Here is a 72,089-nt window from a genome sequence, read left to right as displayed (position 1 = left end):
GGCCTGAAAAGAAAAACACAAGATCAAAGGTGACTAGAGTGAGTCCTTATATAGTAAGTTTTGGAGTGGTTACTTGTTTAGTAACTTCTTCGACGTGTATGGAAGTAAGAATGTTCAAACTTAACTTCCACAACTGTTATAGAAGTTAGAAGGTTCAATCTTATCTTCTACAACTGCCATTAGAAATTAAAATCTTAGTGGGAAGATTTTCTCATACTTCAAAATAGTAGAACGTGGGCCGAATTATAAGCTTTTAAACATAAATCCATTTTGAAAATTCTAAGTGTTGAGAGGCCGTCCAGGTACTTTATGATGAACGACCTTCTTACACTCAAACGACCTTCTTATATTGGAATAACCTTCTTGGACTTGGACGACACTATAGACGAATTGAAGATAGTTCAATTATTGGTTTACCATTAGGATGGAATATTAAATTTGAATTGAAAACAAAAAGAAAAAGATGCATAGGGATTTGGTTGTATCTTAATAAAATCCTAAATATTTGAGAAATCCTAAATTTTAATTTGCTAATTAATATTGGAATCTCATGGATGATGGGTCCCTAACTTGTTTGGTAAAGTTTATTTTTTTAGCTCTTTAAAAATGAGTTTGTTTAAGATATGCTTACATATTGAAGGCAGAAGTGGTCACCTCAACTGCTCACTCACTTTATTTTTTTTCATTTTGCCAATTACTTTATGAGCAATGAATGACCCCTCCCCGTTATAATAATAATAATAATAATAATAATAATGGGTAGTCTCGTAATTGCCAATCAGAAAAGGAAGATTTTAATAATCATTCATTTTCTAAGAAGAGAAAAGAAAAAAAAAAAAAAAAAAAAGAAGATATTTATGGATTATTAATGGAAATCTGTTACATAAATGCCGCGTCTTGGGAATGGGAGGGCCTCGCTCCCGTCAATTACTGCCTACGCAAAAATGTCCTCAGCTGTCAAAAATTCCTCTCAGCTGTCAACCATTGTCCCCTTCAGTATGTCCCTACCTACCATTTTCAATTTTCAGAGTCAGCCAGCCATTACAATCATGGGCTTAATTAATTAAAAGTCTTAAAAAAAACTAACCCTTCCCTCTCTCGTTTGTTCACTCACATTAGTGGGCTTCACGTGAGGTTTACCTAATAAATAACTACTACTTCAATCACATTTCAACCAATCAGCTTGCCATTAGTTTGTTATTCCCACCCTTTTGATCATAAGCCGTTTTTAAGTCGCACATTTTTTAAGCATAATTTTTATATAAAACATTTATTCAACCTTAAAAAAAAAAAAAAAATCCCATTTTCAAAAGATTGAAAAACACATTATTATTATTATTATTTTTTTTTTTTTGAAAGGTAAACTTTATTCATTCATTCATAAAAGGCAAGTATCTTGATACAATTGTTCAATAATGGAAGGAGGGTAATCCTCAGTCCAATACACAAATCCTTAGTAATAGTTCTAGCATGTTGCACTAACACATGAGTCGTCTTATTGCCGCTACGCCTTATGTGAGAAATAGATACCCACTGAAACCCTAATGAGATGTTTAATATATTCCACGACATTCCCCAGCAGAGATATGTTGGCTTCTTGCGATGGAATAGTTTTTATTACTGTTAGAGATATATATTAAACATATATTAGCCCAATGTAATAGGCCCAAGCCCATTCCTGCTTGTACTAGTAGTCTAGGGTTTAGTCGCCTATATATACTCTTGTTAGGGTTCATTGTAACACAGGTTATTGTACTACACTCCTACACAATAAAGATGTAGCCCTTAAGGGATTCCTCCGTGGATGTAAGCTGTCAAGGCTGAACCACGTAACTCTCGTGTTCTTGATGTTCCTATTCTATGCTTTCTCTTCCGCATCCACTCTAGCATACACAACATGGTATAACACATTGCGTTTGATAATATTCTCCATTTAACATGGTATCAGAGCTAATATTCAACATGGTATCAGAGCCAAACTTCGTTCTTGGCATCAAACAAATATCTCTACACAGCAAAGAAGATCATCACGTGCACACCATCATCTAAAGTCACCTATGCTTGCTTTCAGATCAGGACCCACTGCATCACACAGCTCCCACGAAATCATCGTTGTTGTGTAACTGCTGTGCCAAAAGATCACAAACTCAAGCAAACCCGTGGCTTCAATCTCAGATCTGTGCAAATCGATGCTTCACCTGATGAAACCAACCATACAGATGTGCTCCACGGCCTCTCGCGATCAAAACCCAGGAACCTGGAATCTAACGACGGCTGAACACGCCTCCACGCGCTGACAAAGCCTCCGTTTGCTCCTCCCACGTGCCGCCGAAATTTTGGAATTCAGAATGCATTATGGTACACGCGCCGCTCTTTCAGCGTCGTCACCCACCGATCTACAAAACCCAGGAAGCCGGCAGCCAAAACAAAGACACGCGCCCACACGCGCCGCTAGCGTTTCTGGCATCTCGTTCACGCGCCGGTGGACGTATCACGCACCGGAAAACTGCTGCTGACGTCATCCGATGACGTCATCTTGCCACGTCAGCCCTAATCCACGTCATCAGCCACGTCGCTAGCCACGTCAACAGTGTCGCCTCGTCAGCACCACGTCACCTAGCTGACCGTTGACCCGGACCGACCCAACCCGGACCACCCGGATCTGACCCGTAAGCACTGACCGTTGACTTTGACCAGATTCGTTGACTTTCGTTGACTTTGACTTTTGCGTTGACTTTTGACCAAAAGTTAAATTTCCGTAATGGCCTATCTTGCTCAGTTTTTCGCGTAGATTCCAATTTTGGACTCCGTTTCTTCATTTGAAACTCCGAAATTGGTCAATTGGCACATTCTTCATTTTGGTTTCTCCAAAGGCATTCTTCAAGGCATCTCCAAGTGATCTTCTCATGCTTATCCAACCTCAATCCTTCATCGAGCTTCCGCCTTGAGTTTGAGGGAGGGTGTTAGAGATATATATTAAACATATATTAGCCCAATGTAATAGGCCCAAGCCCATTCCTGCTTGTACTAGTAGTCTAGGGTTTAGTCGCCTATATATACTCTTGTTAGGGTTCATTGTAACACAGGTTATTGTACTACACTCCTACACAATAAAGATGTAGCCCTTAAGGGATTCCTCCGTGGATGTAAGCTGTCAAGGCTGAACCACGTAACTCTCGTGTTCTTGATGTTCCTATTCTATGCTTTCTCTTCCGCATCCACTCTAGCATACACAACATGGTATAACACATTGCGTTTGATAATATTCTCCATTTAACATGGTATCAGAGCTAATATTCAACAATTACATTAACATTGTCTCCCTCAATAACCAACCTGGAAAAACCTGTGTCAATAGCAAATTCAACAGCCTTTCTACATGCTAACAGCTCACCTTCCTCACTACTATGTACCGTTGACCCTCTTGCAGACATGGGTGCCATGACTTCTCCTTTGTAGTTACGGATTATAGCCCCAACGTCGGTTCTGTTCACCCCAGAAAAAATTGCTGCATCAAAATTCAGCTTAAAAGCTGGTTCTGGAGGTGGTTCCCAATCTGTCCTGCTGTTCTGCATAACCGGTTCTGCATCAAGTTGCTGTTGAGCATGTTTGTACTCCTTTAAATATTCTACTGCCCTCTGATTAAGAGTCCCTGGATCGATAAATCTGCCACCATGAAGAACACTGTTGCACCTACTACAAATGAACCAAGCTTGAATCAAGAAGACTTCCACTTCCTCCAAAGACAATCAGTCTAGTAGGTACTCCAATAAATGCAGCAAATCATTCTAATCCGTGCATCCCTTCTGCAGAATTTTAACACACTATTATTCAAGTCAAGAGAATTCATTAACTCAATTTAACTACAATATTAAAATAATACTATTTCACTAGTTTTTGGATATTTATCTTTCAAAATTAAAAGGGCAAATATATAATAGTTACAAAAACGATAAAGAAAAGCTATTTTATTAGGATTTAAATTGACTATTATATATATAATAATATTACATTTTTCTAAAAATCAAATCTAAATTGCATTTTATAAATTTACTAATCATTAAACAAATCGTAAAAATAAATAGCCCTTGAGGTTAGAGTTAATGTTAAATTGTTAAATACTATTCAAATTTTTCAAAAATAAAAAATTTGCTTTCTAAGTGCAAACATTATTTAATATTGTTTGAAATATTTTTTGCTCCTACTTTCTTCCCCCGTCTCTCATTATTATTAATTAATTTTTTTAGAATAATTATTATTAATTACTTACACTCCATTTGTTTTGAAGTAAAATATTCTTCGAATTTTTTTTTTTCTATTTTCAGGTGTTTGTTTGCAGATAAAATGTGGCCAAACTTGTAAATTATTTTTCATTGATCATAAATTCCTTTATAAAAAGTTGTAAAACGTTTTACAAAAACACACAGTGGCTTCCCTCATCACATCTAGTGGCTAGGTCATTGGTCCAATGGGTGAGAGCCATCGTTTCGATAACCAGTGCTAAAGGATTGTCAACTGGGGCCATTGCTCAAGTGATTGATGTCAGGGGGTTCGATCACCAAAGTTGTCATTCTGATAACCGATGTTGGCAAACCAATCACCAAAGACAGCATTTCGGTAATCGATGCTGGAAGTTCAATAACCAAAGTTGCCATTCTGGTGGCTGAAGGCAGAATTAGTCACTCGTCCTACTAGTTTGGTATGTGAAGACCGTTTAGACGGTAGTTTCCAACAGTCTAGTCCTTAAAGCCACCATTTCGACTACCGATTCTAGCGGTTTGGTAACCTTTTAGTGATTTTTGTTGGGAAATTTAGACCCCGGTTGATAAAATTAACAAGTTTTAAACCCAAGTTGTTAATTAGATTAATTATGAATAAACCTTGTTAATAACAAACAAACATCAATATCATGTCAAAATCATGCAGCGGAAAAAATAAATAAGACAAGATATGATGACTCAGGAAAACCAATGAAACCAACCAGTTTCACAGTAAAAAACCTGGGGGGAAACCTTCCCGAAAAGCAATCCACTATAGTAAAGAGAAGTTTTAGATCTAGTACAAAACTTTTGTCCCTAGACTCTACAATCCCCGTAGATGAACTCACAGCAGAAACCTTCTACCGCTTCAGAACCTCTGAACTCTTCAATATATGAATGCCACCCTTTTTGTTGCACAGGTCCCAGTACGTGACTCACTCACCAACTTAAGGAAGAAGAATATTGGCTGCAAAGTTCTTCACTTCATCAACAATGAAGATCAAGAAGCATTTGGTTACAAAACTCAAAGGCGCAAAGACGCAGTAACTTCTTTTAGAGAGAATAAGGTATCGGTCACCTTTTGCATATGTTCTCCTTGTATTCTCTTATGTGACGGCCTTTAAAATAACCCTTATATAAGTCTAGGGTTGTGAGAAAAGAAACCCTACTCAAATACATAAGCCTGGCCCAAAAATCAAAAAGCTGAAATTCTGATTTCCCGTAACCTCGATCGATCGAGAGGTGTCAAGGAGGTGTCGAGGTTTAATAAATCTCAACAGATAGCAGCTATCGAGGAGGTGTCGAAAAGGTGTCGAGAGGACAGAAACTTTCTCGATCGATCGACCAGCTATCGAGAAGCTATCGAGATTGCGATAAGAATCAGCTGAAGAGCTCGACAGATAGCCAGGTGTCGAGGAGCTATCGAGAAGCTATCGAGCTATCTATCCGTAGGTGTCGAGATATCTGTCCAGCTTTATTGAACACCTTTTCTTCACTTGTTTCTTGGTCCAATCTTCATGGCTTTAATACTAGACTTGAACAACATGTTTCTTCAAGTATTAAACACAACTTAGATCTACCCAAATACAAGTAAAGTGCGTTTTGTCAAAGGATTAGCCAACTACATAAAATATGTCCTTAACAATTTTCTTGAAAAATTCTACTTGTCATACAAAACACCTTAAAATATTTTACTTCAAAACCATAGAAGCATTAGATACTCCTTTACACATATTGTTAGAGTGAAAATTCACCTTCAGTTGGGTAGTTCATTCAGAGATGTCGATGGAAAATCTTTTCAAAGGAATGGCCATGGAAGGTCTGAAAGTTCAAATAGCGTTGAAAAAACTATGAACGTTTAGACCCCCAAACAATAAATTACCAATTCAAGCTTTATATCATACAATGTATGTGCAGAAAATGATAATAAGCTTTATAACAGAATTGATAAACAATCTAAACCATAAATAATCACAATCACAGTAGTAATTAAATATTAAAGATAAAGGGAAGAGAGATGCAAACACAAGGACAACACACGATGTGTTATCGAAGAGAAAACCGAAACTCTCGGCGTAAAACCTCTCCACCGCCCTCCAAGCGGTTAATAATCTACTAAAAAATGTAGTTGGGATACATGAACAGCAATAGACCCTCCAAGCCTAATCTACCCAAGTACCTAAGCCCTCCAAACTTCTTGCTCCAACGAGGTTGCGCCGAACTTTTTTCTTTTCTAGCTTACCGGATTCCGCTATAAACCATAGCATCAACTAATAATCATTGGTCCCTTCCAAACTGCTTCCCTTAGCACCAAAAGAACCTTCTCACAGTCGTGGGTGTGGTGAGAAAAAGATTTGGTCAAGAACCTCTCAAGGATTTATCAATGGAGAGAAAGAGAGTAGAGGAATTTGAAGAATCTCTTAGGTGAATATTGTGAATGAGGCAATCTTGTTTTCTCTAGGGTTTCTCTCTCAAAATTCTCTCTGAAAGCTCATTACATTTCGTGGGAATTAAGGGTATTTATACTAGGGTGAGAATGGAATGTGAAACGTCAGTTTTTCCCAAACAAGGTGTTCTGGCGACTTGACCTCGCGACTAGGTTAAGTCGCAAGTTCAAGCTGCGAGCTAATGGCCTGACCAGCCTAGGACTTTTGTCCTGTAGTGCAATAGCTAGCGCAACTTTTCAACTTCTGGCATACTTGGCACGTGTGCAACTTCTGGCGACTTGCAAGCCGCGAGCCACCCGTGAGATCCAATCGCGAGTCCCTATTTCTTTGCACAATCTTGAGCATTTCTTCACACTCTTTCACTTACTACCCTTACAAGATTCCCACCTAAATACAGGGTTACTAAATGCTAAAATACAAGCAAATTTGGCATAGAATAAAGCCAACAAGATGGTTAATAAAATTCAACCTTACAATCTCCCCCTTTGGCTATTCCGTGACAAAATCCTAAAACAAACTCTAGACTTAACGCGTGAGTTGGGAACAGTTGAAAAACTCACTCACACCTAACTTTAGAATCTGTGAAGCTCTTGAACCATAAAACCAAAACATCTCCTGAAATACAATAACACAATAAGATCATTGTATGCAGAAAACTTGTAATGCATATGGAACAAGCACAATGCGATCAATCAAAATGGAATAAAATAATAAACTATGGCATGACCAACTAAGCAATCACTGTAAGATGGTGACCACAATGCTCATTCTCACTTGGAATGAACATCAGGACATTCAAACTGATAAGCACAAAGCAAATCACTTGAATGACCAACATTCAACCAATGCACAATACATGAAGTATATGCATCTAGGAATAAAATCCTATAAGGGCACAAGACTGAGAGTACTTATGAAAAATGCATAACATTTATCTTGAAGTACAGGGCAACAAAGCATAAAGGCTGCATAAGCATGGTACAAACCATAAAAGCCTACAAACATGCATAGAAACAAACCCTAAAAGCTTACAAAAGCAACATGAGTACAAATTTTAAACTAAGAACCTTAAAAACCTACAAAGGTAACAGACACAAAACAGTAAATAAACACTGAATAACTTCTGAAAAAAATAAATACTAGAGCCAATTAACCACAGTGTATCAAACACATAAACAAAGCAAAACCAGTACCCAAATTATGAACATAAAATAAAGGGTTGGCCAACCTGGGACTTTTGTCCTGTAGTGCAATAGCTGGCGCAACTAAGCTTCTGGCATGCTTGACACGTGTGCAACTTCTGGTGACTTGCAAGCGACGAGCCATCCGCGAGATCCAGTCGCGAGTCCTTGTTTCTTTGCACAATCTTAAGCATTTCTTTACACTCTCTCACTCACTACCCTTACAAGATTCCCACCTAAATACAGGGTTGCTAAATGTTAAAATACAAGCAAATTTGACATGGAATAAAGCCAACCAGATGGTTGATAAAATTCAACCTTACAAGGTCCAACATGCCTACAAAAAAAAAAAAAAAAAAGGCTGATTAGTGGGGGTGCCGGTGTGGCACTAGCCTAACGGTCTCCAATGCTTAATTCAAGACCCTAAAGAGCTAATATGATAACTTTAAGAGTTAAAAACAGTTTATATGTCTCATGTATCATGTACCTCTTATCAGGGGAGATGTGTTATCTCTTATAGTCGTACTTTCAGCTATTAGTTATGTGTCAATTAATGTCTCACATTTATGTGATTGACATAATGTCTTACTTGTTTAATGTGCAACGGCTATTCATCTGATGCTTGGAGTAACTATAGACAATTGACCGTTATTCTTCCATAAATAATGGCATTGAATCCTAGCTTTGGATGATACTTATCATTTATTGACTTAATGGGCATGTAGTTATCGAGTAACTGTCGTCTATTACATCATTAAATGTCCTCGTTAGTTATGTTTTTCATTTATTGTTGGACAGTTGGTTGTGGAAGATGGTATTCTTGTTTGAACGACCTTTTAGATAAGATCATTCTTCTATATGGAAGACCTTTTCGGCTTTTAACTTTTTTTTTTCTTTATTCGTTAAGAAAGAAGCCTGAGCGACCAATTTTATTTAATGGCAAAATAATCATATACAAACACCTTATAAATGTCAAGAGGAAAAGACTCTATCCAAACTAAAACAGGAAAAGAAAATCTCGCTCTCTTGGTTAAAACATTTGCCAAAGTGTTGCCTTGCCGAAGTATATGAGAGAAAGAATAGTTCTGAAAAAACCTAGCTGAAGACAGGATGTCTTTAATGATAGAAATAAGCATGTACTCAGCGGAAAATTAACGGATCTACTTCGTTCTCAATTTATAACATGCAGTATGTAAATTTCAAAATTCAAGTATAAGAGAGCGTACCTTGAAGCGGTTTCAAAAACAAAGATCGAAGCACTTGGGAATACTTTTAATCTTCACTCCAATTCCAATAATGCCCAAGAAGTGTGGACTCTCAATTAGTTACAAAAGAAGAATTTAAAAAGTGACTCACACTCACATACACACCATTACAATGATGTTTTTCTCTTCTTAAAAATTCTGTACATTTTTCCTTTTGTATCTAACCAATTATCTAATTGGGCTGGCCTTTTGGGCCTTTCCAATTGGGCTTAAGTGTGTAGCTTGGAGTGGGACCAAAAGGAACCAATAAACACTAGCTCCAATGGGCCTTGAGCTTTTCTGTCAACTCTTGACAAGTCCAAAGTTACCATTAACTATTATTTAATACCAATATATAAATATAGTTGCACTCTAGGTTTTATCTATAAATTATATCCCAAGACTTTATTGTACATGCAAACCCCTTCATAAAATATTCGTAGTAATACAAAGTCATAAATATGAACTGCCACTTTGTAGATTACTACATTTTAATTCTTGAGTACCCGGTTTAATCTTTTTTAAATTATTCATCATATATTTATGAAATCCAATTTCAGAAATATATACTTTAGTAATTTCTTACCAAAGTGGTTAGGCCTAACTCTCTGAATAACAAACTCATTAAACTTATCTCAATGGAACATTTTATATCTCCGTTAAGAGACTATGAATTTTATCTTGAGAATATATGTTCTATCAACACTAAATGTGGTTGCCCAACATACTGAGGACATACTGAGGTTTTGACCGTTATTTTAGATCTCACTCCTGATATATCAAAACAACCTACACTTTATGATCAAGTCCATTATTCTCTCAGGATTAAGAGTTCATGCAAATATAAGTCGTGAGATTCATTATTCATGTGACAGTTCTTAGGAGAATAATAAATCTCACAGCGGTCCAGTTCAATATATCTTAACTCTTAAAACATATCAATACATCAACTAGAAGTCTCCACTTCCATGATCAAGACAAATCATCATAGTTGATATGTTATAGTCTTCGTAGATGAAATGCTCAATTTCATCACCGACTATGGACTATAGTTCTGAGTTTACAAAGAACTTGTGACTTATATCTTCTGTGACTAAATCACATACTATGCATCTCATGGACTATGTGTTAATGTCCGAATATTCATGTTACAATTATTTCAGATAATAATAATAAAACTTTATTTAACATAATATTAAGTCATACATAATATCACACTTAATATCATATATAGCATCATACAATAGGATTTAAGGGCACTAATTCTAACAATCTCCCACTTGCCCTAAAGACTAATGTGCACTAATCTAACTCTCATTCCCTCCAAATGTGACTCGAAAGTCCTTTGAGACAAGGCTTTAGTAAATGGATCTGTTAGATTATTTGCACTTTCAATATTTGCTACCACCACATTTCCACGAGTAATAATATCACGAATGATATGGTACTTCCTTTCAATGTGCTTTCCTCTCTTATGATTCCTTGGATCTTTAGATTGTGCAACTGCTCCACTGTTGTCACAAAACAATGTGATTGGAACTTGCTCTATTTTCATTACACCAAGGTCAAAAAGGAATTTCTTGAACCATACAGCTTCCTTTACTGCCTCACAAGCAGCAACATATTCTGCCTCCATGATGGAGTCTATAATACAAGACTGCTTAATACTCCGCCAACTTATGGCTCCACCTCCCAAGGTGAAAACACATCCTAATGTGGATTTTCTAAAATCTAGATCTGATTGAAAGTCTGAATCTGTATAGCCAATAGGCATCAAATCCTCACTTCGATAAACAAGCATATAATCTCTCGTTCTCCGTAGATACTTGAGAATATACTTTACAGCTTGCCAATGTTTTGGTCTTGAATTTGATTGATATCGGCTGACCATGCCTACTGAATAGCAGATATCTGGTCTAGTACAAAGCATGGCATACATAAAACTTCCCACTGTAGAAGCATAAGGAACTTGTCTCATCAAATCTTCTTCCTCTTAAATCTTAGGCCTTTGGTCATCAGATAGAGGAACTCTATGTCTGAAAGGAAGTAATCCTTTCTTGGAGTTTTGCATGCTAAACAATTCTAGAACCTTATCTATATATCTAGCTTGTGATAAGCCTAACATCTTATTCTTGCGATCTCACCAAAGCTTGATCCCTAAAATAAAGTTAGCCTCACCCAAGTCCTTCATATCAAATTGGCTTGACAACCAAACCTTTACCGATGACATTACCCCTACATCATTTTCAATGAGTAGAATATCGTCAACATAAAGTACTAGGAACATTACTACTTTATCTCGATGTCTTTTGTACACACATGGTTCATCAAGATTTTGCTCAAAATCAAATGACTTGATTGCTTGATCAAATCTGATGTTCCACGACCTAGATGCTTGCTTAAGTCCATAAATGGACCTTTTCAACTTGCATACCATATGCTATTGGTTCTTAGCTATGAAACCTTTCAATTGCATCATATAGATTTCCTTTTCAAGATTGCCATTAAGAAATGCAGTCTTAACATCCATTTGCCAAATCTCATAATCAAAATGAGCAGCAATGGATAAGAGAATTCTGATAGATTTAAGCATTGCTACTGGAGAAAAGGTTTCATCATAATCAATACCTTCTTTTTGTGTATACCCTTTCGCCACTAGCCTTACGTTAAAGGTTTCAACCTTTCCATCTATCCCTCTCTTCCTTTTGTAAACCCATTTGCAACCAACAGGTTTAATGCCATTAGACGTCTTTACAAGATCCCATACTTGATTGGAATACATGGAATCTAATTCAGATTTCATAGCTTAGACCCAATGATGTGCATCTATATCATTCATTGCCTCTTCATAAGTGTAGGGATCCAATTCAGCCTCTTCTGAAATAACTTCAAAAGTTTCTCCTAAACCTATGAATCTAATAGGTGGCCGAACAATTTTCCCACTACGACGAGGCACATGTGTACTAGACATGTCATGAGTAGTATCTTGTGGTGTATCTAATACAACCACATTATCCCTAGTTTCATCCATTAGTTGTTCATTTACAAGTTCATTCATTTCAGCTAACACAACTTTACTTCTAGGAGTAAAATTATTCATATAGTCATTTTCCAAGAATTTAGCATTTGTACTAACAAAAATTTTGTTATCTTTACGACTATAGAATAAATAACCCCTAGTTTCTTTTGGATAACCTACAAGCAAACACACTTCTGACTTTGGTTGCAATTTATCAGGCTTCCCTTTTAACACATGTGCAGGACAACCCTAAATATGAAGATATTTCATACTAAACTTACGCCCACTCCACAATTTCAATGTGTTTTGGGAACAGATTTTGATGGAACTAAATTCAAAAGATGTATTGCTGTATTTAGTGCATAACCCCAAAAGGAAATCGGTAAAGTTGAGTAGCTCATCATGAACCTAACCATTTCTAAAAGAGTCCTATTCTTTGTTTCTGCTACACCATTTTGTTGGGGAGTTCTAGGTGCAGCCAATTGGGATACAATCCTATTTTGAGTTAAGTAATCCTTGAAATCCTCGAGAACGTATTCACTACCACGATCAGATCGAATGGCTTTTATGCGTTTACCTAATTGATTCTCAACTTTAGCTCTAAACTCTTTGAACTTTTCAAAGGCTTCGGACTTCTGTTTCATTAGGTACACATAACCATATCTTGAGTAATCATTAGTAAAAGTGATGAAATACTCATAACCTCCTTTTACTTGGGTTGACATAGAACCACATACATCAGAATGCACTAGTTCTAGCAAATCTTGGGCTCTTCTACCTTTTGCCTTAAAAGATCGTTTGGTCATTTTTCCTTCCAAACAAGATTCACAAACTGAAAATTCATCAAAGTCCATGGGCTCTAAGAGTCCATCTTTGATCAGTTTTTGAATCCTATTTAAATTAATATGACCCAAACACAAGTGTCAAAGATATGCATTACTAGTGGAAGGAAATTTTCTCTTTAATGATTTCACATGAGAGTTATTATCTATTTCAGAATTATATAATTCATGCTTATCAGGAGTTAAAATATAAAGACCATCCACAATATTGCTAGAACAGATAAATACTTTATCCTTCTTTATTACAACATTGTCTTTTAGGATAATACAGTATCTATGTTTACCTAAGTAAGTAGCAGAAATTAAATTCCTACAAACATTAGGTACATACAAACAATCTTCTAATATTAGAACTCTAGATTTAAAACATAAATTATAAACACCAACAGCTACAACCAGAATCTTGCTCCCATCAGCCAAAGTAAGAAATAACTCCCTTTCTTTAAGCTTTCTAGTCTCCTGGAACCCCTACAAGAAATTGCAGATATTATTAGTACAACCTGAATCCACACACTAGGAATCTGTGAGATTCTGTACCAAACATATTTCAAGAATTAATGTATTAATCATACCTTTGTTCTTGGCAGCCTTAAATATTGGACAATTCATCTTCCAATGTCATTTTTCACCACAATGGAAATACTTTCCTTTGATCTTCTTTCCTTTATCAGCAACCTATAAGGCAATTTGTTTACCCTCTTGCTTGGTGAAGTCTTTCTTCTTCTTCTTCTTCTTCTTCTTCTTCTTCTTACCCTTGCCTTTCGACTTAGGTTGAGAAATAGAAGCTTCACCCACATTGGCTTCAACATTAGAAGTTCCAAGAATGTCTTCTGCTGCTACCAATTCATTCATTAATTCAGACAATGTATAAATCTTTTTATTCATATTATAGTTAAGTTTGAATTCCTTGAATGATTCTGGTAGTGACTAGTGTATCATATCCACTTGAGATTCTCTATCAATATCGGCACCTAAAACTTCCAATGTATTCAGATTAGAGATCAGTGTAAGACAATGCTCCTTTACTGAACTACCTTTAGCCATTTTGGTATTATAAATTTGCTTTATAGTCTCTTGCCTTACAGAATAGCCTTACTCACCAAACATCTCCTTCAGACTTAACATAATTTCTGAAGCTAGTTCTACATCCGACATTTGATGCTGTAGAACATTTGAGATAGATGCTAAGATGTAGCACTTGGCTATCTCATTAGATTTCTGCCAACGATCATATCGCTGTTTTTCCTCAAGATGAGCATCTAATGAAGGAAAGCTAGGACATGGTTTAGTAAGAACATACTTATACTCGTCAGTAGTAAGAACAATGTCCAAATTTCTTTTCCAGTCAACATAATTGGATCCATTCAGTTTGTTTTGATTAAGAATAGTTACAAGTGGGCTAAATGATGCCATGTTCAAATCTGAAAACAATAAACATGAATATAATAAGTAAACTGGACATTATCAATTTAGCATATAATCATATAGTATGGAACCTTAATAAAACCATAGTATAATATATGTAATGACAACCTAACCCCGTAATTAATATTCCTCAGAAGCAAGGTCATACCAATCACTATGATCAGGCGAGAATTATTCTCATTATTAATGTTATCATGGTAACTCTTACCAAACAAAAATAATTTGTCGCTTTCCCTTTAGCCTCTAAGTAATAATAACATAGCTCTGAAGGGAGGTTAACATTAAACTTAGTCTAATGTACACTATTGCCTAGAATTAATGTGAATCACCAAGTAACTCCACAGAAGCGTGGTCGTTTTTAATGTAAAACACATTTCATCTATCATTAAGAAGTTTAACCTATAGTACCATGAATCAAACACTCTCCAAAGGGAGCAAGGCATATACACCAAGGCGAAGTGCTTGATCACACTACTATAAACCAACAATAGAGACCATGAGATGCAACCCTTGTATCTCTCTCCTACTAGATGTTTTAAAATAAAGGTTTTTAATTTTGAAACATGCATAATCTAATTACACATAGCCTTGCTCTTTCTACATGTGAAAATGTTAGGTTCTAAATGTTTAGAACAATTGGCAATGAACACAAACTTGTCTAGATATAGATCTTAGAGTCTATAGGTTTTATTAGACAATGCTGAAGGTGATTCAAGTCAAGATTCGAGAACATACAAGCTGCAGGAAGAAGACTTCATATTCTGCCTGGTTCGATCAATCGAAGAACAGGCTCGATCGATCGAAAATCGTATCTGCAGAATTTTAAGTCAGCCCAAACAGCAGCTTAAGCCCATTAAGGATTAGGGTTTCAGATCTAATTTTCCCACTATATAAAGGAAACACTAAACCATGTTTTTGGAGAGCTTTTTAGAGAGAGAGAAGAGAGTGTCTCTTTTGTATATAGGGTTTTGTACTCAAACCTCTCTAAGGTCTTTGTTGCTCATATTGCTGTTTATGTGAATCTCTTGTGAGATCATTGAGGAACTTTCCTTCACATATACTTAGGGTTTTCGAGATTCAAGATTATGTCAAGAACTTGGTAATCATTCAGTTGCAGATTCAAGAACTTAAAGATACACAAGCGGGGGTGCTTGTACTTGATTGAAGAGTCCAAGAAAGAAGGAGTCCGTGGATTCGGAGCTTGCATGTGGTCGTGTCAGTAAGTTCTACTGGTGGGTAGCATTAGGAAGTCAAGCGGGGAGCTTGTAGTCCTTCTGTATGAACTTCGATTCTTTCATAGTGGATTCAGGTTTGCCTTGAGGATCGGTGGGTCAAATCCTCCCCAGGTTTTTACCGTGTGGTTTCCTGGGTGATCATATCTTGTGTTATTTATTATTCCGCTGCATTATATTCTTAATATGATTGTTTGATTGTTTTAACCTAGAATTGTTTAATTTGACTAAGTAACAACTTGGCTAATTAACTAGGCTATGCAATCTGGTTGGTTTAAGGGGTCTAAATTTCCAACAGAAAACACTTAGAAAAAATTCTAATATTCTTTCTTTCAATCGATCGAATATGCCCTTGATTGATCGAAAATCAATCAATTTAAAAAGTTTGATCGCTGTTTCACTCGATCAATCGAAAGTGATTTTTGATCGATCGAAAATCGCGAAACTCAAATTTCCAGAAATTTTCTAAGACAGTTTTCTTCGTTTTTCATGAACAAACATTCAACATATGAACATTACAGACAGAGATTAATGTCAAAACTGAATTCTATTGATGCTATAGCCTTAAGACTTAATTTAACATACTTAAATTTAAATTTAAATAACATCATAACATCAATTTCAGTTTTCACCAAATCATAGTTTCAACAACATGCAGAAAATTAAAACATAATCTTCTAACAATATGAAACTATCATCTCTGATTCTAAAACTCACAAAACATGTTAAACAGATTGGAAATTGAAGACCGCTCTGATACCACTTGATAGAAATAAGCATGTACGCAACGAAAAATTAGCGGATCTACTTCATTCTCAATCTATAACATGTAGTATATGAATTTCAGAATTCGAGTATAAGAGAGCGTACCTTGAAGTGGTGAATTTCAAAAACAAAGATCGAAGCACTTGAAAAATTTTTAATCTTCACTCCAATTCCACTAACGCCCAAGAAGTGTGGACTCTTAATCAATTACAAAAGGAGAATTCAAAGAGTGACTTACACTCACATACACACCATTACAATGATGTTTTTCTCTTCTTAAAAATTTTGTATGTTTTTCCTTTTGTATCTAACCAATTATCTAATTGGGCTGGCCTTTTGTGCCTTTCCAATTGGGCTTAAGTGTGCAGCTTGGAGTGGGACCAAAAGAGACCAATAAGACACTAGCTCCAATGGGCCTTGGGCTTTTCTATCAACTCTTGACAAGTTCAAAGTTACCATTAACTATATTTAATACCACTATATAAATATAGTTGCACTCTAGGTCTTATCTATCAATTATATTCCAAGACTTTATTGTATATGCAAACCCCTTCATAAAATATTCGTAGTAATACAAAGTCATAAATGTGAACTGCCACTTTGTAGATTACTACATCTTAATCCTTGAGTACCCTGTTTAATCCTTTTTAAGTTATTCATCATATATTTATGAAATCCAATTTCATAAATATATACTTTAGTAATTTTTTACCAAAGTTGTTAGGCCTAATTCTCTGAATAACAAACCCATTAAACTTATCTCAAGGGAATATTTTATATTTTCGTTAAAAGACTATGAATTCCATCTTGAGAATATATGTTCCATTAACACTAAATGTGGTTATCCAACATATTGAGGTTTTGACCATTACTTTATATCTCACTCCTGATATATCAAAGCAACCTACACTTCATGATCAAATCCATTATTCTCGCAGGATTAAGAGTTCATGCAAATATAAGTCGTGAGATTCATTATTCATTTGACAGTCCTTAGGAGAATAATAAATCTCACAGCGGTCCAGTTCAATATGTCTTGACTCTTAAAATATATCAACACATCAACTAGAAGTCTCCACTTCTATGATCAAGATAAATCATCATAGTTGTTATGTTATAATCTTCGCAGATGAAATGCCCAATTTCATCACCGACTACGAACTATAGTTTTGAGTTTACAAAAAACTTGTGACTTATATCTTCTGTGACTAAATCACATAAATCACATACTATACATCTTATGGACTATGTGATAATGTCCAAATATTCATGTTACAATTATTTCATATAATAATAATAAAACTTTATTTAACACAATATTAAGTCATACATACTGTAATCAAGTCCATTATTCTCGCAGAATTAAAAGTTCATGCAAATATAAGTCGTGAGATTCATTATTCATTTGACAGTCCTTAGGAGAATAATAAATCTCACAGCGGTCCAGTTCAATATGTCTTGACTCTTAAAACATATTAACACATCAACTAGAAGTCTTCACTTCTATGATCAAGATAAATCATCATAATTGATATGTTATAGTCTTCGCAGATGAAATGCCCAATTTCATCACCGACTACGAACTATAGTTTTGAGTTTACAAAGAACTTGTGACTTATATCTTCTGTGACTAAATCACATACTATACATCTCATGGACTATGTGATAATGTCCAAATATTCATGTTACAATTATTTCAGATAATAATAATAAAACTTTATTTAACACAATATTAAGTCATACATACTGTCATACACAATGTCACACTTAATATCATACATAGCATCATACAATAGGATTTAAGGGCACTAATCCTAACATTTAATCAGATGACCACAAGCAGGTTGGGAGAAACATCGGTCCTTAATGGTAGATGATGATGCCACAAAATCAGCAGCTGAAATCCTTGTTTCAATAGATGGCCGAAGTTGGGTTGGTCACATTTTCAATGTAAACCTACAATAAAGCTTAAAAAGAAATGGGATACACTAGTATGGTGTTTTCCAAAAATACTTTGATGCTTAAGTTAGAAAAAGAAAAAGATGTTTATAGGGGAATTGACTTGGAATGGTTTTTGGATGAATTTTTATGTGTACCTTTTGATTTTGTTGTTCCTTTATTTTATAGTTGTTCATCGCCTTAATGAACAATGAATTCCTATATTTATGTTCTATTGGAAAAATTGGTTTTGCATCTCATACAAAACACACAGCGAAAGCAACAAATACGAATCTACTTCATTCATGAGAGATAAAATATAACCTTGAATTCTAGAGCAAAGAATAGAAAGCATATCTTGATGCAGTGAAATTCAAAATCAAGACTTGAAAATTCCTCTAATCAACATCCCAATTCCACATGGTGCTTGAGAAGAGTGGTCTCTCAATCAGTCTTTATGTATGTTGATTCTTAAAGAAAGTTCTTATTCTTCTCATTGTAGAGAAAAACTATTTTCTTTTCTTTTCATCATACGTACATTCTAACTACCTTGGTATTTACTTTATTTAATAACTCTTATTAAATAAAAACTGATTATTTAATTGGGTTAGCCTTTTAGGCCTGCCCAATTAAGCTTTAGTTTGTGGCTTGAGATGGGACCAAAGGGATCTAGTAAGGCTCTAGCTCCAATGGACATTGAGTTTATTTGTTAACTCTTAAAAAGTCTAAAGTTACCATTAATTATATTTTATACCACTATATAAATATAATTGTACTTTAAGCCTTATTAATAAATTCTATCACAAAATTCTAATGATATCATTTGACCTCTCCATGGAATATCCATAGTGAACGAAGTCATAATGAACTGTCACTTTCTAAACAACTCTTTTATCCTTAAGTACCCAATTTAATCTTTTAGTTATTCATATTTATTGAAATCCAATTTCAATATATATAAATTTTAGTAACTCCTTACTAAACTAGGCGCCCTAAATAACCAGTTTCCATTAAACTTATCTCAAGAGGATATTTCGTGTCTCTATAAAAATATATTATATATTATATCTTGAGAATATGTGTTCCCTTAACACTGAGTGTGGTTACCTAACATACTGAGGTTTTGACCATCAATATTAGATCTCACTCCTAATATATCAAAGTAACCTATATTTCATGATCAGGTTCACTATCCTCTCAGAATTGAGAGTCTATGAAATTAGAAGTCGTGAGATTAATCATTTAGATGACAGTTGTTGATTGAATAATTAATCTCACAACAGTCCAGTTCAATATGTCTTAATACTTAAGACATATCAACACATCAACTAGAATTTTCCACTTTCATGATAAAGACAAACCATCTTAGTTGATGTGTTATAGTCTTCGCAGATAAAACGCCCAATTTCATCACCGACTATTAACTATATTTTGAGTTTACAAGGAACTTGTGATTAATATCTTCTTTAACTAAATTACATAAATCACATACAATACATCTCAAGGTCTATGATAATGTCTCATTAGTTCATTTATAAATAGTCTCATGTAATTAAACAATTTAATTATTTATGACATGCCAATAAATTAGATTTTAGGGCATAAACTCCAACAATCTCCCACTTGCTCTTAAAGACAATTTACCATATATCTGACACTAATTTCCCTTTAGAGTAATTCATAGTCACTCTAAGGCAAGGTTTGGAAAAAAGTTTCAACCAGATTTATTGCAAATTATCTTTTCTACTACTACATCTCACATACTCATATCTTTCTAATGACATAATACTTACGCTTAATGTGTATCTTCACCACCTAAGATGAACACATATCTTGAAATCCAACTTCATGAATCACAATCAAACTACAAGTTAGTATTTGTACAACCAGTAACTATCAAATTCTCACTTTGGTAGACAAGCATATAATCTCTCATTCTCCTAAGATATTTGAGTATATGCTTTACTCTCACTATATTAAGTGATCTTAGATTCAATTGATATTTGCTTACCATACCCACCGCAAAATAGATATTTAGCATAGCATAAAGACTTCCTATTAATATGGTATAAGGAACCGTCTTAATATGCTCGTCCTTTTATGTCTTAGGACAATAGTCCTTTATAAAAAGAACTTTAAACTTAAAAGAAAAGAATCATTTCTTGAATTATTACATGCTATACTTGGCTAGAATCTAATCTATTTAAACAGTTTGAGAAAGACCAACATCCTAATTTCTGAATTTTAATAAAGTTTAATTCTTAGAATGTGACTAGTCTTTTCCAAATACTTTATATCAAACTGGACTAGACAACAAAAAAACTCTATTGATGACAGTAACTCTATATCATTCTAAATGATTAGAATGTCATTAATATACATTAAGAAATTTATTATTCTATATAGCTTTTACACACATAAGGCATTTTTTTTTTAATACTTGATCAAAATCAAACAACTTGATTGCTTGATCAAAGATGATATTTTATGATTTAGATGCTTGCTTTAGTCCATAAATGGACTTTACGCAATTTGCATACTAAACACTACTAGTTCTTTGCTATGAATAAGTCTGGTTATATCGTATAGACGTCTTTCTTAAGATTGCTACTAAAAAAAGCTTTCTTAATATCCATTGCCATATTTCATCCAAATGAAATATAATGAATAAGAGAATCTAAATAAAGTCAAACTTGACTATTGGTGGAAAAAATCTTTTCATAGTCAAACCATTTCTTTCTGAATAAATCTTTTCGTTACTAATCTTGACTTTGAAGGTTTACCCCTTCTAATCTTTCAATCTCATTTTCTTATAGACCTATTTGAAAACAATAGGCTTTATGCCACTAGGCGCCTCTACAAGTTCTAGACTTTAAATAGAATCTAATTCTATTCACAACCATTAGTCCATATTCATATCATTTATTGCCTTCACGTAGGATCGATGATCAAATTCATATCCTTGTGGAATGACTTCAAAAGTTTATCTCAAAAGTATGAATTTATTTGGTAATTGGTAATCCTTCCACTATGATATTGTATCGGTGTAATAGTTATCTACAAAATAATGTCTTGTGGTGTATCTAATACAACCATCTCATTTCTAAATGTATTTTATAGTTGTCCTATAACAAAATTTTGACATTTTTCTTCTAGAACAATCTACTTTTAAAAGAGCTCTATTCCTCCTTTATGTATGCACTGACTTAAAGAAGTCATTGGAACTTCATTCCTTTATAAAAAGAACCCTAGATCATATTATTCTCTAAATAGAATTCATAGACTGAGAATATAACAAAATAATGGTTCTAAAATCCTATCTTTCACCAATCTTGAATATCATTTAGATTAATAAGATCTAGACATAAGTGCCAAAACATACAATACCAAATGATAGAAACTTTCTCTTTAAAAAGTAAAATATGTAAATTTCCATCTAGAAAACAATCATGGACAATGCTTAACTTTACCAAAACGGAAACACTTTCCTTTCAGTCATACTTTTGAGCCTAATTTCCTTTTGGCAACTATTAGGGCAAATAGCTTGTCCAACTGTTTGGTTTTATAATTTCTCTTCTTACCACTCTTACCTTTCAGTTCAGGCTAAGAATTTGAATTAAATCATATTGATCCTAGCCTTAACTTTTAAGATGTCTTCCATTGCATAGAACTCACTAATTAACTCAGATAATGTAAAAATAATTTATTTTCAAAACAATCTGAATTGATCAAATGATTCTAACAAGAACTTGTGGATCATATCCATATGAGATTAACAATTAATCTCTACATTCAAGAATTCCAATTCATTTAAAAAATAAAACATTTTCATAATATAATATAGAATAAGTCTTTCTTAGTACTCAATATGATTCATATCAAACATCTCATTTAGACTTAATATAAAGTCTAATTCTAGTACTAACTCTTGCATCTCATGTTGTAGCACAATTGAGATAAAAGTCAATATAACATTTTAGCATTTCAATGGAGACTATGATTATATCATAAGCTATCTTTCATAAATGCATCATGTATAGGAAATTATAATAATGCTGAATCGAAACATATTTATGTACTTCAGCTTCTTTAAGCACCATATCCAAAATTATTTCATAATTAATGTGATTCAATTAAATTAGTACTTAGAGAACAAAAATTTATGACAACTTTATTTTGGGACTATGAACATAAATACAAGGAATTTATGTTAGGATTAGTGCCCTTAAATCCTATTGTATGATGCTATGTATGATATTAAGTTTGACATTGTGTATGACATTATGTATGACTTAATATTGTGTTTAATGAATTTGTTTTATTATTATCTGAAATAATGGTAACATAAATATTAGGACATTATCATTTGGTCCATGAGATGCATAGTATGTGATTTATGTGAAAAGTCACAGAAGATATAAATCACAAGTTCTTTGTAAATTCAGAATTATAGTTCGTAGTCGGTGATGAAATTGGGTATTTCATCTGCGAAGACTATAACATATCAATCATGATGATTTGTCTTGATCATGGAAGTGGTGACTTCTGGTTGATGTGTTAATATGTTTTAAGAGTTAAGACATATTGAACTGGACCGCTGTGAGATTTATTATTCTCCTAAAGACTGTCAAATGAATAATAAATCTCACGACTTACATTTGCATGAACTCTTAATCCTCAGAGAATAATGGACCTGATCATAAGGTGTAGGTTGCTTTGATATATCAAGAGTGAGATCTAAAGTAATGGTCAAAACCTCAGTATATTGGGCAGTCACATTTAGTGTCGATGGAACATATATTCTCAAGATGGAATTCATAGTCTCTTAACGGAGATATAAAATATTCCCTTAAGATAAGTTTAATGAGTTTGTTATTCAGAGAGTTAGGCCTAACCACTTTAGTAAGTAGTTACTAAAGTATATATTTATGAAATTAGTTTTCATAAATATATGATGAATAACTTAAAAGATTAAACCGGGTACTCAAGGATCTAGATGTAGTAATTTACAAAGTGGCAGTCTACATTAATGACTTTGTACTACTACGAATATTTTATGAAGGGGTTGCATGTATAATAAAGTCTTGGGATATAATTTATAGATAAGACCTAGAGTGCAACTATATTTATATAGTGGTATTAAATATAGTTAATGGTAACTTTGGACTTGTCAAGAGTTGACAGAAAAGCCCAAGGCCCATTGGAGCTAGTGTCTTATTGGTCCATTTTTGGTCCCACTCCAAGCCACACACTTAAGCCCAATTGGTAAGGCCCAAAAGGCCAGCCCAATTAGATAAATTGGTTAGATACAAAGGGAAAAACGTTCAGATTTTCATATGCAAGAAACATCATTGTGAAATAGTGTGCATGTGAGTTTTTGTCACTCACTAGTCATCCATTTGTTACCAATTGAGAGACCACACATCTTGGGCGTTAGTGGAATTGGAGTGAAGATTAAAAGTAGTCCCAAGTGCTTCAATCTTTGTTTTAAAATTCACCGCTTCAAGGTACGATCTCTTGTTCTCAAATTCTGAAATTTACTTAGTACGTGTTATCAATATCGAATGAAGTAGATCCGTTTAAAACTTATTTTCCGCTGCATTTATCTTTATTTCCATCACATTATAATTTTGTATCCATAACCATATAGTATGGAACCCAAAAACTATATTATACTAGGTGCAACGACAACCTTATCTCGCAATTAATATTCCTCAACATAGAGTGAATACCAACCACTATGATCAATCAAGCGAGAATTATTCTCATTATTAATGCTATCATGATAACTCTTTCCAAACAAAAATAATTTGCCGCTCTTCCTTTAACCTCTAAGTAATAATGACATAGCTCATTTGGGAGGTTAACATTACACTTAGTCTAGTGTGCACCATTATCTAGAATTATGTGTAGCCACATTTCATCTCCCTTATAGTGTTTAAACTTGTAATACCATGAAACAAAACAACCTCCTTTGGGATCGCGAGACATATACGTCAAGACGAGGTGCTTGTTCACACTACTTTAAATGTGTAAGTTCAATCTTGTAGTACTATGAAGTAAACACTTCCTTTGGGATCGCGAGGCATATACACTAAGACGAGGTGTTTACCTACACTACTATGAACCGATAATGGAAGCTGTGAGATCCAACCCTTGTATCTCTCTCCCACTAGAATTTTTTTTTTTTTTTTAATGGATTGTCTTGAAATCATTGTGATCTTATCACAATTTTAACCCTACACATAAATTTTTTTTAATTGTTTAAATTTGATGTGATCTGACTAAGTCACATCACAGTATTGTAACGAACATTCACATAATTACAAAGAAGTTTAATCATATAATCTGTGAAGTAAATACCCTCCACATGGAATGCAAGGCCCAAGGCCAAGACAAGCTATCTATTCACATTACAATAAACTTAACAAAAAGATTGTTTCAGCACTCTCACTTGTTATTTGGGTTTTTCTTTAATAATTGTGATCCTATCACAACTAATAATCTTGCACTTGTTGAAGACTCTAATCTCATTAGAGTCACTAACTAAAATGGAAAGTCCTAAACTATTTAGGATTCCTTAAACCCTAATAGATCAAAAATTAGTTATAAAGAACTCTATCCTTAATTTACTAGATTAAGTATTCTAATCTCATTAAAAACTATAGAACTTTAATTAGAATTTTAATCTCATTAAAAACCTCTAATTAAAATAAATTAAGGACTTTAATCATACAAAAATTCCAATCTCATTAGAATGTTTCTTAAAAGAGAGGTCTTAAACAAATTAGGACCAAGAGTTCTATTTAACTAACATCTTTGATCTCATTAGGTCTTTTAGTTAGATAATGATTAATAAATGTCCTTAACTTTTAAGAACTATAAAAATTAGTCACTTTATATGGAAACATGTGTAATCTCATCACACATAACCTTGCCTTTTATCAAAGTTTTAACACTTAATCAAAAAGCAAGTGAAAATTCAAAATTTAGTACCTTCAATCTGTCAAATCTCTTCATTGTTCTTCCATCAAAAACACCTTTTGATTTTATCAACAAAGATTTACAAATCAAACATGAGGGTTTTCAATATCAAGATCAAGAACCATAATAATCCTAGAAACCTTGAAAACATAATCCTAATCTCATTAGGAATAAATTTCATTAAAGGATTTTAACCAGTAACCAAAAAACTTTAATTCTAGCATTAACATGAGAGTATCAATATAAGTGTGTGTGTATATATATATATATATATCAGGCCATGAATCCTATATATTAATTTGAATGAAGTTAGACCTTGAATCTTATTTAAAATCAATCCAAGTTTATCAATTCGGATAACATATAAAGCACTTCAATCCTTATAACATACGGATTCCATGAACATAAAAGCATGACATAGCACCATAAACAAAAGACATGATCATGGGCTTCATGGAATAACACGAACCATTATATATATATATAACTTGGCATACAGTCAAAGACATAATTATGCAGAAACTTTACTACAGAAAATAAAAACACCAAGAAAACTATATTCTTTAATTCTAAAACTCAATCACATGTTATACAAATATGATATTGAAGACTGCTTTGATACAAATTGTTAGAAAAACTGGTTTTGCATCTCATACAAAACACACAGTAGAAGTAACAAACACAAATCTACTTCATTCATGAAAGATAACATGTAACCTTGAATTCTAAAATAAAGAATAAAAAGCATACCTTGATGCAGTGAAATTTAAAACCAAGACTTGAGAATACTTCTAATCAACATCCCAGTTCCACATGGTGCCCAAAAATGGTAGTCTCTTAATTAGTCTTTATGTACGTTGATTCTTAAAGAAAGTTCTTCTTCTTCTCATTGTAGAGAAAAACTCTTTTCTTTTCTTTTCATCATACGTACCTTCTAACTACTTTGGTAGTTACTTTATTTAATAACTTTTATTAAATAAAAACTGACTATCTAATTGGGTTAGCCTTTTGGGCCTACCCAATTGGGCTTTAGTATGTGACTTGAGATGAGACCAAAGGGAACTAATAAGACTCTAACTCCAATGGGCATTAGGCTTATTTGTCAACTCTTGACAAGTCTAAAGTTATCATTAATTATATTTAATACCATTATATAAATATAATTGTACTCTAAACCTTATTAATAAATTATATCCAAAGACTCTAATGATATCATTTGATCCCTCCATGAAATATCTATAGTAAACAAAGTCATAATGAACTATCACTTTGTAAACAACTATTTTATCCTTAAGTACTCGGTTTAATCTTTTAATTATTCATATTTATTGAAATCCGATTTCAATAAATATAAACTTTAGTAACTTTTTACTAAAGTGGGCACTCTGAATAACCAGTTCCCATTAAATTTATCTCGAGAGGATATTCCATCTTGAGAATATGTGTTCCCTCAATACTACGTGTGGTTACCCAACATACTGAGGTTTTGACCGTTAATATTCGATCTCACTCCTAATATATCAAAGTAATCTACATTTCATGATCGGGTTCACTATCCTCTCGGGATTGAGAGTCTATTAAAAGTCGTGAGATTAATCATTTAGATGATAGCTGTTGATTGAATAATTATTTTCACAGCGGTCCAGTTCAGTATGTCTTAACACTTAAGACACATCAACACATCAATTAGAACTCTCGACTTCCATGATCAAGACAAACCATCTTAGTTGATGTGTTATAGTCTTCGTAGATAAAACGTCCAATTTCATCACTGATTACGAACTATATTTTGAATTTACAAGGAACTTGTAATTTATATCTTTTGTAACTAAATTATATAAATCACATATAATACATCTCAAGGACTATGATAATGTCTGATTAGTTCATTTATAAATAGTCTCATATAATTAAACAATTTAATTATTTATGACATGCCAATAAACTGGATTTTAGGGCATAGACCCCAACATGTTCAACGGCTAGTGTGTTACTAAATTGATGGTCTGATGTACACAACCCATTTGTTACCGTTGCTTCTTCCGATGCTCTTCATCATCAATGCGTGTAATAAATGTGTAACACCTGCTTTGATTGTCATTATAGGGAGTGACGATTGTAGTTTATTTTTTGACTCATCAGCAAAGATGGAGATTTTTGAGTCACCCTTAAAGATTGAGTTATGCAAATCCAATTCCTGAACAAACTAGACAACCGTTCTTACCACAATAGTTTCAAGAGCGACCATAGAGGAGGGGATAGGGATAATCTTGAATAAAGTTGTCATTATTTCTCCAAGAGAATTGCGGACCACTACATCAACACTCGTTGCATTCAAATCTTCGAAGACTATACCATCAAAATTTGTTTTTAGCATTTTGGGGTCAGGTGGTTTCCAAACGGTTTTCTTTGGGAGCTACTTCGAAATAGGTTTAACACGTTTATCCAGAGGTGCTGTTCACTCTGTACTTATTTTGCTGATTCCAAATTGTCCAACAAGTTATAGCAAAGTTTTCTGAACCTTATGGTTGACTTTATTTATTTATTAATTAATTTTATATTGAATAGAAGACTTTCCTAAAATTCTATAATTAAAAATTGAAACTTAAAATTAATAAAGAGTTATCATTAAAGTAAATATCGTAAAGTAAAACTCTCTTTTAAAAAAAAAAAAAAAAAAACTATCAATTACGATGACAAGTCACAACCTCATCAATCACGCAAGACCTAACGGCCAGTAGCCCCCAAGTCCTAAGAACTCATAACTTAATTCAAGTCAAATGAATAAGTTTTAATTAAACGTGTACCCATTATCAAACAAATCAATCAGCTACCTTCCTCGATTTGTCTTCTCTGTTCCCTTGTTCGCAATCAAGTACTCAAAACTTCCCCGCTAATCTCGGTCCCATCTCTCTTTTTATTTTACTTTATTTCCTTCCCATCCAGTCCCTGCCTTTTATGTCCGAACGGAACACACCCCAATCCGCTCTTCTTTTGCTATTCTAGCATAGGCATAGCAAACCAACAAAAACCAAAACCAAAACCAAAAAAAACAAAAAATGTCTCTCCTTCTCTTCCTCCAACTCATCTTCTTCCCCCTCCTCTGCTCTTCCACCTCCACCACCCCCAACCCTTTCGGTAAAGCACAATCTCTTCCCTTAATAACTAATAACTAACTTACTTATTAACTGTCACTAATTCACTAACCACATATGTTTTTTTAACAGACGTTTCATACTACATTGACTGCGGCGGTCCCACCAACACGATCGACCCCTTCAACACAACATGGCTTTCCGACCGCAACTACACCGGAGGGTCTGTGGCGATAGTCTCGGAGCCGTTACACTTCCATCACTCTCAGGAAAAGACACTCCGTTTCTTCCCACTCTCCTTCGGGAAAAAGAACTGCTACACCGTCCCACTCCCTAACGGCCGTTACTACTTCCGTACATTCACCGTCTACGACAACTACGACGGTAAGTCTCACTCTCCTTCCTTCGACGCTTCCGTGGAGGGCACTTTGGTCTATTCCTGGCGCTCGCCTTGGGCTGAGTCACTCGCGCGTGACGGCGCGTACTCTGATCTCTTCGCTTACGTCACCGACGGTCAAGCGGATTTCTGTTTTTACAGCATTGCCACTGACCCGCCCGTAATCGGTTCGCTCCAGATCAACCAAATCGACCCGAATTCATACAACGCCGCTTCGATCGGTCAGAGTTTCATCCTCGTCAACTATGGTAGACTCAGCTGCGGCTCCCCCCAATGGGGCCCAGGCTTCACCAACGACACCGACTACTTCGGCCGGTCCTGGCAATCGGACTACAGTTTCCAATCTCATATTCCCAGCTCCTCAGCACTAAGGAAGATAGGCACAAACAATGCTATAAGCGGGACCAATACGGCGCCGAATTACTTTCCGGCGAAGCTGTACCAGACGGCGGCGACGACGATCGGCGGAGTGATCGAGTACGATTTGAAGGTGGATGCGAAGCTGGATTACTTGCTGTGGTTTCACTTCGCGGAGCTGGATTCGAGCGTGAACAAGGAAGGTCAGAGAGTGTTCGATGTGTTGGTCAATGGCATTAATGTGAATCGGATTGATATTTACAAGGAGGTTGGAGGCTTTGCAGCTTATACTTGGAATTATACGGTGAAGAATTTGAGTTCTACTGTGTTGACCGTGAGGCTGGTCCCGGTGGTAGGGTCGCCGGTGATTTCTGGGCTCGAGAATTACGCGCTGGTTCCGGCTGATCTTGCTACTGTGCCTGATCAAGGTAAAGAGATTCTTGAAATTGAATTAGGGGAAAGAATTTTTATTTTATTTTATTTTTTTTACTTTTTTACTTACTTAGACTTAGAGACGAAATGTATGTATTGTAGGGAAGCAAAGATTTGGATTCATATTCTCTTCTCTTCTCTTTCTTGCAACCAAACCCAACTTTGAACATTGCTGAATTTCACTTCAAAACCCTTAGAAAACTAAATTTGGAAGAGAAATGAATGTGAATAAATTAATATTCTTCATTAATATTTTGTTTTTTGACACATCAGTTTCTAAAGTTTATGTACTATCAGTATCTTTAGCATCATTCGTTCACGAGAGAGAGAGAGAGAGAGAATCTAGAGGCGTGTTTGGCACTTCGTTCTTCCATAGGTATTGGTTGAGAGTGATGTGGGAGAGTCATTAGAGAAAATTATTTTAATTTTAGATTTATTTATTAGGTTATTATTAGTTAATTAGGGTTTTCTATGCCAATTATAATTAGGGTTTATTTTTCTTATATAAGGAAATATTGTACTTTTATCAAAGGGAGCTTATTTTGATGAAAAAAAAGATTTCAATTAAAATGATCTCCAAGGTATGGTGTGGCGCCAACTCCAGCCCCACCCTAGGTGCTAAAACCTAGTGGATTTCCCTTGCTTGCTTGGTGTTGACTCCAAGCAAGCCTAGGTGTTGGCTCCTACGATCTAACTTTATTTTCCGTTTGTTTAATTTATTATTCAATTTTTTAGAGACCATGACTTCAGATAGAATAGAATATAAGAAAAGAATTATGGCCAAAATAGTCTAATTTGTCAAGGATCCATAGCCGACCCCAAATTTTTTGGTACTAAGGATTTGTTGTTGTATTGACACCCACCAAGTGCATGTGTAACCTACACATTAAAAAAAATGTCAATAATAATTTAATGGTTTGATAACAAGAATGATTTGGTGAAAATGAGATATAAGCAAGGCTGAAGAGTGATTAAAATATAAAAGAAAGACTCTAGGAATCTTAGGAATGTGCTTGATTCTTTAGGTTATGTGAGCTGATACTAATCAGGGTTTCCTTTGTAGTGGTTGCTATGAGAGCATTGAAGGAGTCGCTTCGTGTTCCCGATAGAATGGGTTGGAATGGTGATCCCTGTGCTCCTACAAGTTGGGATGCTTGGGAGGGAGTTACATGCCATCTCAACAAGGATGGAAAATCCCTCGTGATATCTCAAATGTAATAATCTCTTTTACTTTCAAAGCCATTTGTGTCAAACTTTTTATTTCCTTTTCTATCTGGTAATCGAAGAAGCTATAATCTCGGGCCAAAACTCCTAGTCATTAAGTATTATATATTGATCAAATTATAAATTTCAGAGATCTTGGAACTCAAGGCTTGAAAGGAGGATATATTAGTGACCAGATCAGTCTTTTGTCAAACTTGGTAAGCCTGTAAGTATCAACTGCCAACTCTTAATGTTTTGCATCTTTTATATTCATTGATTCAACATATTACTGTGTCAAAAAATTATGATGGTTTTGCAGTTAGAAATAGTTCAATGAGCCCTTTCTTAGTATTCTTTTCTATCTTGGAACAGATATAATTTCTCCCCCATCATTGGTCACCAAGTCTTATCATATAATCATTACATTTTTTTTTTCTTGAAATCTTATTTTATCACACCTGTCCTTGTGCTTTTAAGGACAGTTTCCACTTTTGGACCTCCTCTAAGTTATGCCCGGTAAATATCCTAAAGCAATGGGAGAAGAATGGTGATTATGTTTAGGAACTTGTATTACTTCCAGTTATTCCCATGCTAGTTGTTGCATATTTGTACTTATCTTATGTGGCTTCCTTTAATTGGCATAAATACATTGCAATTGTGGTTAAAAGTTGATATTGGATGATCAAAGTTGTGTTTAGGAATTTATACTTCATCTAATGATTGAGATGCACACATTCATAAGTAAATTGTCAAAGGGATGGATGTTTTCCTTTTTCCATTCATTGTGCGTTTGATAGATTTCTATTGTTTATACCTTTATAAGGTTGTGCTTGTTCTTCTATTCGAGTTTGGTTAATATTCTAACTTCTAACATGGTTTCTTTAATGTTGACATTTTTTTTTTCTTCTTTTTTCTTTGCTTTGCATTTAAACCTAATTTGTTAATTTTTGGAGTATGCATTCACAATTCATATAAGTTCTGAATATGTAGTTAACGTATAGATTGGTTAACATTTTGAATTTTGAATTTTTCTAAATGTACAGGAACTTAAGTACTAATTCTTTAGGCAGTACATTACCATCTGGGCTAGGCCAAAAATCTCTCATACGGCTGTAAGTATTGAGCATTTGTTTAGTTTGTAAATTACAATTATAGGCTTATAGTACTGGTTTCTATTGCATATGGCATGTTCTGGTAAGTGCCACACTGTAAACCACTAATATATTTATTTGATATAATATCACTCAGTTGATCATAATTTCATGGAAGATTCTTTGCATTTGTTTATTTGGAAATAATTTACCTTATTGCTCAATGACGTTCCTTTTTTCTTTGGTCGTTCTTACATGGTGCATGTAAGTGGGGCCTTGTTCCCTTCAATTTATTTTGCTAATTTAATAAATTTCTTTGCCGTTTGAAAATTACAATTTCCCCTTTTTAAGTATGATTAATGCTTCTCTTCTTTTAGATGGTTTTACCATGTGATCAATCTTTATCTAGTTTTCTTCTTATGTTCACTTAAATACTTGTCTATGTTACACTTAATGGCTCCTTTAAGATAGCTCAAGTGTAATACAAAAATCTGCTTGTTTACATATATTATTATGTTTTCTACTTTGCAGAGATTTATCGTACAATCAGTTTACAGGGTCCATTCCAGATAGTCTAGCATCTTCAAATCTGCAGCTGGTGTAAGTAGTTTGGCAGTATCCAATTTGATTACTGGATTTTATCAAACATATCTAACAACATCATATATTGTCATTTGTGGTCATTAGGAGCTGTGTTAATAGTATATTTCAGCATGGATAGTGGCTTGCTCAGTAAGCTGGCATCTAGCATCCCATGTTTCATCAGAAGACACCAGTTACTTTCTCAAAGTATCACAGCTGAATGCTTATAAATACACCATATTTGGAAAAAAAAAATTAAAAAAAAAAGGAGAAAGCTTAGAGCTGTTTTTAATAAAATAATCAATTTCCCAACAGTTAATTAAGCCAAATGTGAAGGAAAATATAACTTGAATAGCTAGAGTTCTTTGAGTTATAAATAAATTCTACTATCAAGCATTTCACCCATTATTCACTTATTTTAAACACTCCATACATGTGTTGGGGTTTTTCTTTGAACAGTAATGCATTTTGTGAGGGTTTCTCAAATAATGTGTTAAAACCTTCTCCCAAAGTAACACATTTAGTATTGTGGAAGATGTGGCCACATTGGCATTCTTCCCTATTTTATGCTTGGGATGAGCTGTAGACCTAGACATCCAAGGTTCTATCCCCAGTTAACAGTTTCACTGGATTACCTAATACATGGTTCTGGTGGGTGGGGTTGTGTATCCATGGTTTACTCCCCATGGGTGGATCTGAAGGGCCCTGCCTTGGTGAGGTATCATGGTATTAAAAAAAAATAATAATAATAATTAAAATTTAGGAGTATTGTTACAGTAGTAATTTATAATACCATAATGGCAGTGTGGCACTTCTAATGGTGTTCTTCAACATAGAAACAGGTGTTCAATAGTGCATTAGTTTAAAGAAATAATTTCAATAATGTTTTATTTTTTGGATAAGTAAATAATGTTTTATTGCATCAAATATATTCTCATAGTGTCTTACTTTAGACATGCAAATTACACCTCTTACTTTAATGTTATATCCTTTTAACATACTCGGACTTGATCATCTAGAAGCCATCATTTAAAAGCTGAAATTTTAATAAAATGGTTAACAAGGACATGAGCTAACTTACTTCCTGAATCTAAAACACCATTTACAGACCCCATTTTTGATTTTTCATTACAGTGTTTATATCATTTCTTAATACACCTCTCTCTTGTCAGGCTATTGAATGATAACTTATTAGAAGGACGAGTACCAGAGGAACTTTTTTCAATTGGTGTGCATGGTGGAGCAATTGAGTATGATATAATTTAATTTGCTAGCAGCTACAATTAATTTGTTATATTAGTTCAAATGCTATAGAATCTGTAGGCTGACAAATTTTTGTAGCGTACATGATTTGTGGTAGGCCCTAAGCTCCCTTTAGTTCTAAATTGCTTCTATCTTTTTCTAACCTTAGCTAAATCATTCATAGCTCTTGCATTTGTTTCTTTCAGCTATTCAATCCCCTAAAATTCCGGTTGAACTAAATTGTTAAAATCTGTTTTATTTCATAATGTTTTCCATTTGCTATCTGATCCTCAATGACCTGAACCATAACATATGCCCTCAAAACATCTTTTTCTGCCACTCCTTTCTGGGCATGTTTCCTTTGCAGAAAGATTTTTTAATTTATAAAGCAGGCTCGGTGATGAATTCTCTACCTCAAGCATCTTCTTTGAAGGGGAAAAAAATGGAAAATCACATAGGAACAGAGAAACCTGTCTCTTAGACATTGTAATCCACTGATACTTTTTATAAAGCCATGGAGCGACTATTCAGCAAGCTACCAAGCTCATGTTTTCTTGAATTCTTAGTTTAAATATATCTCTTCGAGATATCAAGCCCAATCATAGTCAAGGACTGAAGGTGCAAGCCCAATCCTTGATGTGTAAGCCAGGAATACTACAAGTACTATAAGTCAATTAACCATGGTTTATTGTATGGTTATTTTAGGGTTGAGCCTCCAATAAATACCACATTTGTTTCATTGTAAAAGACAAATGATATTATAGTGAAGATATAGCCATTAGGGCTTTATCTTGTGGACATAGGCCGTTAGGTCAAACAATGTAATCCTTTTATCTCTGTTTTCCTACTCGTGTTCTACATCATCTCACTTCTTTACCCTTCCTCTATTCCCCAGAAAGCTATGAACAGCAAAAGGTCGTACCCTTGTTTTTACTGGTTAAGATTTGTTCCTTGAGAGGTCCAAATAAGAGTAACTGCAGAACCTTTTCTGCTGTGGAAAAAGAAAGCACACATTTCATGACTGATCAACACAAGTTATCCTCTTATAAGAATATCATTGCAGCAAAAATAGTTAAATAAAGGGGCATCTAAATGTCTTTAAAACTTACTGACCCTTGACGTCCCTAATTGCATAATGACTTGTGGGTTACATATATCTTTTTTAGAAGTGGCTTTTCATAATATGGTTCCTTACATAATGAGCTTAAATCTTTCTTGACAGTCTTTCTGGTAACAAAGGTTTGTGCGGTGGACCTACTTTGCCAGAGTGTCCTTTATTCTGGGAAAATGGCAGCTTATCTACCAAGGGTAAAATTGCGATAGGCTTATCAAGTCTTGTCTTTTTGTGTGTGCTTCTGCTGGTGATATACATGTTCTGCATCAGAAGGGGTAGAAACGATTATGACTTTGGTCTCCCTCAAGATTTAATGTGTAAGTATGATGACAAGGAAGGAAAAATTCATCAATCATTTTCAATGTTCTTTTCCTTTGCACTCTTTTATCTGTTTGGAGATACTGTAGTGTATCATTTTATTATCTGCCACGCTATCTGTGTTTTCTTTTTGTCCTTTTAAAAGTGATGCATAAGAAGATTCAGAGTATATTTCACTATCTGATATAAGCTTGAATTTAGAATACTAAGTAGCTCCTTAGTACTAGATTATGACGCCTTATTTTCATTTAGAACTACTGATTCCTAGCTCTGAAGCTGTAATTCCAATAGTTTATCACTTGAACATGAAAATCAAAAAGCACTCCCATGTTTCTCATTCTACTACAAACCAGAATAAAAAAGAATTAAAATCTAGAATGATATGCTAATTAGGCTATAACAATAGTTGTTAGTATCATACGATACGCACGTATTGTACAATATGTATCAAATCGAACAAAAAACATACGATATCGTATGCATATCAATCATGGTCAAGAATTATACAATACAAAGATGCGTATCGAATGATATGGATGATACTTAGATATGTGGGTTCAAGTTGAGCTTTTTGCTCAACTTGTGCTTTGACTTGAGTCCAACAAGTTGTTAGACCTGTTTTTAACACAATTATTGGGTACTTGGTTGAGCCCAATAAAATAACATGACAATGAATTTTTTTTTTCCTTCTCTCATGGAAAATTTGGACCACACACTTGGCACTTCACTTTCACATTTGCAAATTTCTAATATATACTATGAATAAAGTATTAAATAACAATATAATAATTTTTCATTTTTTATTATCATTATAGAAGTCCAAGAAACTTGAATGACAAGAAGAAATATAAAGAAAAGTTATTGAAATAGAAGAAATGTTGGAGATGAAGAAGATGTTAATGATAAAATGACTTTGCAAGATAATGATAACATTGATTTGGACTATGGAGATAAAGTTGATTAGGAAAGATGATGAATATGAAGAGAAACAAAATATTATTTTAGTTCGACCAATATGACTTTGGATGTTATAAATTTATTTTAATTTGATTTATTTAGTTAGTTTTGTTAAATATTATTGCATAAGCGATGATTAAATTAGTCATTAGTTGAATATGTTTCAAACTTATAATAAATATACCTTTCATATATGTATATCTACAATTTTTCTATAAAGTTTTTGTGTATCTTACGATGCATGATGCAAGAAAATGAAAAGTCAATTCATAATAAAGTGCATTTATTTATTAAGTAAAAATAACAAAGAACCAAGCCTCCACATTCCCAAGTTCTGTGTTGACATAGGCTGCATCATTTCATCTTCACTATAGTCTATAGCAATTTTGTCTCGTAGTATAGTATATGTTGTAGTGCATTGACTTCTCTGATTTGGGTTAAGTGTAAAGCATTAATGAAGTATATAATGTAAACCCTTATGCATTATTCATTTTCATTAAAAAGGAAATGCACCTTTTTGCTTTTTGCCATTGAATATACCGCCAAAAATTTATGTAGGGTATAGGTTCCAACTTACAAGCTGTCCAGTTATCTCATTTGTGGAATATCTTCAAAATAATCCAATATACAAGTTTCATTTTGTGGATATGTAGAACCATTTTAAGTTTCTACTTTCTAGTACCTTTATTATTTTGATCTCATAATCAGAAGAGTTTTTTGCTTGTATGTTGAGGAACTTCCATGTGCTTTTTGTCTCTTATTCATCAAGGGAGATCTGATGCACTGCCCACAGTTGGGCTATCAAGATTCTGCAGTCTTTCAATAACAGAGATTTTTTAGTTTTTCCCTTTGGAAGTATACATCACAGCAAAGCATTTTATTTTGCTATTGGCATAATCAGAGGTCTCTTCCACTTTATTTGATTTCCAACATAAAAGTTGGATATCTTTTTTGAACGTCATACTGGTGAAATTAAACTTTGATTTATTTTTTAATAGAACTTTGATCTATTATAATAGTGGTTGAATGATTAAAATCATAGTTTGCTACAAGCTTAAGCTTTTGGGATGAGTAATAGTCTGTCATAGCATCAGAGCAAGTGGTCATGAGTTCTAAACATATCTCCTTGTGTTGAGCCTAATTGACTTAGTTGTGTAGGTCCACACTTGAAGGAGGGGGTTGGAATAATGGTGAATTGATTTAATTCATCTTTTTCCTGTTAGTCTATGAGAAGTGGTAGTTTCTTCTAAAAGTGATGGCTTCTTAGTTTGTAGATTGTGTAAAAAATTAATTTCCTGTTGCTTCAAGAATCAAAAGATTCCAATGCCTCATTCGCCCTTGTTTGCAAGGAAAGTCACATGTTTGAGGTAAATTTGGTGTAGTTTAGTTACCTGGTCACTGAATAATTGGTTACAAGTAAATCTTGTGTTTGCACTGAATTTGCTTTTTACATTATTGTGAATTTTCTGTTTGTTCCAATCTTAGCCAGATGTTTGAATGTCTTGTGGAAACTAAACTGCTTTGAATGGTTGTCACCAATGCATTATTTTATAGATAAAACCAGCACATATTTAGGATTGTTTTCAGAAGGGGCAGTCATTGACATCTCACTCTGAATACATTACTGGAAGTTGTGGTTGAAAACTTAAAATTTCTTCAGTACTTGGCTAAAAAAAATGCAATTTTCTTATTTTATGGGTTTTTCTGGTTTAAATTTGGAAATTTTAAATGCTCTCTAAAATTTATCAAGCTGTTCCATTGTCCATTTGATGACCAACATGCTCTTAATTTATTTACGCATTATCATTTAATCAGTTGATGGGATGTTACCAATCAAAAAAGAAAATCAGTTTATCAGTTGAAAGGATGTTATGTATTAAGCTTGTTTCTTTATTGAATGTCAATCTAATTTCATGTCTTTTTCTCAGCACTGGCTGCAAAGAGAAACAAGTATCAGAGGCAGAAATCTTTGATGCTTCTTGAAATGGAGAGCCAACATGCAAAGGGACTGCCATCACCTTTTACTCCCTACTAATAGAGTTTACAGAAAAGGAGAATATTGACGTTTATGGTCTTCCCTCACCCAAAAGATGTAGAAAGTGGATCTCTAGTGTGATTATACAAGATCTGAGATATGATGCTAATGACTCACTGCACTGCTTCAGACGGACGATTCAGAGTTTTGGCTTTTGTTCACAATTTGTTCTGAAATGGGGTCAAGGAATGCCAGTCTATTGAATGCAATGTGGTCTCGTGTTATTTTTGACCAGAACAAAGGTGTAACCCCACAATGTAAAATACCCAGTTTGCAGCATTTTGATGAATATATGATGTAAATCTATAGTGCAATGTATGTAATGGCAACGCGCCGATATGCCAACTGTTCCTAGGTTCATTATGGCTGCATGATCCCCTTTGGCGATTCTTTTCCTAACGTTACATGCTGACTTGCTTAACCTCAGATGTATGCCCACAATGGCTTGTCTTATATTTATTGGAAATGACAAAACTTAGGTATTCAAAATTTCTAAGGATATGATTTATAGTTTTCACTTCTTTGTTTGTTTTACCTTTTCGGGGTTTCTTTGATGCTCCTGTAGTTGTGTTGTTTACTGTTTATACTGATGTGTGATGTGCTTACTGTTACACTGCTATGGGATGTGCTCAATGTTGTGGTTCAAGTGCTTGGTCCTATTCTATATTTACTTACTAGACGTTCACTGAGCTTGCGATTAAAGAAGCATCATCACTCATCAGTTAATTAAGATCATGTTCCTTGGAGACCTCTATAAGCTCAGTGATCGTGTGTGCTACGTATTAGGCTTTTACAAATTCTATTGCAGTAGTTGTGCTGTGATATTGACGCTCACGAATAAAGGAGTCTCTCTCTCTCTCTCTTGTAAAATATAGAAAAATCTTTTGATTTCGCCCTTGATCTGCCAAAATTGTCTTAAGACCGAACTAGGGGCTTTGAAGATGGCTATCATCCCGCAACTTCTATATTAAAGTTAAATATTAAAGTCCTATTCCAAGTGTAAAGGGAAATTTATATCTTTTTATTTTATTGTGGTGGATAGGGTGAATAATGAAGCTTACCGTACCTGCACTATATCTCAAATAGTAATAAGTCCGTGAGATGCACGGATTAATTAAAAATTTTATGTAAACAAAAAAAATTACGTGAGTAGCTTGAATAGTACAATAGAGAGACAAATTCTCCCATACATTAGCCACTCTAATCTACTGTTGAAGCGTAGACGTGTAAATATTAACAATGTATGCACTGTACACAATCCATCCAAAGAGATTTATAAAATAATTTTGTTTACTTGCTAAAAGCAAAACAAAGTTGGCTTTTTTTGACTAATAATGAAATGACCAACAAGTAAGAGCATCACAGTTCACAAGAATTGTAAAAAGTAATTAGTCCTTCCGTAGGTTGGGAGGAGGGAATTAAATAGAATAGAAATAAATAAAAAGAATAGCTTTAGAATATTCTTCATTTCTCTTATTTGAGAGTTGTGGTAAGCCTTTTGTATTTTAGGCTTAATTTCTCCTATTGTATCACGATCCGTGATTTTGAGGTAGGGGAGTTGGGACTGGCCTAACTGAAACTCATCTTAGGTGATGAGAATCAATAAGTACCATTAATGTATCCATTGCATGTTCTAGTTGGACCTATTACTAGAGTAAGATCTAAGAAGATCAAGGAAGCACTTAATGGGTTGATTCAAGATATTTGGGCTGATTCTAACATGGGACATTCCAAACTTGACCCAAAAGAATATGAAGGCGTAATAAATTTAATCCAAACTATTGATAGGGTTGATCTAGCTTAATTGAGTGTAATTTATGATGTAGATTAATGACTGATTGACTTTCCAGCTCCATACCAATTAATAACTATTTTTCCTCTTTTGGAGTGGCTAATTTCATACTAAATCCACCTTAATTTTAGGCTTCTATTATATAGTACTTTTATTATTATTATTATTATTATTATATATTATCCTATTGTCAATCATGTCTTATAAATAGCATACACTCACTGGAATGGATAATTTATTGAATAAAAATTAGAAAAACACATGAGGTTTTGTTTCTTCTTTTGGTTCTTCAAGAACTGTGAACTTATTAGGGATTCTTCCCTGTGGCATTCAAATTTTATACCTTTGGTTCGTGATTCAGTTATAATCATTGGGTCGAGGTCTATTACTTATAACTTTGGTTCGCATTTCATTTATAAATGTTGGGTCGGGGTTTCTATCAAAAATCTAAATTTTAGCTTTCTTGGGCAAGTATTTCAATATTATTTTTTGGGTCTCAAAGCGTGTTGATTGAGGTTCGCATCATTAGGCTAGCTTGTACGCAAGTTGGGCCATCCTTATGTAGATGCGTCTTGGCTGAAGCCTTGAATGTACATCATGCTCACGGCAGGAACAACTGTTACAGATATTATAGTAGGAAACACGATACGACAAGATGACTAAAACATCTCTACAAATAATAATAACACATAAATAACACAACAAAGAAGAATACCGAGGTCATGGCAAAGTAATACAATCACGAATAACAAAATTGCAGCAAACAGTTTAGTAGTAAGGTAACACGTTAGTCATTCGTCAACCAAAAACAAGATTCATCTGCCAAAGAAAATGGCGTAGCTATTTAATAGACACAAGTCCAAAAAGGGAGCTGATCTCCAATGTGGGTAAACTCAAAGGAGGCTCATGCCGTAGAGATTACACACTTAGGAAAAAGGATGTAGATGGCTTAAATTTGAATTCTTTGCTTATCAGAGAATGGGTCTATTGAAAGGGAGAGAAATGGGTAGCCTACTGATGTATACCTTTATTTCTATCACTCATGTTTTTCTTTCAGATTTTTGTATCTTTCCCCCTTTTTTTTACTCTATTTTTTTTTTCTTCTTTCTACCTCTGTTTCTTGCTGTTGTTCCTCCTCCTTCTCTACTATTCACAACTATGGCCTTTTATATTGCCTATTGTGACAGGATTTACCGTTTTCATCCTTTAACTACTTTTGGCTTGTTGTAGGCATCCTTCCTGTTAGGATTAATGCCTTTAAATTTTATTGTATGATGCTATGTATGATATTAAGTGTGACATTATGTATGATTTTATATTATGATTAATAAATTTTTTTTATTATTATCTGAAATAATGGTAACATGAATATTTGAACATTATCATATAGTCCATGAGATGCATAGTATGTGATTTATGTGATTTAGTCACAGAAGATATAAGTCACAAGTTCTTTGTAAACTCATAATTTTAGTTCGTAGTCGGTGATGAAATTGGGCATTTCATCTGCGAAGACTATAACATATCAACTAAGATGATTTGTCTTGATCATGGAAGTGGAGAATTCTAGTTGATGTGTTGATATGTTTTAAGAGTTAAGACATATTGAACTGGACTGCTGTGAGATTTATTATTCTCCTAAAGATTGTCAAATGAATAATAAATTTCACGACTTATATTTGCATGAACTCTTAATCATGAGAGAATAGTGGACCTGATCATAAGGTGTAGGTTACTTTGATATATCAGGAGTGAGATCTAAAGTAACAAACAAAACCTCAATATGTTGGGCAACCACATTTAGTGTTGATGGAACACATATTTTCAAGATGGACTTCATAGTCTCTTAACGGAGATACAAAATATTCCCTTGAGATAAGTTTAATGGGTTTGTTATTCAGAGAGTTAGGCCTAACTACTTTAGTAAGAAATCACTAAAGTATATATTTATGGAATTGGATTTCATAAATATATGATAAATAACTTGAAAGGATTAAACCAGGTACTCAAGGATTAAGATGTATTAATCTACAAAGTGGCAGTTTACGTTTATGACTTTGTATTACTATGAATATTTTATGAAGGGGTTGCATGTACAATAAAGTCTTGGGATATAATTTATTAATAAGGTCTAGAGTACAACTATATTTATATAGTGATATTAAATATAGTTAATGATAACTTTAGACTTTTCAAAAGTTGATAGAAAAGCCCAAGGCCCATTAGAGCTAGTGTCTTATTGGTCCCTTTTGGTCCCACTCCAAGCCACATATTAGAGCCCAATTGGAAAGACCCAAAGGCTAGCCCAATTAGATAATCAGTTATAAGGAGAGAAACATACAGAATTTTAAGAATGAACAACTTACATGAAATGGTGTACATGAGTGTTGGACACTCTTGAATTCTCTCTTGAACATTTTATATAACTGATTGAGAGACCACACATCTTGGGTGTTAGTGGAATTGGAGTGAAAATTAAAAGTATTTCCAAGTGCTTACAATCTTTGTTTTGAAATTCACCACACCAAGATACACTCTCTTGTTCTTGTATTCTGAAAATTACATAGTGCATGTTATCAATTGTGAATGATGTATATCCGTTTATTTTCCGCTGCGTACATGCATTTTTCCATCAATTCCAAGACTGCCCATTGTTCTGCCGGCTGCCCGGCCACTACCATTACATTGTGTTGGCTGCACCACACTTCATTCCTAAACAAAAGTGGTTTTGTTTTGTCTCCTACCTCTCTTTGTTTTCAATACTTTTATCTAGATGTGGGTTAAACCTCTCCTTCACCTACCTCTATGGCATGCATTTAGTGGTTCCAGTTCATGTATACTTCTTTTAGGAGAGATGTTATCCTAGTAGGACATTTCTCCCCAATGAAGTTTGAGCGGGAACCCCAAAATAGGCTTCTCCCTTCTCCCTATAACCAGACCACACCCTCTAATAAAACAAAAACCTACTCCTAACATGCCTTGGATCTAACAACAAATGAAAGCAACACTTAACACATCAAAACATATTCATCAATATATCAAATCATTCAACTCTCCAATCGAAACATAATGAGACACAACAAAACAAAACATATCTCTAAGAACATAAAATATATAAATCAAATATGAACAACAAGAACAGAAGTCATACAAAACCAAAATTAATGAAGAGCCATGAAGAGAGACTCGCTTGCTTATGGAAAACAACTTGTTAGATATTTCATCGGCCCCTCAGTGCCCACACAACAAGATTCAATGATAATCAAAGGAATCAAAATATTCAATAGTTCATAGGTAATCACAACTCAAAATAAAAAAATGTTCTTGAAAAGATTGTTTGAAAAAGGTTTTTTGATTTGAATTAGAAAATAGTTTCTGCCTTAATGAGTAATAGAGAGAGGTTTTGAAAAGCCAAAAATGTGCCTAATGCTTGATGTGCAGAAAAATCGGAGTTAGAAAAGAGTTTTGGAGAGGTTTATGTGAAAAATTCACTCTCTTGCTAGGGTTTTAGTTTAGATGTATTTATATGTTAAAGCTAGAGTTTTCAGACTTATTTTAGGTTTTTGGATGTTCCAAAGGATCTAAGGGCCGGGCCCCATCAAAGAAGGAGGTTTCAAGCCCTAAAGCATGAAGTGTTAAGGTTCTAGAATGGGCCCTACGTACGCAAGTTTGTGTATGCGTATGCAAGTTTGTGCATGCGTACACACAACTCTAATGGCCCGACTTCAAATAATTATAACTCACTCAATTTAAGTTCAAATTAGACAATATTTGTATTCAAATTGATGCTCTGGATGTCTACTTTTCAATGAAACAAACCACATTACAAAATTCTTTGTGGATAAAAAGTTATGGTAAAAACAATAAGCAAATGTCATTTTTTAGCAATGTTTTCAAAGGGATTTGAGCACTTTTGAGTTGTGATTACTTCCAAACAATCAAAATAACTTTAGTTACCTTTTGTAGGCATGTCAAGCTCATCATTAGGACCAAGGACTAAAGTTTATTAACCGGGTACAAAATGAGGTGTCTACAAAAGGCATGACATTGTAGTGGTAATTGCCCGTGGGAGTTATGAAAGAAGTTTTTTCCTGATCTTTGGGGACCAAAGCTATCTGGTAATACTCCTGGAAGGCATCGAAAAAACTCATTCTTAGGTGCCCAAAGGTGGCATCTACAAACTAGTCTATCTTTGGTACCCGGAATGGATCTTTTAGGCAAGCCTTGTTCAAATCTGTGAAATCCATAAATACCCGCCACTTTTCATTCTTCTTCTTTATTACCACGGTATTTGCCAACCATTCCGGGTAGAAAACCTCATTAATAGCCCTTGCCTCTTTTAAATTCGCCACATTTTCCTTGACAGCCTCAAAATGAATATTTAAGGATCTCCTTGGCTTCTACATCTTTTTGATGCAATTGCAGTCCACACTAAGCTGATGGCATATGAATTCTAAATCTACCCTTGGGGCCTCATATGGACTCCATGCAAAAACTTTTATATTACAAGCACAAAATAGTAGGTAGTTAAACCTTTTTCGAAGTCAGAAGGCTTCTGCTAACCTGGAAATACTTATCCTTTGCGTCTATATACACTATCTCTAACTGTTCATACTACCCTTTTGAGGTGAATTGTAACTATTATAACTCCTTGGGTGGTTCAGACTATGCTAGCTACTCATGCCTGATGGCAACGATCAAACATTGCCGGGCTGCACTTTAATCCCCCTGAAGCTCATAAATTCCCTGATCAATAGGGAACTTCACCTTTTGGTGTAAAGAGGAGGACATGACTCCCAATGAGTGGATCCAAGGGCTACCAAGGATAGTAGTGCATGGCGAGTAGGAATGCACGACTATGAAGTCCACATACTCCTTCCTTCCTCCAATTTCCAATGGAAGTCGAATCTGTCCTACTGGAGTCACCATGGTTCCATCAAATGCCACTAAGGGAGTAACATACTTAGCTAAATATGCTTGTGTGAGTCTCAGGCCTCAGTATAAATCAGGGTACAAAAGCTCAGCCCTACTCCCCTAATCTACCATCACCCTCTCTACATCGAAATCAATGATTCTTAAGTTTACCACTAAAGCATCCTCATGGGGCTGCATGGGCCCCTCTTTATCTCTCCTTGAGAAACTTAGGAAGTCCTCTTCCCACCTAGCTCTTTTAGTTGGTTAGGAGCCAATCTCCACCTCCGAGGTGGGTGCCACAGCCAAAATCCTTCGAGCCACTTGTGCAGGTCTACCCGTGACCTTGACAGCATGTATCACCTAAATAAGGCCTAGTGAGAAAGATGTGGCCTGTGACCCACTTGCCCCTTGTTCTCCTTGAGGTCAGGGGCGATCTTGAGATATGAACTCCTTTAAATGTCCGGCTTTCTCTAACTGATTTAGATGGTTTTCCAAGGTTCTGCATTCTTCCGTGGTATAACCTCTCTCTGCTCATTTTTTTTGGCCATTAAAAATAGGGCTCATTCTTGATCTTGTACACAATTCAATAAATCGGCTCCTTGTTCAATGAGCTAACTACCTCAAGTCTCTACCGTTGTCCCTAGGGGTAAAAGCCTCTTCCAAGTCGAGGGGGGTGAACTACCCTAACCACGGGCGCCTTAGATTTGGACTTAGCTTGTAGCTGGTCATCCTCTAGTCATTTATATTCCTCCACCCTTTCAATCAATTTATGCATATATGTAACTGGTCTCAATATAAGCGAGGCTCTCAAATTGGAATTGATGTGAAGCCTCACCTTGAAAGCACTAGTAGCCACTCCTCCGTTAATTCCCCTAATCTCATCGTACAGTTCCTAATATCTATTAGAATACACCTTGAGATTCTCCCTTTCCTTCATCGACATAGTAATCAAGGATTCAAAAGGCTTTGGGACTCTACTTTACATGTCACAAACCTAGAACCAAGTGCTTGGATTAGCTCATTATAGCTATAAATGGAGCTATAGACCGTCTAACCACCTCATGGCTATAGGTCCAAGGTTGGAAGGAAAAATCTTACGCATCAGCGCTTCATTCTTAAAGTAGATAGCCATGCCCTGATTGTAGTGACTAGCATTCTCTACGGTGTCTGACTTACCGTCATTGATGCGAACCTCAATCGACACGCTTTAAGACCAAACAAATAATACTGGAATACTTGCCCAAGAAAGCTAAAATTTAGATTTTGATAGAAACCCCAACCCAACGTTTATAAATGAAACGCGAACTAAAGGTATAAGTAACAGACCTCAACCCAATTATTATAATTGAATCATGAACCGAAAGTATAAAATTTGAACGCCACAAGGAAGAATCTTTACTAAGTTCATAGTTTTTGAAGAACCAAAAGAAGAAGCAAAACCTCATGTTTTTCTGATTTTTATTCAATAATCTCCTTCATTACAATAAGTGCATGCTATTTATAAGACATGACTGAAAATAGGAAACATATAAAAAAAAAATGTACTAAATAATAGAAGCCTAAATTAAAGTTGATTTGGGCTGAAATTAGTAGCTCCAAAATAGGAAAATAGCTAGAAACATACTAAATAATATAAGCCTAAAATTAAGGTGGATTTGGTCTAAAATTAGTAGCTCCAGAATAGGAAAAATAGCTATTAATTGGTATGGAGTTGGAAAGTTAATTAGCCATTAATCCATACCATAAATCACACCCAATTAAGCCAAATCAGCCCTATCAATAGCTTGAATTAAATTTATTATGCCTTCATCTTCCTTTGGGCCAAGTTTGGAATGTCCCGAGTTAGAATCAGCTCAAATCTCTTGAATCAGCCCATTAAGTGCTTCTTTGATCATCTTGGATCTTACTCTAGTAATAGGCCTAACTAGAACATGCAATGGATCCTTTAATGGTACTTGTTGATTTCATTTAATTCATAAATATAGCCTTAACGAATCTCCGTGGTAGATTGGTGCTCTCAATCTCATTGGAGAATGGGGAGTGAGATATTTACTACAACACCCGACTTATTGCATCATTCCCCATATTTTGCGAAGTTGAGGGTTCCCCACAATCTCCTATTGCCATTCTCTAGGGGGAAGGCCCCATACACCCTTCCCTTCATGGAGGAGACTTCACCCTTCTATACCTTGTAGGTGGTGAAACCGACTTATCTCTATACCACTGAGGTGGGGAATTCATTATTTCTCAACAAGGTTGTGAAACTTACCTATCTCTCTTTTGAGGCCAGTGTCATTGCAAAGATTATTGAATTCCCTTTCCAACGACTGTTCATGGGTAGAAATCAGAGTTAAAACAGTTGAGATATCTCGAAAATCGTGTGGAGCGCGTCAATATGCTTCTCGAGGCCATACCTTTTGATCCAAACATTGGAATTTCAATTTCTTTAGTATTATAGAAACTATACATCCAAACCTTTTCAGGGACACCAAGATCAGCTTAATTGAAGTTTGGGAAGGCCTTCAGATATGTGATTAAAGTCATGCAAGAAAAATATGAAATTGTTGATGTCAGCATACTCGACCCAGCAGCCACTAAGTGGCTGCTAGCCTAACTCGGTGCACAAAAAGTGGCCATTGAGCCTTGGGAAGCATTCCAAAAGCCTATTTAACCCCCCAACCCCTAGATTAAAAAAAAAAAAATCGATTTTAGGCAATTTAGAGCACTTTTCTAGGTAGATTCTCTCTCTTTTTGTCTCTAAATTCTCTCCTAAATACATTAAAAAAAAAAAAAAAAAACCTTTGATTTTTCTCTAACCCAGACTGGACGTGTGGACAGCCAGTGACGTATGACAAAACATCGCTAATTCGGGAGACTCATATAAGGATAGAGGATGCTGGACAAAGGTACCTAGAGCATCAGCCACTACCCGAGGAGTAATGGTGTACTCTACGCCTCGTATCCAACTCTTAACTAGAGTGTTGGAATCATAGACGCGGATAGAGATGTTCGAATAGAACTCTCTAATCAAGGCAGAAGGTGGAGGAGGATCAGAAAACATCCACCAAGGGTAACCAACCCGACGCTCAAATTTGCCCTAATGGCAGGATCAAGCTCATCTAACAGCACAGAACGCTCAGCCCAATCTTTCTTAAACGGTCAGTTTCTCAAAAGTCTCTTGGTTTTCCTCACTCGGAAACCTCTCACTATCAAAGATGGAGGGGGTGAAGGAGAAAGGTGAGGGAACACTCCTACGGGCTCTAGTTTTCCTAGGCATAGTGCTAAGGAAAGGACAGAGACACAAAAGAAACAAGAGAAAACAAAACCAAGGGCAGACTGCAAATTAGCAAATAAATAATATAGAACAAAATCTATATGATGCATGAACAATATAATGTTGTGATGCATGATCTAAATGCAGTGACAAATTAAGTTTAATTGAGAGTAATTGGACAAATTGGCTTGAACAAGGAATTTCTATCAAAAATCCCAAAAATTTGAAAAACCACTTGAAAATTTTGCAACAAAATGATGTAGCATTTACAATAAAACACAGCACATAGATTATAATGCTTAATTACACCAACACAAAGGCAATTTCATCAATTCTAATACCCAATTTAACAAAAGCCCCAATTCGGATCAAGAACAAACCCTAGTTATTTCAATTTTTCACAAAACACAAAATTGATCAAATTAACACAAGGATCATTAATATAATGTGTCCCCACAAAACCAATGATCAATTCATAAAATAAGGTTTGAATCAACAGAAAATCCAAAAAGAATAAAGTCCGAAATTACCCTTAAATGCATGGATTTATGCATGAAATAATGAAAATAACATCAAAAGGAAGGGCAAAAGAGTCTTACCGGCTTGACGAGGGAGAGATCTTGCAAAAAACAACGGAGGAAAACGACAAAATCTCAAAGGTGGAGCCTTGCCAACGCGGAGAGAGAAGGAAAAGTTTGAAAAAGTTTTGAAAGGTGGTTGAAAAAGTCAGATTTGATCTTTTTAAAAAGCTTTTCCACGATATTCGATCGATCGAAAATTACATTCGATCGATCGAAAAGCACAGTCATTTTAAGACAAATGAGAGCACTTTTTCGATTGATCGAAAAACAGGCTGGATCGATCGAAATGGGCAGAGGCTCACCAAATTTTGGAAAAATCACAGTTTTTGAAAGACACAAGCCTAATTTTGAAAATTACTCCTCAAAGCATTAAATTGAAGAAACAAAATGCATGAGTATGAGATGGAATGCTTTTTCAAAAACCCAAAATTTTGAACCCAATATTCTTAAACAAATTTCAATCAAACTCCCATTGAATTTTCTCAAGCAACAAATATATTGTGCATAAATCTCAAGATATTTTCAAACTTGGTTGGTCAGACCAAAAACACACACTAGCATGTACAGTGTTTAACAAAGAGTAACTTGTGTCGTGTGTGATACTAGCAAAAACTTGAGATACATGTGAGGTGATATGTGAATAGCAATCAATCACAAAGTCTACAAAATTCATCACATAGAATTCAAAAGAGACTATCACCTAAAGAGTTACATACTATAACTCCCACATCTCCTAGAACAAAAGCTTGCAATCATGTAAATTTCTTGTATTTTTGCCTCTTATTTGCATGAGATGGCATTCAACCTAATAGTACACACCGGTTTGAATTAAGTGAATTGGCATCAAGCCTAATAGTACACACCAGTTTTAATTTATTTTGAGGCTACACCTTATGTTCTTTTTGTGCATGTGCTACACTTTCTCGAGCACAAAATCTTATGATATGCACTAAGGTGTTCATGATTGGCTAGTGAACAGTGGTGAGATGGTTATTTATGCCTTTCTCAAAAGGATCAAGTCCGACAGTCAAATAACATGTGACTTCAAGATTAAGACAAAGTGATAAACACCATAAACATCTTTCCCACACAACATGCACTACAAAGCTCAAACTAGTAAAGTGCAATAAAGTAAGCTCATCTAAGCTAAACAAGGTACATAAGACATGTTATGTGTAAATAAATTGACCAACCTTGTTTTTCAAAAATCAAGAACATTATGTTCAACATAAATTTTGCTTCCTCCTTTTCCTTTTTATTTTTTTTTTTTTTTATTTTTAATTTAAAGGAAAACAAATAAATCCTAGAATGAAATGCATGAATGTAATGCAATGCAAGTCCTAGAACAAAGAAAACAAAAAAAACAAAGAACAATGGTCACAAAAGAATAGAGCAAGAAGCACAAGGACCATGTCAGAAAGACTCAATTATTTCGAGTCTTTTGCATCCAAAACTTTTTAGATGCACCATGAGCATTGGAGTTCTTATTCACATTTGAGTGATTCCCAACTCCATGATTGGAATAAAGGTTTAACACCTTTACCAATTCACCAATTAATGCCATAGGATCTTGTGCTTGAGGCACAGGCACTTTTGGTTTATTTGCTCTCTTATCAGCTTGAAGCTTGTAACAGTTAGGACGAATATGTCCGGACTTACCACAATAATGACAAACCCAAACAGGTCTTGTCCTTAGATTTGGTAGGCTCCTTAGGTTTAGATTCTCTTAAGTCTACCCTAGTCTTCTTAGGTGGTGAAACTTCTACAGGTTTAACTACCTCACTCACAGGTGATTTGACAGTATCACTCACAACCTCACTCACAGAAGGTCCAGAAGAAGAAGAAGGAACAAAAGTAGTGGAATGTGGTCCAGTATCAAAGATGCTTTCAACATACCTAACCCAGTTTTATCAGAAGGATACTTTTGAACATTAGCATGTGATCAAGTTTAGAACTAGCAGATCTAGCAACAGATAAATCATGTTCCAAAGTTCTAACTTTATCAAGCAAAAGCATGTTCTCAGATTTAACATTATTCAAAAGTTCATTTGCATCAAACAGTTTAACAAGCAAATTTCTCTTTTCAAGCTCAAGAGAATCAATTTTCTTTAGGCCAAGATCAACTTTCATAGCATCCTTTGCAGCAATTTTGCAAAGTTTGTTATAGGCCTCTTGAAGATCTCATCTTCAGAGAGTTCCCCATCAGAAGGGTTCTCTTCAGCAGATATGCCTTCATTGACTATAGCAGTAGCCGTGAAAGCAATGAAGTTTCCATCCTCGTCACCACCAGACTCATCATCAGAAACCTCATTATTACTAAGGGTTACAGCCATAGCTTTACCCTTAGTCCTTAAGAATGTAGGACATTCAGATTTCACATGACCGTACCCTTGACAGCCAAAACACTGAGGACCCAAAGAGTTATTAGAAGATTGACCAGAATTTTCTCTAAGTTTTTCAAAATTGTTAACCTTAGTGGGATCATTCTTCCTAAAATTTCTAGGTTCAGCAGTGTAAGTACCTCTTGCCTTTCTATTTGTATTCCTAAAAAGTTCTTAAAGTTTTGGCAAGATAGGCAATCTCTGTAGCAGAGAGCTCATCATCAAATCCACCACCATCAATATCATCAACTGACTTAAGAGCCATTGATTTGGATTTGTTCACTTTAGGTAGGTCAGACTCATAGGATTGAAGAGATCCTACAAGCTCATCAACAGGGATGGAGTCCACATCCTTGCTTTCAGTTATGGCAGTCACTTTGGGTCTAAAGTCTTCAGTTAAAGATCTAAGAATCTTCCTAACAATCTTAGGTTGATCATAGATTTCACCCAAATTAAAAGCAGAATTAACAATATCATTCAGTTTGGCATAAAATTCATCAAAGGATTCATCATCAGACATCCTAATGTTTTCAAACCTAGAAGTTAATTGCTGCAGTTTGTTTATCTTAACTGCCTTTGTGTCTTCATGCACAGTTTGGAGGATTTTCCAAGCAGTATGAGCAACCTCAACATTAGAGATTCTCTTAAATTCCTCCATAGAAACAGCATTAAAGATAGCATTCATAGCTTTGCTATTGAAGCTTGCTGCTTCTTTTTCAGAAGTTTGCCACTCACTCACAGGAGTAGCGGGCTTCTCCCATCCGTATTCAACGGAATTCCAAACCCTTTCATCAATGGATTTCAGGAATGCTTTCATCCTTACTTTCCAATAAGCATAGTTGTTCCCATCAAAATGAGGAGGAACAAACAGAGAGTGTCCATGCTCCATGACAACAGGGGTCAAGGATCAGCTCAGAGATTAAAAATCTCAAACAAAAAAAGCTACCACGCTCTGATACCACTTGAACGGTTTTTAGACCCCTTAAACAACCAGATTGCGTAGCCTAGATTAATTAGCCAAGTTGTTACTTAGTCAAATTAAGCAATTCTAGTTAAAAAATCCAAACAATCATATCAAGAATATAAAGCAGCGGAAAATAAATAACACAAGATATGATCACCCAGGAAACCACACGGTAAAAACCTGGGGAGGATTTGACCCACCGATCCTCAAGGCTAACCTGAATTCACTATGAAAGAATTGAAGTTCGTACAAAAGGACTACAAGCTCCCCGCTCGACTTCCTAATGCTACCCACCAGTAGAACTTCCTGACACGACCACGCGCAGGCTCCGAATCCACGGACTACTTCTTTCTTGAATTCCTCAATCAGCTACAAGCTCCCCGCNGTAATCACAACTCAAAATAAAAAAATGTTCTTGAAAAGATTGTTTGAAAAAGGTTTTTTGATTTGAATTAGAAAATAGTTTCTGCCTTAATGAGTAATAGAGAGAGGTTTTGAAAAGCCAAAAATGTGCCTAATGCTTGATGTGCAGAAAAATCGGAGTTAGAAAAGAGTTTTGGAGAGGTTTATGTGAAAAATTCACTCTCTTGCTAGGGTTTTAGTTTAGATGTATTTATATGTTAAAGCTAGAGTTTTCAGACTTATTTTAGGTTTTTGGATGTTCCAAAGGATCTAAGGGCCGGGCCCCATCAAAGAAGGAGGTTTCAAGCCCTAAAGCATGAAGTGTTAAGGTTCTAGAATGGGCCCTACGTACGCAAGTTTGTGTATGCGTATGCAAGTTTGTGCATGCGTACACACAACTCTAATGGCCCGACTTCAAATAATTATAACTCACTCAATTTAAGTTCAAATTAGACAATATTTGTATTCAAATTGATGCTCTGGATGTCTACTTTTCAATGAAACAAACCACATTACAAAATTCTTTGTGGATAAAAAGTTATGGTAAAAACAATAAGCAAATGTCATTTTTTAGCAATGTTTTCAAAGGGATTTGAGCACTTTTGAGTTGTGATTACTTCCAAACAATCAAAATAACTTTAGTTACCTTTTGTAGGCATGTCAAGCTCATCATTAGGACCAAGGACTAAAGTTTATTAACCGGGTACAAAATGAGGTGTCTACAAAAGGCATGACATTGTAGTGGTAATTGCCCGTGGGAGTTATGAAAGAAGTTTTTTCCTGATCTTTGGGGACCAAAGCTATCTGGTAATACTCCTGGAAGGCATCGAAAAAACTCATTCTTAGGTGCCCAAAGGTGGCATCTACAAACTAGTCTATCTTTGGTACCCGGAATGGATCTTTTAGGCAAGCCTTGTTCAAATCTGTGAAATCCATAAATACCCGCCACTTTTCATTCTTCTTCTTTATTACCACGGTATTTGCCAACCATTCCGGGTAGAAAACCTCATTAATAGCCCTTGCCTCTTTTAAATTCGCCACATTTTCCTTGACAGCCTCAAAATGAATATTTAAGGATCTCCTTGGCTTCTACATCTTTTTGATGCAATTGCAGTCCACACTAAGCTGATGGCATATGAATTCTAAATCTACCCTTGGGGCCTCATATGGACTCCATGCAAAAACTTTTATATTACAAGCACAAAATAGTAGGTAGTTAAACCTTTTTCGAAGTCAGAAGGCTTCTGCTAACCTGGAAATACTTATCCTTTGCGTCTATATACACTATCTCTAACTGTTCATACTACCCTTTTGAGGTGAATTGTAACTATTATAACTCCTTGGGTGGTTCAGACTATGCTAGCTACTCATGCCTGATGGCAACGATCAAACATTGCCGGGCTGCACTTTAATCCCCCTGAAGCTCATAAATTCCCTGATCAATAGGGAACTTCACCTTTTGGTGTAAAGAGGAGGACATGACTCCCAATGAGTGGATCCAAGGGCTACCAAGGATAGTAGTGCATGGCGAGTAGGAATGCACGACTATGAAGTCCACATACTCCTTCCTTCCTCCAATTTCCAATGGAAGTCGAATCTGTCCTACTGGAGTCACCATGGTTCCATCAAATGCCACTAAGGGAGTAACATACTTAGCTAAATATGCTTGTGTGAGTCTCAGGCCTCAGTATAAATCAGGGTACAAAAGCTCAGCCCTACTCCCCTAATCTACCATCACCCTCTCTACATCGAAATCAATGATTCTTAAGTTTACCACTAAAGCATCCTCATGGGGCTGCATGGGCCCCTCTTTATCTCTCCTTGAGAAACTTAGGAAGTCCTCTTCCCACCTAGCTCTTTTAGTTGGTTAGGAGCCAATCTCCACCTCCGAGGTGGGTGCCACAGCCAAAATCCTTCGAGCCACTTGTGCAGGTCTACCCGTGACCTTGACAGCATGTATCACCTAAATAAGGCCTAGTGAGAAAGATGTGGCCTGTGACCCACTTGCCCCTTGTTCTCCTTGAGGTCAGGGGCGATCTTGAGATATGAACTCCTTTAAATGTCCGGCTTTCTCTAACTGATTTAGATGGTTTTCCAAGGTTCTGCATTCTTCCGTGGTATAACCTCTCTCTGCTCATTTTTTTTGGCCATTAAAAATAGGGCTCATTCTTGATCTTGTACACAATTCAATAAATCGGCTCCTTGTTCAATGAGCTAACTACCTCAAGTCTCTACCGTTGTCCCTAGGGGTAAAAGCCTCTTCCAAGTCGAGGGGGGTGAACTACCCTAACCACGGGCGCCTTAGATTTGGACTTAGCTTGTAGCTGGTCATCCTCTAGTCATTTATATTCCTCCACCCTTTCAATCAATTTATGCATATATGTAACTGGTCTCAATATAAGCGAGGCTCTCAAATTGGAATTGATGTGAAGCCTCACCTTGAAAGCACTAGTAGCCACTCCTCCGTTAATTCCCCTAATCTCATCGTACAGTTCCTAATATCTATTAGAATACACCTTGAGATTCTCCCTTTCCTTCATCGACATAGTAATCAAGGATTCAAAAGGCTTTGGGACTCTACTTTACATGTCACAAACCTAGAACCAAGTGCTTGGATTAGCTCATTATAGCTATAAATGGAGCTATAGACCGTCTAACCACCTCATGGCTATAGGTCCAAGGTTGGAAGGAAAAATCTTACGCATCAGCGCTTCATTCTTAAAGTAGATAGCCATGCCCTGATTGTAGTGACTAGCATTCTCTACGGTGTCTGACTTACCGTCATTGATGCGAACCTCAATCGACACGCTTTAAGACCAAACAAATAATACTGGAATACTTGCCCAAGAAAGCTAAAATTTAGATTTTGATAGAAACCCCAACCCAACGTTTATAAATGAAACGCGAACTAAAGGTATAAGTAACAGACCTCAACCCAATTATTATAATTGAATCATGAACCGAAAGTATAAAATTTGAACGCCACAAGGAAGAATCTTTACTAAGTTCATAGTTTTTGAAGAACCAAAAGAAGAAGCAAAACCTCATGTTTTTCTGATTTTTATTCAATAATCTCCTTCATTACAATAAGTGCATGCTATTTATAAGACATGACTGAAAATAGGAAACATATAAAAAAAAAATGTACTAAATAATAGAAGCCTAAATTAAAGTTGATTTGGGCTGAAATTAGTAGCTCCAAAATAGGAAAATAGCTAGAAACATACTAAATAATATAAGCCTAAAATTAAGGTGGATTTGGTCTAAAATTAGTAGCTCCAGAATAGGAAAAATAGCTATTAATTGGTATGGAGTTGGAAAGTTAATTAGCCATTAATCCATACCATAAATCACACCCAATTAAGCCAAATCAGCCCTATCAATAGCTTGAATTAAATTTATTATGCCTTCATCTTCCTTTGGGCCAAGTTTGGAATGTCCCGAGTTAGAATCAGCTCAAATCTCTTGAATCAGCCCATTAAGTGCTTCTTTGATCATCTTGGATCTTACTCTAGTAATAGGCCTAACTAGAACATGCAATGGATCCTTTAATGGTACTTGTTGATTTCATTTAATTCATAAATATAGCCTTAACGAATCTCCGTGGTAGATTGGTGCTCTCAATCTCATTGGAGAATGGGGAGTGAGATATTTACTACAACACCCGACTTATTGCATCATTCCCCATATTTTGCGAAGTTGAGGGTTCCCCACAATCTCCTATTGCCATTCTCTAGGGGGAAGGCCCCATACACCCTTCCCTTCATGGAGGAGACTTCACCCTTCTATACCTTGTAGGTGGTGAAACCGACTTATCTCTATACCACTGAGGTGGGGAATTCATTATTTCTCAACAAGGTTGTGAAACTTACCTATCTCTCTTTTGAGGCCAGTGTCATTGCAAAGATTATTGAATTCCCTTTCCAACGACTGTTCATGGGTAGAAATCAGAGTTAAAACAGTTGAGATATCTCGAAAATCGTGTGGAGCGCGTCAATATGCTTCTCGAGGCCATACCTTTTGATCCAAACATTGGAATTTCAATTTCTTTAGTATTATAGAAACTATACATCCAAACCTTTTCAGGGACACCAAGATCAGCTTAATTGAAGTTTGGGAAGGCCTTCAGATATGTGATTAAAGTCATGCAAGAAAAATATGAAATTGTTGATGTCAGCATACTCGACCCAGCAGCCACTAAGTGGCTGCTAGCCTAACTCGGTGCACAAAAAGTGGCCATTGAGCCTTGGGAAGCATTCCAAAAGCCTATTTAACCCCCCAACCCCTAGATTAAAAAAAAAAAAATCGATTTTAGGCAATTTAGAGCACTTTTCTAGGTAGATTCTCTCTCTTTTTGTCTCTAAATTCTCTCCTAAATACATTAAAAAAAAAAAAAAAAAACCTTTGATTTTTCTCTTTCCTCAATAATTAAGAGATAATGTTCTTGCACTCCTTTTCCTCTCTTTGGTCTTAGGACCTCGGATTTGAGGTTTTAAGGGTGTAGAGGTAGATTTTTAGTTACTATCTACACCCTTTGCTTTTTAGTTTTCCTAGCTTCTCTCCTTGCTTTCTAGCATGTTTTATTACTTTGATGATATTGGCCTAGCCTTATTGGGCTAGAATATGTCTAAATACCTTGTTTGTGCTTAGATCTACATGTCTAGGTGCTTTTTACCATATTTTTTTTTTAGATCTACTTGTTACCATGTTTTTTGCCATGTTTGTGCTTAGATCTACATGTCTATGTGTTTTTTACCATGTTTCTACATTGATCTACATGTCTATGTGCTTTTTACCTTTTCCATGTGCTCTTTGCCATGTTTATGTGTCTAGATCTACAAGTTAAATGCTAGGCCATGTGCCTACAGCCTTTTTTCTCTTGATATATCAATTTCTTGGGTTTAGATTTAGATCTTGTGGTCTAGGCCTACATCCATACACCTAGGCCTATATCAAATGGTTTGGATCATTTCCATTATGCATGTGTATGCTTGCTTGCTTCTATACTTTATATCCATGTTTGCCTACCTAGATCTAGGTTTTTTCATGCTTGGTACCCTCCGTGGGCCTATGCTTGTCTTTGGGGCCACTTGCTTGTGTATGGTTGCATCCGTCCTACGTGTGGCTTATTTGGGTGTAACCATTTGTGAGAACACATCCCCATGATGTCAGTTTGCATGATGCATGCCCTTTCTCTGCTCCGTGCGATGTTAAGCTTGCCTTGCTTGCTTTGTGCCACCCATTTGGCTTTCTTTGCTTCTTTGCATCTTTGCACACTTGCCTACGTATTCATGCATAAGTCCTTGCTTGCTTGTGTCATCAAGCCTAATTCCTACTATCTCGTGTGGGTTCACACCCATCTTCGATACACGAGACCCCGAGTCCTTTTTAGGAATTTTGTTTGATGGCACATGCAACAAGGATGAGCTGGAATTGTGGCAGGAGGATACACATGTTCAACTTGGGGCAACACCTGATCACCAAGATACCAATACTTTCCATGACCACATTCAAACAATACTTGGCGGCTATTCAGTTTTAGAGCCCGCTCACACTCAACATACCCTTCACATCCAGCATAAGGATTTAATTTCATCTAGAAAGGCACAAAGAAACTCAGAAAGAGAAGAGACTAGATCATAACCAAATGCCAAAGATTTAAAAAGGAGAAAGAAAGAACTCACATCATCAATGGTCAAATTGTCGATCACCAAGCACTAAAGCTCCAAAGAACACCTAGAGGGTGGAGACAAGCGATGTTTGGGCAACCAACGGAGAAATCTAGGAAAAATGCCAATAACCTCCTCCCGAATTTTAGGACCAACCCCAAAATACTCATACATCCAAATCTGAAAAGTTCACAATGGCATTACCACATAGCCAAAATAAATACCAAACCTCACTTGCCAAACAAATGGAGCCCCACCCAAGCTTGAAAGACTTCGCCTGGAGAGTTGGGTCATGAAATGCATTAGAGTAGCATAGGCCATGCCGCCCCAGTCATAATTCAAGAGATGTTCAATTTTTCTCAAGCTCCCCAAGTAGTGCAAATTCACAGTACTGCCTAAATTCACAGTTGGTCGCAAACACTCCTTTTTGTCAAGATCAAGCCAGTTGGTCACAGACACCCTTTTTGTCAAAACCAAGCTAGTTGATCGCAAACACCCTATTGTCAAGATCAAGCCAGTTAATTGCAAACATTCCTTTAGTCAAGACCAAGCCAGTTGGTCATAGACGCTCCTTTTTGTCAAAATCAAGCTAGTTGATATGTGGAATATGCTATGCATGTCATTCTTGCATCACATGGATCATTTTGTTCTTGCATCCAATGCATTAATTTTTTCTTGCATTGTATGCATTAGTTCATTCATTGCATATTATAAAAATGATCTTGAGATTCTAACGGTCGCAATGGTGTTTCCGGTTTCTGAAATCGGACCATCCGATCGAAATATATCGCATGATTTAGTTTGCACGATCAATCGGACCATCGGATCGACCACATATGATCAATTTAAATTAATTCTAATTGGTTAAAAAATTAAAATTAATTAAATAATTTTGTAATAGGTTGATAATTAGTGTTTAAAATAGGGATGCATGCATGAAAATAAAAGGGATGATTGGATAACAATAAAATTGTGGATAATCTAAACTTTATCAAGATTTATTTTAAGGTATTTATCTTCAAGATAATTACTCTTAAAAAAGCCTGAATTATCCAGAAAATAGATAATAAAAAAAAAATCATAAACAGAGCACAAAACGTGTCTAGGTACAAGGACCGGCCAAGAAACCCTAGAAAGAAAGACCAAATGGCACCCGAACATGAAAGTGTGTTCGGCCTCCAAGAGGCAATTCGGCACTTTTGGAGTGCTGAACGACACTCTAAAAGTGCTGAATTGCTATCATGTGGGCTTTGGCCCAACAACCTTTAGGTGACAATAATGCACACCCTTTTCAATCTTTTCGCAAAAGGATGCGGCCGAATTCAAATCCTAATCGTCCATACCTATCTTTTAGAGTTCTCTAAGCTCTATAAATAGAGACTGAACCTCATAATTCAGCACCAATCTTTTATTGCTTTTCTTTTAAGTTCCAATGGTTGCAACAGTATTGATCTTCAAGATGTTGAAATCATCTCCACCATGAAAACCCTAAGTTTTGTGTAAAGGAAAGCTCCTCAAAGATCTCACACGAGATTCACACAAAACAGCAATGTATGAGCAACAATACAATATGGACAACCTTAAAAAACGTGGCTAGGGTTTTGTTTATATACCTAGGGTAAAAACATAAAACCCTAAACGTTTAATGAAGTAGGGCTGGGTTGGAAATTCTGCAGAAATTCAACCTGTGCGATTTTCGATCGATCGAGTCTATTCTTCGATCGATCGAGCCAGGCCGAGAGTCCCAAGTACTTCTGCAGCCACTCGATTCCAACTTTACAATATTAGACCAACTTTGAGCAAGTCTAAATAAGACTAAATACAATGTTTTGATCATAGTTTGCCAACATTACAAATTAGAGTTCTAAATACATAAAATCCTAAAACCTTAGAACCTAACATTTGTCAATATTTGATTTAGTCACAAAATGTTAAATGAAAAAAATTGTGGTGAGGATATATAAGTGACAATACTTAAAAAGAAATTTTCTCTTGGACGTAAATATATAATTTTTATTTCCTTTTCAATTTGGGACCAAGTCTTTTGTTGTTATTGCTATTGTTGATAAGTTTCCAACTGTTTGTCAGTGCTTGATTTAGACTAAAAATGTTGAATGAAAAAAATAGAGGATATTTAATACTAGGGTTTTGATAACACTCCAAAATAAAAGATTTAAGAAAATTATAATTAAATAATGGTAAAATGTTTTGTACATATTGGTGGCAAAGTAAACAATTTGTGTATATGCATTAAAGTTTATATGAAACGTATATATGTAATATATGTAGTTGTGTAAATGTATGTATTTATGAATATGTAACTCGGCCTCCCCAAACCAAAATTCCTCGCTCCACCCCTGTGGAAGCAAATCTAGGTGATGATTCCTAGGTCTGATCCTTTATTTTTGTGTCATTTAAAATTATTGTTGAATCGTTCTAGTTTCTCCTGTATCAAATATTCACGCCAGTAGAGCCAAGAATGAAATTTTGTTCCATGTGAGAAAGACTTCTCTTAAATGTTTGAAAATTCATATTGGCTTACCTAGAGAAATGGGCTTTCCTTTGGTTTTTGCGGTGTAAGCTTTATTATTAGGATTGGTAATCTATATAATATTTTAAAACTGAAGCATAGTACTTAGTGTTGTTAAACTCCTGTTGAGTCACATTAACTTAAAATTTTGGTGAATTTAGTCTACTTTAGTTCTTTCGGTCCACTTCAATTCATTTTGGTCCCACTTTGGTCCATTTTAATTCACTTCATTCCACTTCAGTCCATTTTGGTAATGTTTTAGGAGAAGAGGTTTGTGTAGAAAGAGAACTTGCTACATTGACAATTATTAATTATGTTACCTTCTCAATGTAATGTTGGTAGATTCTTAATAAAATTACATTTTTCTTATTTTTCTTATGTTATTAATGTCTTTTTTTTTTCCCCCTAATATAAGTGATGGATTACTTATATTTTTCCTCTTTAGGTCATTCAAGACATATAGAAGATGAACCATTTGTGAGGAGCGCTAGAAATAAATTGCAACAACACATTTCATTATTTCAAATTATCTCTCCTCATATAATAATTAAATGTAAAATGCATTATGTTTCCTTGGAAAAAATAATAATAATAAATTAAAATAAAAAAACTTGCAAAATTTAGAACTTTCAAATAACAAATATAGATAACTTAATTTAGAAAATCTAATATGTTGTATCAAATATACTTTGTTAGAAATCATTTTAAGAAGAGTGTGGGAATAATACTTATAAGTCTTATTTACTATTTTCATTTTTCATTTAATAAAAAAACAAATCTTCAAATTTTTTGCAGACCGTGTAGGTCTGCGACTAATTAGGAGAATGAAAGTGGCATTCAATTTTAGCTGCAAGAGGAAAGGTTGGATTGACTTCCTTGGAAATGAAGATGGTGTTTGGGATCAATTAATCCTTATGGATGCCAACTTGCACTGATGATGGGTTTGAGAAGAAATAAAATGGACAACGCATGCACACTAGACTGAATTGAGCTTTGTCCCTTAGTGTATGTGTATGTGTGTGTGTGTGTATGTGCCCCTTAGTGGACACAATAATCAAAGCCTCAAAGGGTGCAGTAGACATCAGCCACTTTTAGAAGACATCGTCCATCCTGCCAAACCAATCCTCCCTTAGCTTACTTTTGAAATTGGACCCATCATGGGCTTGAGCCATGAGTTGGATCACAATTCTTGTGAGTTTGTGAGCATCATATTCTTATTTATGAGTGGCCATCTGTTTTTAAGGCCCATGTGTTGGGCCTAGCATGCTGAAATGTAGTTATCACCAAGAAGGCCTATTTTCATCTGTAAAGAGATTTGCCGCCTTAGTGTCCTGATCCTACTCACTTATGGATTTGGGCTTGTAACAGCATTAGCATTGGGCTGTAAAACCCCCGAGTTCCTAAAATAACACTGACCATCTTTTTTTTTCTTTTTTTTTTGAGAAACTGACCCTAAACCAAGGGGAGGGAGATACTATTCATTAATAATTTCTGCAATATAGTCAACAACAAAAACTATAGGGATTTCCTCAATCCAAGTACAGAAAGAATAAAAATTACAAGCTGCTCTTGCTAAGTTATGAGCAACTTTGTTTCCCTGTTTACAAGTGTGCCTAAAAACCACATGCCTGAAATGAGCAGACAGGCAATGCCCGAAGCTTGCAGTAGAGTAACCTTCACTCTTCAAAGCGCAGATGGCAATTTCAGAGTCACCCTCCAAGATGATATGATCGAAAGTGAGCTCTTTTGAAAAGATTAGAGCCCGCCTCGCTGCCAACACTTCCACTGTTTCCACCGAAGTGGGCAGAGGAATAACTTGTGTTAGTGCAGCCATAACTAGATCATGGTCATTACGGATAATGATTCCTAAACCAGCTTCACCCTTTTCCTGAAAGACCACGCCATCAAAATTGATCTTGAACCACTCTGAGGGGGGAGGCTCCCATTTGATTTGGGGACAGGTAGAGAGAGGAGATGGTTCTACAGTATGAGCATGCTAGAATTTCAGAAGAGCAGCACTCGCCAACACTGACCATCTAAAAAAGAGCTTCATCCGAGAGGATGTATATCTAATTTTTTTTTACAACTTGTGAATAGTAAGTTCTTATATTTAGAACTTACTATTCATGAGTTTGTAAACTAAAATAATTTTTTTTCAATTTTTTTCTCTCTCTCTTTCTCATTTTGTCTCACTCACATTATATTTATATTATTATTTGATGGGATAGTTTATATTATTTTAATAAATTGTATGTAAAAATAAAAACTGGAATGTTAAGTGAGTTGTAAAATGAGATGGTAAAATAGATAAGAGCATTAACATTGGAGGGTGTAAACACCCCCCCAGTTGCTATTATACACACTAAACCCATAAAAATGAGCTCCATCCGGGTATGGAAACCTAAAAAAATTTTGCAACCTGCTATAGTAAGTATGGGTATATACAACCTACTGTAGTAGAGGATAGATAAATAAAATATTATTTTTTCTTTCCTCTCTCTTCTCTTTCTTCTCAATCTCTGACTCTCTCTCTCTCCTCTCTCTCTTCTTCTTTTCCTTTTCAATCACTCTCACTCTCTGTCTTCTATCCTTATCTTTTCTTCTCCAACTCTTCTCTCTTCTCTATTCTTTTTTCATCTTTCTCTCTTGATTTAGAGGTATTTTTTTCTTGGCTGTGGGTTGTGGGTCAAGTGGGGCTGTGGTGAAGACATGGGCTGTGGGTTGTGGGTTAGATGGGGCTGTGGTGGAGATGAGATTTATGGGTTTCTAGTGGTCGTGGGCGATGTGATGGTGGCAACGTGGGGATTGTGGGTCAAATGGGTTGTAGGTTTTGAAGGATCTTGGTGGACGTGGGATGGGCTGTGGGTTGGTGTTTAGGTGGCCAAATCAGTGTTGGTATGGTGATTGGGTGGCCGGATTAGTGGTTTTGGTGTTTAGGTGGTCGGATCAGTGGTGGTTTGGTGTTTGGGTGGTTGTTGTGCTTGGTGATTAGTATTTGCTGGTTTTCTCTCTCTCTTTCTCTCTCTCTGTTTTGTTGGTGGTTTTTGCCATGGTGGGATGTGTGTGATGGTGGGGTGGTGGTGGTTGCTGCCTTGCTGGGGTGTGTGGTGGTGGTGGTTGCTACCTTGCTGGGCATGTGTGGTGGTGCAGTGGTGGTTGTGATTGGTTTGCTTGGGAGATAGGGACAGACCGGAGAGATAAAGACAGAGAAAGAGAGGAATGGAAGAGATATAATTTTTTTTTGGTATGGTTTATATTATTTTAATCAGTTGGATGTAAAAATAGAAACTGAGATGTTGGAAAAGTTGTAAAATGAGATGGTAAAATAGATAAAGTAGGCTTTTGAGGATACAAAATAAAACTTTTTTGCATCCCCGGCTGCTAATGCTCGGTGTTTGAGGATGTAAAATAGAGTTTTTTTTTTTTTTGGCATCTCGGATGTTAGTACTCTAAGGCCTAATAAATAGGCTGTCAAAATCAATAATTATTAATTTTCTTTAAAAAATTAAACTATTAGGAAATTGTGAATTTAATCATTTAACAACATTTTTAAAATCATTTTACCTTAAGATTTAACATGTAAGTTTAATTACAAAGGACAAACCTTTGCATTCTTTTCTGTTGGGAGACACTGTAGCAATCTATATGCTTACTTTTTCTTTTTTTTTTGTTTTTTTTTTCAAAGTGATACGTAAGAAGATTCGTTTTTTTTTTTTTTTTTTTTCAAAGTGATACGTAAGAAGATTCGGAGCATATTTCAATGTACGACATAAGCCCGAATTCAGAATCACCAAAGTAGCTCCTAAGTACCTGATTATGATCCCTTATTTTGATTTAGAACTCTTGAATATGAAAATCAGAATCACCAAAGTAGCTCCAATAGCTAGTCACTTGAATATGAAAATAAAAAAATAGTCCCAGGTTTCAACCTCTACTACAAACCGGAATTAAAATCTAGAATAATTTGAACACGAAGGAAATAAATGTAAGATATCTGTAATTAACTTTTTAAAAGATCTTCTTTGTGTGCATTAATTAAAAGAGCACCAACGTCAAACTTTTGACCCTGCAAGGGCAATGTTGCATGTATCTATTAAGCGTAAATAACAAAGAAGCAAGCCTCCCCATTCCCCAGGTTCTGGGTTGGCATAGCCTGCATCAGTTTCATCTTCACCACTTAGGAGTGTCCAATGAGTGGGTTTGGAGTGGGTATAATTGGGTGGATATATAAAAATTCATTTACTCATTTATTGCTTATTTAACAAATTACTTTTAATTCAAACCCAACTCAACCAAGTTATTATAGGTAAACCCCAACCCATCCAATTACCCAATAATCAAAATTACTAAAATGCCATTAAAACTTAAAAATGACCAAAGTACTCATAAAATCCTTTAAATTTACCAAAATACCCCTTAAACCTAAAAAAAATAAAAGCAAATAAACAAACCACTAAAAATGACCAAAATACCCTGAAACCTAAAAAATGACTGAAATGCTCCAGAAACTAAAACAATGACCTAAATACCTCCAAACCTAAAAAATGACCAAAATAACCCCAAAATGTAAAAATTGACTAAAATACCTGCTAAACCTAAAAATTAATTGAAATACTACTAAAACCTAAAAATGACCAAAATACCATCAAAACTTAAAAAATGACTGAAATACCCATGAAGCCTAAAAACTGATCAAAATACTCTTGAAACCTAAAAATTACCAAAATACCCCCTAAACCTTAAAAAATGACCAAAATAACCTTGAAACATAGTAAATGACCAAAATACCACCCAAATTTAAAAATTAACCGAAATACCCCCGAAACCTAAAAATTAACCAAAATACTCCCGAAACCTAAAAAATGACTGAAATATCCCTGAAACCTAAAAAATGACCAAAATACTGCCCCTAAACTAAAAATTACCAAAATACCCCATAAACCTAAAAAAAAGACTGAAATACTTTTGAAACCTAAAAAATGACAAAAATACCCCTGAAGCATAAAAATTTACCAAAATACCCACTAAACCTAAAAATTAATTGAAATATTACTGAAACCTAAAAATGACCAAAATACACCTGAAACCTAAAAAATGACCAATATACCCCTAAAACCTCAAAACTTATCAAAATACTCCTAAAACCTAAAAATTACCCAAATATGCCCTAAACCTAAAAAAAAGACCGAAATACCCCAAAAATCTAAAAAAATAACCAAAATACTCCTGAAACCTAAAAAATAACTAAAATATCCCTAAAACCTAAAAATTGAATAAAATACCCGCTAAACCTAAAAATTGGCTGAAATACTCCTGAAATTAGTGTTCTTTCTATGCACAATCTAGCCAACATGAAGAAACCTTGTTCAGACAATGCTTTTAATGTGGGGTACGAGGTACTAGTATGACCCTGCTCTTCAATTATTTTTTCATCAAATTATCTAAGTTTTCAAAACACCAAATGCTATGGCTATGCACTTATAATTCTTTTTACCATCACAATGGAACAACATAGCATACTTTTTTATAAACAATATTTATTCAATAATGTTAATGTTATAATGGAGTAATTATATAAGTTTATCTTGTATTAGTAATGTAAAATTTATATCATACTTTAAATAAATGTGTATAATGTTATATACATTTGTAAAAAAAAAATATATATATATATATATATATATTCATGTTATGACTATTCTTCAAAATGCTAATATGACATGTTAGGTAATAGTAATGCAAAATGCTTATATTCATGTTATGACTATACTAAATATATGTGGATACACGTGAATTTAGCCTTCAAAACGTACTACAAAGTACATACTAGAAGGTGAGTTCGATTGAAGAATAACTATTTGAAGTGTGCACATTTTACCCAACAAGTATGTTCACACAAATATACAGGTTAGTCACACCTTAGTTCTTTACCAGTGTCTTCCACTATGAAAATAATACAATATTGTCCAAAAATAATACAATATATGTGTATTTTTGTTTTTCTAAATAATGCATCTAAACATGTGTATATATAATATACAAAATTCATATTTACTCTGCTTCAAGGCAGCCTGCCTTTTGGGCTACAGATACAGAATATTTCTTTTTTAATTTGTGCCGACTATAAATTATAAAACCTTTTGGTCAGTGGTCAATAATGAGAGTTTAAAGCTATTTCATTCTTGTTCATTGTTACTTAGCTAAACTGGTTAAGTAACAATGAAATAAACCAAAAAAAAAATGACCAAACTGCCCCCCTAAACTTAAAAATTTTTATGTTTAGGGGGTAATTTGGTTATTTTTAGGTTTAGGTGGTATTTTGGTCATTTTTAGGTTTAGGAGCGGTATTTTGGTCATTTTTTAGGTTTTGTGGATATTTCGGTCATTTTTTAGGTTTTGGGAGTATTTTGGTGATTTTTAAGTTTCGGGGGTATTTTTTCATTTTTAGGTTTAGGGGTATTTTGGTCAATTTTTAGGTTTTGGGGGTATTTCGATTTTTTTTAGGTTTTGGGGGTATTTTGGTAATTTTTAGGTTTAGGGAGGTATTTGGTCATTTTTTAGGTTTTAGGGGTATTTTGGTAATTTTTAGGTTTAGGGGGAGTATTTTGGTCCCCTTTTTTTAGATTATAGGGGTATTTTGGTCAATTTTTAGGTTTTGGGGGGTATTTTGGTCATTTTTAAGTTTAAGGGTATTTTGGTCAATTTTTCGGTTTTGGAGGTATTTTAGTAATTTTTATGTTTAGGGAGTATTTTAGTCATTTTTTAGGTGTTAGAGGTATTTTAGTCATTTTTTAGGTTTTAAGAGTATTTTGGTAATTTTAAGGTTTAGGGGTTATTTTGGTCAATTTTTAGGTTTCAGTGATATTTTGGTCATTTTTTAGGTTTAGGAGTATTTTATAAATTTTTAGGTTTTTAGGGTATTTCGGTCATTTTTTAGGTTTCGGGGGTATTTAGATAATTTTCAGTTTTAGGGGTGTATTTTGGTCATTTTTTTAGGCTTTAGGGGTATTTTGGTCAATTTTTTAGGTTTTGGGGATATTTTGGTCATTTTTTAAGTTTCGGAGGTATTTCGGTAATTTTTATGTTTAGGGAGGTATTTTGGTCATTTTTAGTAGTTTTGGGGTATTTTAGAGTTGGGTGATTTGTAAAAATGATACTTGGATTATAATTGGGTATCCAATTAAAACCCAATAAACATTAATATTAATTGAGTTTTATTGGGTTAATACCCATTTAACCCAATTAATGATTGTGTGGGTTTGGGTCTCATTTAAGTGGGTGGGTTTGGATTGATTTTGCCACCCCTAACCACAGTCCATAGCAGTACCATATGTTCTAGTGCACACACTGCACTATTTTGGGTAAAGTGTAAAGCATAAAATGAAGTATAAAAAAAGACATGAGCCATACTAGTACTCTATAGAACTCTATGCATTATTCACTAAAAAGAAGTGCGCCTTTTGCTTGTTACCATTGTATATACCTCTACAAATTTATTTATGGTATATACTAGTACAACTTAGAAATTTTCCAATTATCTCATATGTGGAATATCTTCCAAATAATTCACTATTTGAGTTTTTTTTTTTTTTTATTATTATTATTTTTTTTTAATGAGGACCCATTTAAGTTGCTCTTTTCTATATAATTTAATCTCATCATCAAAATAGCTTCTTACTTGTATGTTGAGGAACTACCATGTACACCTTGTCTCTTATTTATCAAGAGAGATCTGATGCACTTCCTAGTGCCCACAGTTGTGCTATCAAGATGCTTCATCCTTTTAAAAAATTAGATTTTTTTTTTTGGGCCGGGGGGGCGGGCGGGCGTTTGGGGGTCTTTTAGTAAGGCATTTCAGCTTGCTATCAGCATAATCAAAGGCCTCTTCCACTGTATTTAATTTCCAATATAGCAGTTGGATATCTTCTCATTGGTGCAATTAATGATTAAATGCACAACTTCATGTAAGTTTAGGCTTATGCAATACGTAATAATTTGTCATAGTATCATAACAAGTGGTTAAGAGTTCAAACCGCACCTCCATGTATTGCATCTCACTGAAGGAGTGTTAATTAATTAGACTTTCCTCTTAGTTTATGCTTTTAGGATAAGTGTTAGTTTGTCAAACTTACATCACGAGTGATAACTCTATAGTTGTTATAGATTGTGCAAAAAAAAAAATTCATTCTTCGGTTGCTTCAAGAATCAATAGACTACAATGCTTGCATTATCCTTGTTTGCAAGGAAAGACACATATTTGAGGTAAATTTGGTGTACTTATCTCATCACTGAATACAAAAAAAAATATATATGAATATCTAAGTTTTTTTTTTTTTTTTTTTGTCATTTACAATAAATATAAAACAAGGCATTAGGGGTATACATCTGAAGCTAAGCGAGTCAGCACATAATGTTAGGAAAAGAATAGACCAAAGTTGATGATGCAGCAATAATGCAGACAGGACCAGTTGGTATAACAGAGCAGTGCCATTACATACATTGCACTACAGATTTATTTACATCATCAATTCATCAAAACGATGCAAATTGGGTATGATACATTGTGGGGTTACATCTTTCTTCTAGTTAAAAATAACAAATAGATACATTGCATTTAATTCTTTGACCCCATTTCAGGACAAATAATCAAGAAACGCCAAAAAAGCTCTAAATCATGCAGTGGGTCTTTCGCATCATATCTCACATCTTGTATAGTCACACTAAAGATCCACTTTCTACACCTTTTGGGAGAGGCAACCGCAAGACCATCAATGTCAATACGCTCCTTTTTCTGTAAACTCAATAAGTATATAGGAAGTAAATGGTGAGGGATGTCGGCTCTCAATTTCAATAACCATCAAGATTTCTGCCTCTTCTCATACCTGTTTCTTGTTGAGGCAAGGGCTGAGAAAAATATATATTAAAAAAAAAAAAAAAAAAAGCGTCATCAAATTAAATTGAAAAACAAGTGCTTGATTTTTAACATCATATCAACTGAAATAATGATTATTTTATAAATGAGGCCATTTTCTCTTAATTATACTGTTTTAAAAAATTATTCGCCCAAATAGTAACTTTTTTTTTTTCTTTTCTTGCCATTTTTTACTAAATAGCTTTTCTGGCATCTTGTCTATTGAAGAGAGGTAAGTCCTAGCCTGAACTCGTCTCTTCAAGATACGAGATACAATTTCTGCCCGTAAGCTGACATTATGTGCAGTCCAAGTGAACTCGATGAAAAACATGAAACTAATATCTCTTCAAGACATGAAACTTGTTTGTAAAAGAGACAAGTTCCACTTACTACCAATATTATTATTAATAGCAAGTTGAACCGAGGCTGCAAATGGAGCGCAATATTAGATAACGTACTCATTATATAGCACACTTACATGCTTTAAGGAGGGATGAGTTCGAAGAGTTCAAGATCATGTGGAAAAAAGAGTTAGGATCTCATTCAACATATGCATCTTGTGCAACTCTGACTAAATCACAACTATAAGCCATTATGGGGTGACATGGCATAGAAAGAAGAGGGGATTTGCTAATATCCTATTAACTCATATGAGAGTCTTTTGGCAATGTTGGACACATCATGGATTCATGGTTGGTGAACTTAGACAAGTAATTGCAACCAACAATATTATAGACGTCTTTGAAGAACTACCGTGATCAAAATTATATAAGAAAATATGTGAGTANGTAAGCTGACATTATGTGCAGTCCAAGTGAACTCGATGAAAAACATGAAACTAATATCTCTTCAAGACATGAAACTTGTTTGTAAAAGAGACAAGTTCCACTTACTACCAATATTATTATTAATAGCAAGTTGAACCGAGGCTGCAAATGGAGCGCAATATTAGATAACGTACTCATTATATAGCACACTTACATGCTTTAAGGAGGGATGAGTTCGAAGAGTTCAAGATCATGTGGAAAAAAGAGTTAGGATCTCATTCAACATATGCATCTTGTGCAACTCTGACTAAATCACAACTATAAGCCATTATGGGGTGACATGGCATAGAAAGAAGAGGGGATTTGCTAATATCCTATTAACTCATATGAGAGTCTTTTGGCAATGTTGGACACATCATGGATTCATGGTTGGTGAACTTAGACAAGTAATTGCAACCAACAATATTATAGACGTCTTTGAAGAACTACCGTGATCAAAATTATATAAGAAAATATGTGAGTAAGTTAGAGGTGTATTGTAGATAGAATGGGTTATCTAATATTTCTTAATAAATGGAACTCGTCTCATAAAGAGACGAGATTTAAAAAAGGCAATATTTCCAAATATTTTTAGAATAGTCCTAACTAAAAATAATTTAAAAAAAAAGTATTATTAAGTAAAAATGGCCCATAAAATGATAATGCCTACATAAATGAAGAGAATGTTGGTCATCAAATGGACACTGGAATGGCTGGATAAGTTTAGAGAGAATTTGAAATTTGAAATTTTACATTCGGAAAGGAATCATTTGTTTTGAAAGGCAAATATGGGGAGGGCGCTGGTAGGGTTAGAACCACAGTGCCAAGGCACCACAAGAGGTTTTGGATACATTGGGCTAATCCCGAGCCCCACATTCGGAAAGGCACCATAAAATAAGAAATTGATTTTTGGGGCCAGGTTTAAGAAAATTTAAAAGCTTTCAACCATAACATCCAGTAACATATAGATGTAAATAACTGCCCATTTCTGAAATGGGGTGGTTTTAGCTATAAAATATTGCTTAGGTGGCAAACATTTAAAGCAGTTTAGTTTCCACAAGACATTTAAACATATGCCTAAGATTGGAAGAAGCGGAAATAAACCATAATGTGAAACACTAATTCAGTGCAGGTAACCAAGGGGGGGGGGGGGGGGGGGGGGTTTGCTTTGATGCTCTAAATTTTGTAGTTGGGCTCATGCTTTATACTGTTATTGGTCTTATTACATTTTTAGATATTCTCTGTACTTGTAATTAATGGTTCGTTTGGGTTGAAAGGGAGGGAGGAGGAGTGGAGTAGAGTAGAATAAATTTAGTCTAAAATTAGCATATTTTTAACCTACTCTACTCTACTTTTCTCCGCTTCTCATTCTTCCCCCTTCATCCAAATAGACTCTAAGATTAGTGGCACTTTAAAGAGCCCCAATTTGTTTTGTGTTCATTCATCAAGAATGATGGTAGTTGACAAAATGGAAGGTCAAAAAGCCTGCACGTTTTACAAATTTACAATTATAGAAGCACCAGTTGATTAAGACCATGTACCTTGGGGACGTTTATAAAAACCCAGATATCATGTATGCAACGTAATAAGGTTTTACAAAAAACAAATTCTATTGGAGCAGTCTTGCTGTCATATGGACCCTCATGAATAAAAGGCATCTTCTTTTTTCCTGTAAAATAAAGGAATCTCTTTTGCTTTCACATTTG

At 35.0% G+C, this 72,089-nt stretch overlaps 1 protein-coding gene across 1 annotated transcript; it reads left to right on the top strand.

Annotated features, from left to right (window-relative positions):
• The first annotated feature begins 28,171 nt into the window (after positions 1-28,171).
• On the top strand, positions 28,172-38,676 carry LOC111984869 (receptor-like protein 4). Its single transcript, XM_024016488.2, has 9 exons — positions 28,172-28,474; positions 28,564-29,613; positions 30,681-30,831; positions 30,972-31,046; positions 31,864-31,932; positions 32,443-32,511; positions 33,666-33,743; positions 34,958-35,166; positions 38,053-38,676. The coding sequence occupies exons 1-9, from the start codon at positions 28,396-28,398 to the stop codon at positions 38,157-38,159; spliced, it is 1,887 nt and encodes a 628-aa protein (XP_023872256.1). The 5' UTR covers positions 28,172-28,395; the 3' UTR covers positions 38,160-38,676.
• Positions 38,677-72,089: the final 33,413 nt, after the last annotated feature.

The sequence above is a fragment of the Quercus suber genome, unplaced genomic scaffold (genome assembly GCF_002906115.3).
Source record: "Quercus suber isolate HL8 unplaced genomic scaffold, Cork oak 2.0 scaffold_729, whole genome shotgun sequence".
Lineage (NCBI taxonomy): Eukaryota > Viridiplantae > Streptophyta > Magnoliopsida > Fagales > Fagaceae > Quercus > Quercus suber.
This window is presented reverse-complemented; position numbering and strand designations above follow the sequence as displayed.

Excerpts from the sequence above, each read along its gene's own strand:
- LOC111984869 (XM_024016488.2), top strand. The coding sequence starts at position 28,396 with ATGTCTCTCCTTCTCTTCCTCCAACTCATCTTCTTCCCCCTCCTCTGC. Across the intron at positions 28,475-28,563 it reads CACCACCCCCAACCCTTTCG|ACGTTTCATACTACATTGAC; the intron begins GTAAAGCACAAT and ends TTTTTTTAACAG. Across the intron at positions 33,744-34,957 it reads GTGCATGGTGGAGCAATTGA|TCTTTCTGGTAACAAAGGTT; the intron begins GTATGATATAAT and ends CTTTCTTGACAG.